We start from the raw sequence: 67,613 nt of genomic DNA on the forward strand, positions 1-67,613 counted from the left end.
ACACAGACAGGTGTGTGGATCACAAAGCTGCCAACACAGCCCAGGTCTGACCACAGCCTCCCTGCCTACCTGGTGGCCTCAGGAGACACAGGTGGAGGCAGGGTGCCTGGGAGCCAGGAGGGAGCCCTGGCCTCCCCTGGCCTGACAGTGGGAATGCCCTTCACCACGTCTCTAGCCCCTACCTGTTGGCAGGAAGTCTGGTGGCTGTGAATCTACTTGGCTTCCCTGCCCCACTGTGACATGTGACTTCTCCATGCCCAGCAATGGGAGCCCTGGATCCTTGCCCCTGATCTGAGGGCCCACCTGGAACCACCTTCTCTACTGGTTCTTCTCAGCACATGCAGAGCTGTCCCGTCTCCTTCCCTGGGCCCACAGTGAGCTCCACGGAGAGCCCCTTAAACCATGATTCAATCCCAGCCTGGCTAGTGGGACCCAGGAGGCAGCAGGAACCTGAAAGGGCAGGCAGGAGAAACCCTTGGGATACTTGATCTTAAGTCCCCTCTGGGGTAGAGCCTGCCTCTGCCTCGCTTGGCAGCTGAGCCTGAATAAGGGGGTGGGTCCATAGGAGTATTAACCCTTTCCCCCAGCAGAACCATAGAGGTGCCCCTCCCCATTTGCAAGGTGGAAAGACTGAGACCCGCAGAGGAGAAGCTCTGATGCCCCTCAGGCTAGGCACCTGCACCCACCTCATCCCTTCCACTCCTCTTACCTGAGCAATTTGCAGGTGGGTGGGTCCAATCCAGGGCCACGGAGTCCCCTGGGTCCCTAGGGATGCTCGGGACAGAAGCTGCTATCGGGTGTCTTTTCTGCGCCTGTGGCAGAGGGCTGTGCGTGCTGTACTGCACTGCAGCCCGGCTTTCAGCAGTGGGTGTGGATGCAGGCACTGCCTGTCCCGCCCTCCTGATGCCCACTTGGGTTGTCCTTTGCCCTTTGATCTGGTGCCTCCTTCTCTCCTTAGCACGTGGGTAGCAGCTGCTCACCCTGCTGGCAGCCTGTGCGGCAGCCATGGCCTAGACCATGCACCCAGGTGCCTGCCAATCCCCGTCTGGGATCTGCTCGTGCCTGCTCACGTCTAACCCCCTCCTCTCACCAGGAACTCGGTGCTGGGCTCCCGATCTGTGGGCTGGGTTTGAGAACGGAAGAGCCACAGGTGTGGGGCCAGGCTCAAGTGGGCAGAGACAGAGCTGGTAACAACCTCAGCTCTGGGGCTCAGCTCAGTTACTTCCCTGAGCCCCAGCCCCTCTTTGAACCTCATTCTAGTCCCCAAGTGCCCTCTCTTTTGAGCTCCTAGCCAGCTCATGGAACCCCATTCATTCCCTGGGCACCAGCTACATCTCATGATCCCTTCTGAGCCCCCTCCTGCCCCTAAGCACCCCATCTCTCTTCATGATTTCCCATTCCCTGAGCATCTACCTCCTTCTCACACCCCTCCCTCCACCCCCCTCTCTCTCTCTCTCTCTCTCTCTCTCACACACACACACACACACACACACACACACAGCCTCTACCCTCCCTGAGCTCCCATTCCCTCGTGGAACCCCTCTTTCTGACCTCCTATCTCTCCCCCGAGTCCCTCCCTCCTCCTAAGCTTCCTCCCTCTCTCTGAACACCCCCAACCTGGACTCTCATCCTTGAGCCTCTGTCTCTCTCCCTGAACCCCTCCCCTTTCCTGACCTTCCCTCCTTCACCCTTTCCAGCCTCCAGAAACCCACTGGTCTCTCACGTAATCTTGGTTCTGGCTCCTCACATTCCTCTTACTCTTACGTTCAGTAAACCAGTACACTACACACCCTCAAGGTAGCCACCCGGAGAAAGCATGGGCCAGGCCAACAGTGGACAAGCCTCTGATTCTCAGAGTCCAGCAAGGATACATGCAAGTCCCTGGAGGCCCTGCTAAGTGGTCTTCACCAGGGAAGGGGGGATTCAGGGGACTGGTTCACCTGCCAGCTCCAAGAGGCTCTGTGGGGCAGAGGGAGTAGGGCCCAGGCAGAGCTAGGCCAGGCACGGGCACTCTGGGATGAAGAGAAGGAAGAACGGCTTGTTGGTTGATATTCCAGGTAATGAGCAGTTTCTTCCTGGTCACATGAGTTTCCCACTTTCTTTCTGCTGCTGAAAGTGGGCATCAAAGTTTGAGGGATCCTTGCTAAGGATGACAGGACACGTGGAGTCCCCTGCTGATGGCAGGAAGTGGAGTGCAGTGGAGAGCGGGTGGAGGATTGGACTGGGCTCAGAAGAGAGGTCCTGAGTTGTTCAGGATCCTGTTGCTGCCCCAGCCTAAATTCATGCTGCCCTGGGGTGGGCGAGCATCCTGAGAAGGAGAGCAAATGAGGATGCTCCCCACTCCTTCCAAACTGCTTGTACGTGGTGAGTGTTTCTGGTGGGTCCGCCTGGCCTTTCCTTGCTCACTTTCCCTCTTCCTCTATGAGCTCCATTTCTCTCATTGTTAGGCTTCAGTCCCGCTCACAGTCAGAACCAGGAGCCAGAGAGTGAAATCAGAGGTACCTGTGCATGCATGTGCCTGCGTGTTTGTGTGCTTTGTAAGGCCTGGGGTATAACTCTGGTCCTGCCATTAAATGGCTCTGCATGTGCAAGGTACTCACTCCATCACCCATGGCCTTAGTCTCCCTACATGTAGTGTTGCCAGAGTTGGCAAATAAAAATCCAGAATGCTCAGTTAAATTTGAATTTTGGAAAACAACAAAAATTTTATGTATAATTAAACTTCATGTAATATTTGGGGCATACTTATACTAAAAGATTATTCATAATGTTATCTAAATTTCAAATTTAACTGAGCATCCTGCATTTACCATATCCATATGTAGAACAGGGGAGGCAGGGAAGAAAGTTCGGACAAGATGTTCTCTCTCTAAGGCCCCTCTGAGCTCCAGCTGTGAAAAACCTCAAGCTGGCCCGGAAGTGGTCTGAAGGTATTTGCTTCCCTTGCAGAATAAGGGGAGAGCAAGGTGAAGATGGGGAGCAGGGCAGAGGGGATGGCTGTGGTCATAGGGCCTTCACAGCAGAGAAAGGCCAAGGGAAGGAGAAGTTCCTTGAAGAAATCCAGCCCTAGAAGGCTTCCTACAGGGGGAAGATGTTCTTGGTTACTCTGATGCTGAGAGAGAAGGGTCAGACGGCCCCTGGTGGATGGCTCCCTCTTCCTCCAGGGAAGCTGGGGAGGCATGGGTTTTCCTTCGTTTAAGAAAGTCCTGCTTTCTGCTCTAGGCCCCAGTGGCTGCTGTCAAAATGGGCGAGTTTATGAAACCTGGGAAGGTGGTGTTGGTCCTGGCTGGACACTAATCTGGATGCAAGGTAGTCATCGTGAAGAACATTGATGATGGCACATCAGATCGCCCCTACAGCCAGGCTCTGGTGGCTGGAATTGACCGCTGTCCCTGTAAAGTGATGGCTGCTGTGGGCAAGGAGAAAATCGCCAAGAGGTCTAAGATCAAGTCTTTTGTGAAAGTTTATAACTACAATCACCTCATGCCCACAGGGTACTCTGCAGGTATCCCCTTGGACAAAACTCTCATCAACAAGGACATCTTCAGAGATCCTACTCTGAACCACAAGGCCCAATGGGAGGCCAAGGTCAAGTTCGAAGAGAGGTATGAGACCAGCAAGAACAAATGGTTCTTTCAGAAACTGCAGTTTTAGATCTTTTTTTTTTTGTTTTATTCATTAAAAATCCAAAAAATAAAAAAATTTAAAAAGTTCCCTGAATATCAATAGAAAATATCTATCCCTTCACGTGAAGATTCTCTAGAGTGAGGGCAGGGTCTGATCAACTCAACAAATCACTTCCCCTTCTAGCTAGCATCTGCCAGGCCTTGGCTACTTGCCAGGGCTCCATCTACACCTCTTGAACCCTTTATGTGTTAATTCACCAAATCCCTTTGAGCACCAGATGGGATGGGTGTTCTCTCCCATTTGACAGATGAAGAAGCAGAAGCACAGAGAGGTTAGGTAATTTTTCTGAGGTTCATACAGGTGGCAGGTGGCAGAGCTGGAATTTGAGCCCAGGTGGACTGGCCCTTCACCAGCTGTGTAAGAGATCCTGTGCTGGGGGCTGAGACTGCTCTCAGGGGACTTCCAGTCTAACAGTGGGGAATAGGTGAGTCTTTAATGACTCTGGTACAGGTCATGCTGGGATCAGGGCTGCGACAGAGTGTGCCAAGAAGGAAGAATGATTCAACCTGTGGAGGAGGAGCTGTGTGCGAGTCCAAGAAGGATGCGTCCGTTCTTCAAGAGCTTCAGGACAAAGCATTGGGAGGAAGGGCTTTCTAGGTAGAGGAACGTCTAGGGCAAAAGCAGGGGAGGTGTGGAAATGCTGCAGAAAATTGGGGAATGGTCAGAAGCCTGGCTTGGCTGTAGCCGGGATCTATACATTGAGTATCAGATCAGGGAAAAGAAAAAAAGGGAGAGAATCAGGTAAGACCACAGGTGTCAAACAAAGAAGTGGAGAGTCCATCCCGGGAAGGACAAGGTGCCATGGAAGAGTGTCAGGCCAAGGCAGGACCATCTGGGATTGCTGGGGCTGCAGCAAGGAAGAAGCACTGTGGAGGACAGCCTGGGTCCCTAGGGGTGGGTGCCTCAGCCCAAGAATGACGACGGGGCTGCCTGAGCTGGGTGAGGACCTTGAGACCCACTGGAGAGGTGGATGGAGGACTTATGGAGTGAAGGGACAGATTGTTGCTGTGATTTGTTCACATGCTTCTCCAAAGGGCTTGAGTCTCATTCAACTCTGGATCCAGGCCTGGAACAGGACCTGAACTAAGAGAAGATGCTGTGAATGTCAGGCAGAATTTCATGAAGAGGATTTGGAGACAGACAGAAGGTTTAAGGGCAAGAGAGGCAAAGGATTTAGGAGGCTTTCCTGGGTTGAGCCTGAGCACTTGGCAGGATGCTGGCCCCCTAAACCAAATAAGGGGGTGGAAGGAAGACTGTGGGCAGAGTCAGGAGATACCACATTGAAGGGTTGCCAGTGGGTGACACCTAGCAGGCTACAGTCCTCGGGTTGGCAGGTAAGGTCTGAGCCTTGTCACAGGCTCTGAGGCAGTGGATAGTGTCGGTCTGCTTGTTTCTTCAGCATGGATTGATGCCTCCTGCGTGCCTAGCCCCGTGCTGGTGTGACACGATCATAGTGTGGTAGGAGGCTGTCCCCTCAGCAGAAAGACAAGATGGCTCAAGTCAGAGCCCGCACTTTCTCTGAGGGTCAAAAACAGTTACAACAAATATATTGTTTAGATGCATGTGTTTGCATAATAAACCTCTTTTAACAAAACAAAGGAACTGCACACCTGCTAGGATGGCTAAAATGAAAAACACTGCCCATATAAAATGTTGGTAAGGATATGGGGCAACTGGAATGGATACCCTGTGGTCAGGATGTTAAAACAGTTTGGAAAACCGTTTGACAGTTTTTAAAAATGTGGAACATGCAACTGTTGTCTGATCTAGCCACTTCACTCCTAGGTATTCAGTCAAGAGAAATGAAAGGATGCATCCATGCAAAGACTTGTGCACAAATGCTCTTAGCATCTTTATTTGTGAAAGCCTGAAACTGGTAATAACTCACCACCAATAAACTGGCCCAGATGATTGAGAACCCTCTTTACCACTACCATACACCTATTCAAATGGCTAAAATAGAACAAAAAATACCTAGTGCTGGTGAGGATGCAGAGCAATGGGAATTCTCCCGGGTTGCTCTTGGGAATGTAAAATGGTACAACTACTATGGAAAATGGTTTTCCCATTTTAAGTTAAACATATACTTAGCATACAATCCAGCAACCAATCATACTCCTAGGTGTTGACCCAAGTGAAATAAAAACCTCTGTTAAAAAAAAAGAAAGAAAGAAGGAAAGAAAAGAAACTGGAAATAACCAAAATGCCCATCAACAGGTGAATGGATAAATGCATTGTGGTATATCCATACAATACAGATACTACAGTGGAATTCCACACAAGGAACACTACACTGCGATGAAAAGGAACAACCTGCCGAGATATCAAAACAATTATTCTGAGTGAAAAGTATACAAAAATAGTGTATACTGTATGATTCCATTTACATAAAATTCTAGAAAATCCATTCTAACCTGTGGTGACAGGTTTAGAAAAGGCAGATCAGGGTTTATCTGGGGGTAGAGTTAGGGAGCATGGGAAAGATCAGAGAGAAGGGTTACAAAAGACTATAAAGGAATTTGGGTGGGTAATAGATATGTTCATTGCCTTGATTTTGGTTACGGTTGCAGGATTGTATATCTATGCCCAAGCTCATCAGATTGTACACTTTAAATATGTACAGTTTATTGTACATCAATTGTATGCCAATAAAGCTATTGTTTTTAAAGCAAGGGAGTGGTAAATCCCAAATTTAGGAGTGTGGTTACCTTGGGTGTGGGCAGGCAAGGACACATACTTGGATCGGGTATTGGTGAGGTTCCAGTCCTGTGGTGAATTCACGGGCACTTATTAAATATTAATAATTCACAAGTAATGGAATAAAATCAGGCCACATATAAACTAAAGATGAGATATAATAAAATTCTATTGAAGATGATATATTAAATCAACAACAAAAACAAGAATTAATGCTAACCTATGCTGGTGTACCTGAGGTACAGACTTTGAAAGGGGGAGGGTGTATGTGTGTGGGGGAATAACTGAGTAGCCATATAAAAAAGCATGAAGTTGGACCCCTACCACACACCAAAATTGACTCAAAATGCATCTACAACCTAAATGGAAGAGCTAAAGCTACACAAACTCTTAGAAAACATGATCTTGAGTTAGGAAATGGGTTCTTAGATCTGATGCCAAAGCACAAGCACGAAAACCAAAAATAGGTAAACTGGACTTGATCAAAATAAAAACTCCTATACTTTAAAGGACACCATCAAGAAAGAGAAAAGATAACCTAGAGAATGAGAAAATGACAAGTCACGTATCGGATAAAGGACTAGTTATTAGACTGTGCAAAGAACCCTTAATGACTCAACAATAAAAAGACAAATGCCCAACTGAAAGATGAGCAAAGGATCGGAATAGACAGTTCTCCAAAGTTCTCCAAAGAAGACGTAAGAGTGAAGGACAGCACATGAGAACACGCTCCACGTCACTAGTCATGAGGGAAGCACAGTTCAAAGTGAGGAGCTTCCCCTTCGCACCCGCCGGGACGGCTGTACTAGAGAAGATGGACAGTAACTAGTGGTGGTGAGGAAACTGGAATTCTCATGCACTGTACAATGGTGCAGTTACTTTGAAAAATAGCCAGACCTTTCTTCACAAAAGGTGAAATAGTTTACCATATATCCACTCTTTGGTATGTAACCAAGAGAAAAAAAACTATGTCACACAAAAATTGCATCTGAATGTTCATAGAGACATTATTTATAATAGTCAAAAAGTGGGAACAATCCCAATGTTCATCAACCTATGAATGAGCAAACAAACTGTGGCCTATACATATGGTGGAAAATGGCTCAGCCTCAAAAAGGAAGGAAATTCTGATACCTGCTACCACATAGAGGAAGCTTAAGGACACTGTGCTAAGTGAAATAAGCCAGTCACAAAAGGACAAACACTGCGTGATTCTACTCATGTGAGCAACCTAGAGTAGTCAGCCTCATAGAGACAGAGGGTAGAACGGTGAGGGCTGGGAGGATGGGGCGTTATTGTTTAATGGGTGCAGAGTGTCAATTTTGAAAGACGGAAGAGTTCTGAATCTGAATGCTAGTGATGGTTGCACAATGTGAATGCACCTGATGTCACAGAACTGTTCACTTGCAAATGATTAAAATGGTAAATTTTACATAATATATGTGGTGTGCAAAAAAGTCCAAAGGGCCAGTGTGGCTTAGTTGGTTGGAGCATCATTGTCCCATACACCAGAATGTTGTGGCTCCATTTCCTGTCAGCGTACAAACCTCAAACCTAGGTTTCGGGGTTGGATCCCCGGTCCAGGCAGCCATTCGATAGTTCTCTTTCATATTGGTGTTTCTTTCTTCTTTTTTTTTAAAGATTTTATTTATTTATTTTTAGAGAGAGGGCAAGTGACGGAGAAAGAGAAGGAGAGAAACACTGATGTGTGAGAGATACATTGATTGGTTGCTTCTCACTCCCAAAGGGGGCCCTGGCCGGCAACCCAGGCATGTGCCCTGATTCGGAATTGAACCGGTGACCTTTCAGTTCACAGGCTGGTGCTCAATCCACTGAGCCACACCAGCCAGTGTTTCTTTCTCTTTCTCTCTCTCTCATTAATAAACATATTTTAAAAATCAAAAGGGATTATTTACTAATACACCCTACAATATGAACATGTCTTGAAAGCATTATGTTAAATGATAAAGCCAGTCAAGAAAGACCACGTATTACAAGATTCCATTGGTGTGAAAAGTATCCAGAATAAGCAAGCCTATAGAGACAGAAAGTATGTCTTTTGCCTGACTACAGCCACAGTCAGCCCTAGTGTTTGCCTAGGGCTGAGGGTGGTGGTGGTGGTGGGACTGGGGAAATGGGAGTGACTGCTAGTGGGTACAGAGTTTCCTTTTGGGGTGATGACAAACGTTCTAAAATTGATGGTGCCTACAGTTGCACAACTCTGTAAATATACCAAAAACCACTGAACTGTACAATTTAAATTTCTGAATTGTACGGCATGTGAATTATATATCAAGAAAGCTGATTTTTTTTTTAAGGGGACAGGGATTAGATCCTTGGAGAACAATGAATTTAGAGGCTGAAGCAAGGAGGAGAACCACGGAGGCGAAGCGTCCCCTTTGTACAGTCAGCTCTTGGAATTTCCTGGGAGATAGCAGTTCCTCCATTCATTACAAACCAAGGGAGCGTTTCCAGAAAGATAAACCCATTGCAGCTACTGATTTGGGAGCACTGACTACAGCCAGTCACCATGCTAGATGCTCCTATCCAGTCACCTAATCCTTCAGCTCCTCATCGTACAGATGATATAATTAAAGGATTTGCTTCTGGTTACATAGGAAGTGGCAGAGCTCAGAATGTCTGACCCGGGTCTGTCTGACTCCAAAGCTAAGTTCTAAAAATAGACCCTAAGATAATTCTTAATTTTATACAGAAGTTTTCAGACTTACCAAAAAGTGGAACTCAACTTAATAACTCAGACTCTCTCAATGTCATTGCGGTCTCCTCTGTCTCATCCCTGGTGCCATCCCTCTTCTGCCGTACAGCTGTGCTCCTGAATTCAGTGCTTATATTTCCTGTACTTCACTTTGTGTGTATCTCCAAGCAATATGAAGTATAGTTTTGCATGTTTGCATGTTTCAGTATAATAAACATATTATACTGAATGTACCCTTCTGGGGTGCCTTTTTTCATTCATTGTTGTTTGTAAGGCTCATCCCAGTTGCCATGTGTGTCGCACTCTGCTCATTTCTGTCGCTGTAGAGTATGAAGTATTCCACTGATAAAGGTACACCAGTTCCTCTGCCACTATCCTGGGTTGGACATTTGGGTTGTTTCCAGTTTTTTGTTATTACAAATCAAGCCACTGTGAACATTCTTGTTCATGTCTCTTGGTCCTAGAGAGGGAAAATTCCTGGGAGTTTGTACTAGTTTCCTATGACTGGTGTGAAACAAGTCACCACCACACTAGTGGCTTACAGCAACATGGGTTCATTATCTTACGGCTCTGGAACCAGAAGTCTGAGTGGGTCTCGCTGTGCTGAAGTGAAGCTTTTGGCAGGGTCACGGTCCCTCTAGGGTCTCTATGGGAAAATCCATTTCCTTGAGGGTTTTTTCTTTTTTGGCTCCTAGAAGCTACCTGCACTCCTTGGCTTGTGGCTCCTCACTGCATCTTCAAAGCCAGCAACACAGTGTCTTCAAATTCCTCTGACTCTGGCCCTTTGCTTCCATTGTCACAGCATCCCTAGCCCCGACTCTCACAGCTCCTTTTATAGGGACCCTCGTGATTGCATTGTGGGAGATAATCTCTCCATCGCAAGATCTCTGACCTAACAACATCGGCACTTTTTTTTTTCTTTTTTTGCCATGGAAGATAACATTCACAGGGTCCAGGATTAGGATGTGGACATCTTTGGGGGCATTATTCTGCCTACTGCAAAGGGAACAGTGGGCAGTGTGATATAAGCATCTTCGAATTACCCATTACGAGTTTGTCACATTGCTCTCCACAGTGAGATTCTCCCCTGCTGGTGGTGCATAGTGTTCCCATCACTCTCGTTTTCGCCAGCACTTGCTATTATCTGACCTTAATTTTTGTCAACCTGATGGCTATGAAATGTCTGGACTCTGACGGCTATGTGGTCAAGAAAGAGAGAGCAGTCAGTGGTGTTGAATGTGAAAAAGAGGGGCCCTGGAAGTGATGATGTGGTCAATGACCTTGGTTGGAGCAGTTCCCTTGAAGTGGTAAGAGGCAGGTGAGATCAGACCAAGTCAAGAAATAAGGAAGGCTAGGAAAAGAACACAGGGAGTGCAAAGTGTAGAGGGTGTGCCTCGGTCAGCCTGCCCTCCTTGGTTCTTTCCTTGCTCGCAAGAGAAGAATTCAGGTGAGCGACAAACACATATAGTGGAAATTATATAACAAGTTCATTTATGAAATATACTTGAGCATGAAACTATAGTCACCCACCTACTTTGAATGCCCCACGTATAGAGGAATGCCTACGTATAGAGGAAATAAAGTTGTTAGTAAGTTTGTTCTATACACTTGAGCTCAGAGCTGCAAGCAGGCACCCAGCTAATCTGAGTGCCCCGACTATTGGGGTTTAGGGGTTATATATTTTAGCCTGCTCCTGGGTTCTCCATTCTCCTCCCCCTTCCAGACCTTTAGTATACAGTCACAAAGGCTTTCTTTCCCAGCTAGTGGAAATGATGCACACAGAATTTCAAGGGCTCCCCTCCTCCTGCGCTATCACAGTTTTGCTTGTGATGTTGGAACACCTGGCAATCTTATCGGACCGGGCTCAGGACTGCTGAATCAATGGGTGAGACATGTTTCCCTTTTGTTTCTAGACTCCTATTTTAAGTTCTTCATTAGATTGCACTGGGGGGGGGGGGCCTGCTTTATTTCCCCTCCAGCCGCTCATTCCTGGCGGCTACCTAACACTGCCACAATGAAATACCACAGACTCGAGGGCCTGAACAACAGACATTGATTTCTCACAATTCTGGAGGCTGGGAAGTCCAAGATCAAGGTGCCAGCAGATTCAGCAACAGTTTCTGGTGAGAGCCCTCTTCCTGGCTTGTAGACAGCTGTTTTCTCATTGTGTTCTCACTTTGAGAAAGAACTCTCCTCCTTCTTCCTATGAGGACATTAATGCTATTATGGGGGACCCAATCTCACGATGCTATCTAATCTAATAACCTCCCAAATGCTTCATTTTCAAATACCGTCTTATTGGGGGTTAGGAATTCCACATACAAATTTGGAGTGGGGATACAGACATTCAGCCCATAACAGGGTACTTTCAAAATATTTGAGGATGTGTGAAAGGGAGGTTGTCAGTGTAAAGAGAGATATAACTGATGGAATAGGGCAAGGCATCTTGGAGGAGGCAGGTGAAGGTGAGACCCATGGAATGCATACCTGGAGTGGCTTGGAAAGGAGTGGCTGCCTTTTCTGGAGGTGGGAGGGAAGGACGGAAGGACACTGAGGCAGATAAAAAACAAAACAAAACAAAACAAAACAAATCCAAAGAGGTGAGGCAGAAAGCAGTAAAAGCTTCTCCCTGTGATGGACAGCAGAGTTATCTACTGAGACAGGCAGGAGTAGGTTTAGGGGTCTGAAGAGTGTGGGGAAGGTTTACAGAGTTCATGGTTGTGGGGCATTCAACAGAGTGCCCAATGGGCTGAACAAAGGGGGAGTGGTGAGACGGAGGGGGCAAGTTGAGGCAGGGGCCTCCTATCAAGTCTTACCAGTGCTGTTAGGGTGAAAAAGGCCTGGAGCCCAGAGTGAAAGGGGCCAAAGGAGGGTTATGTAGGGTTGTCTAGAAGGCCCCTGGAGGCTTAGTAAAAATGGTGGGTCCTGGTGTGGCAGCAGAGCAGAACCAGGGAGATCATAGCCAGGAAACTGGGATGTGTGGAAAGGCTCTTGCTAATGCCCAGGACCATGGTGGAAGGAGAGCAGGGACTGTGGGAGCTCAGAGGAGAGGGGCACAAAACCCATCCTGGGTAGGTGGAGAGGGCTTCCTGGAGGTGGTGATGTTTCAGCTGAGTCTCGAAGGGGAAAACTAAATTTCAGTTATAACAATGTAGAAGAAGCATTGGCTTTACAGTCTGTCAATAAGCCTGTCCCGTCCCATTCCATCGGTTTTGTCTCTTCCTTCTCAGGCATCTGCCCATTGTGGTCTGGGTGGACTGGAAGAGTCTTTGTTGAGCTCTTTCAGCCCCTATACCTTGGCTTATGGATTTCTCTTTGGTTTCATTATTTTCTCCTTTAACTTCAGAATTTCTATTCATACTTCAAAACCCAGATCAAACGTCACTTCTTCTGGTGAGCCTTTCTGATTGCTTTGGTCTCACCTCTGTGCTTTCTTAGTGTGATAAAGTAACACGCTTACTCATTACTGTTTTATATTAGACAAGTGGCTTAATCTCTGAGTGTTTGTTTCCTGACAATAGCACTGGCCAAGTCTAGTGTGAAGCTAAAGTACATGACATCCTCTGGCATCATATAGGAATCACACAGGCAGCCATTGCATGGTGACACTTAGCATTTTGTCTTGTCCTAGAGTAAGCTGAGTGAGAATGTGACTGTCTAAATCCATGAGCTCCCCTGGGGCAGAAAGCACTCCCCCACAGGGCCTAGCCCAGTATGCAGGTATTATATGTTCTGTGCATCCTGCACAGAAGGGAAGAACTGAGATTGCCTATCATTTACCTGTAATGTGACTTTGGGAAAGTGACATCATCCTTGTGAATCTGCTTCCTCATCTGTAAAATAACGGCATACTAGGTATTCATTTACTACAGGTAACACTCAACACTCACTATCTGTCATCTTCACATTGTACATCATCACCCCATTCAGCAGAAGAGAAAACTGAGGCTTGGAAGGGCAACCGACCTGCCCAAGTTAGCTGCAGGGCAGGAGCTCCTGGAGCCCAGCCAAACTCAGAAAATTGTTGTGCGAATAGTGGGGTGGGGGTGGGAAATGTGAAATAGCCCTGCAAATTGTAAACGCTTAGGGTGGGAGAATCCGTGCTTGGGGGGCGTGGTGAATGATGGATGGCGGAGAGGAGGAGTGCGGAGAGAGGCGGCCTCAGATATCCAGATGGCGGCGGGAGGATGGTTTTGCCCGCTAATCCGAGGGTGCGGGAGGCGCGGCGCGGCATAGCCAGGGTGAGAGGGGTGCGGCTCACCCCCTCTCTGCCCACCCCCCCAGTCCCCGCGCCGCGGCCCCTTTAAGAGCGGGCGGGGCGCCCTCTGGCGGCGGAGCGGCGCGCTTGGCCAGAGCCGGAGCCAGATCCCGGAGCCGGAGCGAAGCGGAGCTGGGGCGGAGCGGGCCGAGCGGGCCGAGCCAGCAGCCGAGCTGGGGGCGCGGGCGGGCGGCATGTACCGGGCCCGGGCGTCGCGGGCGGGGCCGGAGCCCGGCAGCCCGGGGCGCTTTGGGATCCTCAGCACCGGGCAGCTCCGAGACCTGCTTCAGGATGAACCCAAGCTGGACCGGATTGTGCGGCTCAGCAGGAAGGTAGCGCGGGGGTCGCGGGCGGGGGTCGCGGGGGACGGGCCGCGGCCTGCCGGACCTGCCGAGCAACCAAAGGGCCGTGCGGGCCGGGCTGCTGGGCCGCCGGTGGGCGCGGGAGCCTGGCACGTACGAGTGGGCCCCGCGGAGCCGCCCCCGGGGGAGGGGGCGCCCGGAGCCAGCCTGGGGCGGGTGGGGCGCAAGGAGACCTAGGGAGGTGCCTATGCACCCCCGGGATGGCTGTGAGGCGTGTCCTACAGCGGATGCTCCAGGGAGGTGTGTTCCGGGGGGCAGGGGTGGTTGTGTTGTGGGGGGCCCTGGCTCGCACACCCACGTTCTGTAGGGCCAGAAAGGGGAGGTGCTTTCCATAGGAAGAACTAAGGGCCTGTTTAACACCTGGGGGGACTGTTGTGGGAGGGCCAGCATCTTGGGGGTGCAAGAGGAGGCTTTGTGTCTTTCTTTGGGTAGGGGTACTGAAAGCTGAGGTGTGTATTACATAGGCCACCATAAGAGAAAGTTGTATATTTCACAGGCGATAGGCCCGGGCTGGTTGGCTGTGGGGGGCAGAAAGGGAAAGTGTGTGTTGGAGGGAGGCAGACAGGAGGGGCATGTGCATCTTATAGGGGACAGATGGAGGGTAGTGTGTTCCCAGGGGCAGGGAGGGGAGGCTGGGCGCTCCTAGAAACAAGGAAAAAGCATTCTCCAGAGCCAGGAAAGGAAGGGGCTCTGCTTTCTGCAAGAGAAGGAAAGCTGGGAGCGGGTGCTAGGGAATCCGGCAGGAAAAGGGGGTGTGTATTCCTTGGGGGTGTGGGGATTCCAGTGGAGGGCAGAAGGAGGCGTGTGAGGGGAAGAGAGGGTGGCTGGAGGGGGTACTATGCAGGGACAGGGTGAAGACCACTCTGGAGAGTCAGAGCAGGGGTGGGAGTGTTTTCAGCACAAACACCTGAGGAGGAAGCAGACAAAGGCCTGGAATGAGAGGGAAGCTAGCTGCCCATGCATGGAAAATGGGACAGAAGAGGGAGGGGGACTCCTCAGGGACCTGAGCAGACATATTAATTGAAAAATTAAAAATTAACTAACATTTGTAGAGGCCTTCATAGTTTTCTTCACTTCAGTCTCACCACAGTCCTATAAGGTAGTGGTTTTTAGCTCACTTTGTAGAGGAGGAAACTGAGGCCCAGAGAGGGAGCTCCAGGCAAAGCTGTCTTGGCTTTTTGCAGTCCTTACACCTGTTGGCTCCTCATCCTGAGATTGGGGTGCTTTCGGCTTGACCCGTGGCCACTGTTGCTCAGGGTGGCAGTAGGTGGATGTGGGCAGACTCCCTGAGTGCACCTCTTGGCTCTTCTCTGGTGGCAGTTCCAGGGCCTGCAGCTGGAGCGCGAGGCATGCCTGGCCTCCAACTATGCACTAGCCAAGGAGAACCTAGCGTTGCGGCCCCGCCTGGAGATGGGTCGGGCCGCCCTGGCCATCAAGTACCAAGAGCTTCGAGAGGTGGCTGAGAGCTGTGCGGACAAGCTGCAGCGACTGGGTGAGGGGACAGCTGGGAGAACTGCGTGGGGTGGGTGGCAGTTGGCCTTGGGAAGTGCTAGGCTCTGAAAGGTGGGACTTGGGCAGACCTGTTCTCTGGGGCAAGTTTGGTGGGTGCTCCTCCTGGAAAACTAAGTTGGGGAAGTGAAGAGTTGGTGAGCAGAGCTGGGTTGTAGAGACCAGATGGGGGCCCTGACAGTGAGAGAAAAGGGGGTCTAATACCCATGGGCCTGCAGTGCTCTAGGAGACAAAGCCCCTACTTCCTTTTGCACTAGGACTGGGAGCAGGTCCTTGGGGGAAGGTGCATAAACTGATGCCATGCGCATTGCACAGATGAGGAAACTGAGGCCCCAGAGAGGGGAAGGGAAGCACAGAATCATACACAGTGTCAGTGAGAGTCAGTATTGGGCCCTGGGGCTGTGGCCTGTCTGTCCTGGGTGACAGGCCCTGAGGGCAGGGGTTATTCACTCTGTCCCTCTGTGGCCCTCAGAGGAGAGCATGCATCGCTGGAGCCCCCACTGTGCACTGGGCTGGCTGCAGGCTGAGCTGGAAGAGGCTGAGCAGGAGGCTGAGGTGAGGGGAGGGGAGGCTGGACCTGGGAAGAGCGAGAGAGACCCATCCTATCATCCCCTCCCCTTCATTCTTACATTGCAGGCTTGAGAGCTCCTCCTCCAGGAAGTCTGTCCTGAGTGCCAGGCCCCCGGGAGAACTCCCCTGTGAATGTCTCAGGAATATGTAGGCTGGGTCTACAGAGGAGCTAGGGCAGACTTTTCAGTGCCAGGTTGGGAGCATAGTGCTCAGTGAGTCAGTGGAGGTAGGGGAGGAGGGACCCTGGCCCTAACCTTGATGAGTAACACCACAGTCTACTTAAGTGTATCCCCATTGCTGATTCTGCCTCATCTCTGACCCAGCAGGTCTAGTGATAGTAAGGAAATAGAGGCTTGAAAGTAGAGGACATTTGTCTGCAGTCACTCAGTAACTCAGAGGCACACCCAAGCTGGAACTCAGGTGGCCGGTCTCCCAGCAGTGGTCGCCATCGGAAGGGATTCAGGATGGGAGGGAGAGAGGGGCAGTCCTCAGTCTTTGGTTGTGCTCCCCAAACTGTCCCTTCCTCCTGTCCCAGGAGCAGATGGAGCAGCTGCTGCTGGGGGAGCAGAGTCTGGAGGCTTTCTTGCCCGCTTTCCAGCGAGGCCGTGCCCTGGCCCACCTGAGGCGAACCCAGGCTGAGAAGCTGCAGGAGCTGCTGCGGCGCCGGGAGCGGTCTTCCCAGCCAGCCCCGACTGCTGCTGTGGATCCCCCCAAACCCTTCCCTGCTGCAGCTGTCCTGCCCACCGGGGCCGCCCGGGGGCCACCAGCAGTGCCCCGGAGCCTGCCCCCCTTGGACTCCCGCCCAGTGCCCCCACTGAAGGGCTCCCCCGGGTGCCCCCTTGGCCCAGCCCCCCTGCTGAGCCCTCGGCCCTCGCAGCCAGAGCCCCCCCACCGGTAGGATCCAGGGTATGGCTCCCCAGTGGGGGGCCAAGACAAACTTGATGCGTGGCTCCTCCTCCTCCCCCACTGCCTGGGTGGGGGGAGGGGCAGGCCCCTCCCCTTGGCCTCAGGCAGGCCCTGGCCCTGGAGGCTGAGCTGGGGAGGAGGGTCACCTGGAAGATGCCCAGAGAGAGGGCGTGGGGTGGGGTGGGCAGGCAGGGTGTTATGCCTCTGGCACTGAGGAAACTCTGCCTTTTTTTTTTTTTTTTTTTTTTGGTTCCTGGCTGGGGCCTCCCAGGTGATGGGTAAGACCCAGTGAAAGAACTTGACTCATGGCAACCTAGGAAGGTGCCCACTTCCCTCAAGGGGCCCTGCTTTATGGGCCTGTTGCACCCTACCACTCCATTGGGCAGGCACAATGCCAAGGCTGACAGGAGTGTGTTCCATCATGTACTGAGCCTACCTTTCCCCCAGTCCTGGGGCCCACCGCCTAGGAGCCAGGTGGTCAGGTCCCAGCTGCAGGGTCACAGACACCATGGCCACGGAGCCCCACTCATGCTCCAGACCCTGGGACAAGGTAGGCCAGGGACTCCTGACCTGGACAGGTGAGAGTTGGCCATCCCCAGGAAAGACCATTCTGTATTTTTCTGTCCTGTCTCCTTAGAATGGAACATTTTTGAGGGCAGGTCCTTGTCTTTGTATGTTCTGTCCCCAGCCCCACCTCCCAGGGGCCGTCAATAAATGTGATGATGAGGATGATGCTGCTGCTCGACTTCTCTCTGCTCCCTCAACCAGCCAATCTGCTGTTGCAACCTCTACATCTCCGTTCCTGCACTTCCTACTCTTCAGATCCCCTCCTTTTCTCTCTGCCCATCCAAAACCCGGCTATCCTTCAGGTCCAGCACTGCTCCTGCCTCTTCTATGAAACCTTTCCTGATTACCAACCCATGGGAGACTTTCCTAATTTCCCAGCACTTCTGGCCTGAAGCACACTTTACTTCTTCACTGTTCTCCAATTGCCTCACCTGTACGCCTGGGTTGCCTGTATGCCCAATCAAGATGGTACATGCTCCTTCTCTGGCCTCCCAAATGGCCACCCCCACTGAGTGATGGGAGAGAGCACTAGAGCACTGAAGAGGTCTTCTGCTAGGATAAACACTACGTGGCCAGCTTGGCTGATGAGTGTGGGGCAAGAAGATGGGAGGGAGAGTAGAAACAGGACTCAAGAATCAGCTTAGGTTAAGTCTGATATGATAAAGTTTGGCCAGGAGGCATGGAAGTTCTTACAAATGAGAGGGGGCAGTCAGAATGCTATAGAAGTGAATGTGATCTTGATCCAAGTTAATAGAAATATAACCATCTAAAAAGAGGAAAGTGTTGGGTTGGCTTGACTTTTCACTGAAATTTTACATTGTAAGAGGGATCCCCAAAGCAGCATCTTTGAAGTAGTAATAAGAAAGAGGACTAGGCTAAGTCCCATGTGGAACAGTTGAAGGAACCTAGTAGAGCCAGAGGTCAGAGTCTAGACCCATGGATGGAAACCCTAAGGAGCCAGATTTTGGTTCATTATGAGGCCATTAAGTCAGGGCTGCTATTTGAAGTAGATGTCTCCATCTAAAGTTGTGTGGACAGCACCTGAGTGAGCTTGATCTTGAGATATAGGCATTAATTAGAGGGCCTGGCCCATTTGAGCTTTTGAGAGCCCTTGGAGTCCCTATTTATCACATAGTGACACAACTGAAGACAGCACTGATAGTGCCCCCTTTGGACCCTCCATCCAGTTGGTGTTGGTTCTCCTACTTTCTTGTTAGCACTTGAGCTGCTGGAGGCTGAAGGACATCGAATCCTCCCTGCCTGAGAACAACAGACGGAACAGCTGGGGAAAACCTCCCAAATTCTATGCATAACCTATGGCAGGATGGGCCCTTCATACCCTGGCCTCCCACTCTGGATCCATGCTTCCAGGCAGCATTTTTATAACTAAAAGGAGAAAAGAGGCTAAGGTTGGGCATGTCTGAGCCTTCCTCCACTATCATGAATTGGAGAGCAGCCTCAAGAAGGAGAGTTCAGCCTCCCCTCACTGAGGCAATTAAGAAGAAAAAGGAACCACCCAGGCAATGGAAGGACAGGGAGGGGAGAAGAGTGTTACCACGGAACTGGATGGGATCCTTCCAAAGTCCAAGCCTACCTCAGGGAGCTCAGACTGTTTTAGAGGGGTTAGGGACTGAAGCCTCTTAGTGTTCAGCTCCAGCCTGAAAAAGACTATGGCAGGTGGGTACAGATACCACCTGTGTGGAATGGGTATAGTTCTGGGACTTGGGAAAAGCTTAAGATTGGACTGTTAATAAACTTCATTAACTTTTCTGCTTCAAGATACATAGAATGTTCTGAAAGGTTGCAGGCAGGACTCTTTCTGCTTGAAATCTACTGGAACTTTCTGTTCCCAGGTTCTGGGGCCCCAGGGAATGATCCTGGCCATAATCCTCTGCGAGAAAACAAATTTAAAGGTCTACATCAAGGAGCCCACGGGTAAGGCACCACCTATTACAGACTATCAGTGCTTTCACAAAGTAAAAATGAAGAGTTGTCCAAGTAACAAAACTCCCATCCCTTTTTGGTAAAGAATTCCTGCTTCTTGAGAAAGTCTGTACACCCACTTGTTTGGGAATCACTAGCTTCTGCACGTTTCCTTAAGCTTTTCCCCTTGTTTTCCAAATAAGAAACATAACAGTACATGTGGGGTTTTACTTATTTTTTGTCTTTTTTTTGCCAATCAAGGCTTACTGACCTAAGCAGTTCTGAACCAGAATGGGCTCAAATATTCACCACTGAACCATGTGGTCACTGCAAAGCCATGGCTAAGAACTTGCTCCTGACCTCCAAGGTTAGAGAATCAAATGGTTTCCAAGAGACCAAGTTGGACTAGCTGTGGGTTTAGCTAATTTATTCAAGGATTGTACACAAAAGATTGAGCATAGGAATTGGTATTACTATATTCTGCAGAGGGAGGACCTCTGGCTTTGTGTAGGACCTTACCACTGCTGTATACTTTTCTTGTGGTCCCACATGAAAATAAGATTTTCACTCTGCCTCCCTGCATAAAGTGTGAGTTCTTATATATGATGTAAACTCAAATGCCTGCAGGGTCCAGTAAGATCACAGAGGTGCAAAGCAGTCCATTTCCACAAAGAAATACACCCTCTCCCATTTTTTCTGGAAATGCATGGTCCTTTTTCAAAATTTCCCCTTTTGATAGACATGGGATATAGAGATATTTCTCTACTGTGAGCAAAATGGTGCAAGTGTGTGCATCAAGGCCTTTTACAATTCCCCTGATGGTGGGAGTGCAGCGAAATGTGGAGAAATATCCTGTCTAAAAGGCAGATGTTATAGCTTCTCCCAGGCAGTAACGTAGTTAACTGAGTTAGCTCAATGGTGGCACATTTTCTCATTTTTTGAGAGAAGTTAGAAATCTAGATTTTCATGCAAAGTCTCCTCAGTTACAAATATTGGCTAAAGTTATTTTAAGATGCTGTGCCACCCACAGGAAAACACTGTGTGACCATGAATCTTGGTCTGTCCTTGGTCATTCTGAAACAGGCCTTTTGTCTAGTGGCAGTCTCCTCCCAGGACTAAGAGTATGAAGGCTGAGGAGGTAAGACAGGATGGGTAGGGCCAACCCACTGCAAGACTAGTGACAGCACCCCAGTCTCGGACAGCCTTAAGAGCGGCATAATGGCTACATGCATATTGACACTATGACCTCACAACAGATGGTGAAGGTGAACTCTGCACTGGCTTCTTAGGGATGAGTGCACTGAGCGTTCTCAGCATATGCAAGTTCATGAGGTCCAAACTCAGGTCTTATTGTCATCCTAACAAACAGAGGACCCTCAGGTGCTCTGCACAAACCCTATAGCTGCCAGGGCTACAAGCCTGGCCTGAGAGCAGGCAAAGCAGGCTTTCTCCTATGATCCTGACCATAGGCTAGGTGGAGAGCAGTGTGTGATCTCATCACAGGGCTGAGGAACTGAGAGGAGGCAAAAGCCGAGAGAGAGCCCACTTTTCTAGTGCACTGAATTCAAGAGAGAATTCAAGTAGCACCACTACTTACCCGTTGTTCTTTCTCTCAGCCTTTCTTCATGCGATATGGTGACCTTCCAGGAAGCCCAAAGGTCCAAGATATAGCCTCGGTCCCCTCACCATTTTCCCAAAAAGGAAGTGTGGTGGCCACTCATTTGGGGTCCACCCCTGGTGCCTCAGCCTCAGGCTGTAAGGAATATATATAGACTATATGGACAATTAACTGGCCTAAGGCAAGCTATTCTTATTTGTTTTGGCTGCTGGAACCATTATAATGGGCAAGGTACATCCTGTGAATAAAATGCCAGAACCTCAGAAGGAAGCAAGAAGTCCTACTTCCTCAGCACTGGGATGGGTAAAGGATTTCACCCAGCAATAAATAAAGAGCAACAGACGGAAAAGTAGCTTGCCTCGGGAGAAATCAAATCCTGATCAATTCTAAAGACAGTATCACAATTGCCTAGACACACACACATTTGATCCTGTCTTGTTGCCTGTGTCTCCCTATTTAGGATCCGTGTGTTCACTCAGCTTTGTACCATATTTGTAATACCACCCACCCCAATGAACATAGCCTGAGGTAGGCTGGGCCCCTCTTGCCCATCTTCCATGGAAAAGAGAATAAAGTTAGGCATGTCTGAGCCTTCCTCCACAATCAGGGATTGGAGAATAGCTCCTAGAAGGCAGGGACTAATGCCCACAGCCTGATCCGGTCTATCCTCTCCAGAGTAGGAAGAAATGCTACCATGGGGACAAGGTATCATTGAGGGTTGGGGGTGAGGGGGGGTCCTTCAAAAAGCCTTCCACATTATCTCCCCTTCCATAAAAAACCCAGACTCAGTTTAGGGATGGTAGGGAGTGGAGTGTCTCCGAGTTCAGATGTCTTAAAAAAAAAAACCAAAAAACCAAAAACCTGAGGCAAGAGAATGGTACTATAGGAGTACTTTACTAGTTCTATGCCTAAGGTGAAACTGAGTTAGACGGTTAATAAATTTTATTGACTACCCTGCATGAAATATTCTAGAATGACCCAGAAATTTCACATAGTCTGGATGCCCCCCACCACTCCCTGTCTGAAATCTTCTGGAAATGTCTATCCCTTTCTATGTTCTGGGGCCCCAGGAAATGTTCTTGACTGTGATCTTCACAAAAAGAAAACAAACTTGAAAGGTCTATGTCAAGGACCCCGTGCAAAAGATCCCAGCTATTACACACCACTAGTGCTTTTACAAACAAGATCCAAAAAAACTCCAATGCCTTTTGATAGCATATTGCCCCAAGGACACTGTTATGCCCCAATTCCTTGGTTGAGAGTCACTAGTTTCTGTACATTTTACTAAGCTTCACTACCAGAAATTTCTATTTCAAGAAGAATAGACTCTCTTGTTTTTCAAATATGAAACATAACATTAAATGTTCTTTGCAAAGTACATATGCCTCACCCCCCAAATCCAGGCTCACTAAGCACACAGCTGGCCTGAAGCAGGGTGGGCTCAAATCTTTACTATTGAACTGGGTGGTTACTACAAACCCATAAGGCATGGGTCCTCAACCTCTAGACAGTGGACTGGTACTGGTCTGGGCCTCTTAGGAAATGGGCTGCCCAGCAGGAGGTGAACTTGAATGTAATCTACTTGAATCATCCTGAAACCATCCCCCTCAACCTGTCTGAAAAATTGTCTTCCACAAAACTGGTCCCTGGTGCCAAAAAGGTTGGGGACCGCTGCCATAAGGGCTTGCCCCTGACTTTTCTAAGTATAGAGAGAACTGAAGAGACCAAACTGAACTAGCTATGGGTTTATCCCAATTTATACAAGGATTTCACACAGGAGGGTGAATGCAGGAATTGGTTATGAATATACCAAAGCACCTCTGGCTTTGTCTAGGCTCTAGACTTAGACCTGTACCCTTGTGGATCTACAGATCTCTTCCAAAGCTTTTCCTATCACACAGCTTTACACTCAGCCCCAGTATGTAAACATTCGAGCACTGACAATCTCACAGCCATACACTCCCCATGTGCAGTTTACTAGCGGTTAAGAGGGGCTGTTACTGCTCTAGCCAAGTAGACTGACCAACTGCATAGCACAAATTAGAAACACAAAACAAGCCCCATGCAGTTCTGAACAAGCAACCAAGTTTCCACCACTGGCCTCCTAATCCTCAGTAGTCCCACCAACTCCAAACTCTCCAAATTTCCCACAGCCTCAAGCAACAATGCATGTTTCTAGAACTCGGCTTGTAGCACCTGCATTGAACACTGCAAGCTAAACAGGACGGGCTACACAGAGGAGCTCTATTTCTAGGAGGTTTGGGATGCATCCTTAGCCATAGGGCTCGCTTGTACAGGGATGACCAGGAGACAGGCACACTGGTCCAAGGATAAACTTGACTCTACTAGCATGTTTTAACCACTGAGCCCATTAGACCTATAGATAATAAAGTGTAACAGACTTCAGGAAAGCAAATGACTTGCTCTCTGCTGTTATGCCCAGAGTAACTTCTCCAAGGTCATATGTTAGATAACCATGGGCACAGGAACATTCATTCCTTATGCTAGATGACCTTGCTTTCCCACTCCCTCATGCCACCAACAGAAGGGGGAGTGGGGTTTGGGACTGACCATAGAATAGCAAGGTTTCTACACATCATATTTTTAACCTACATCAGGTCTCACCTGTGGCTTGGGGAACTCACAAGAAAGACAAGGTTGTACAACCCCAGAATTTTTCTTTTGGCAGCCAACAATTGGTCACATTGCACGTTTCAAGGTTACAGAGACCCCCAGTACAAATATGGGGGCAGGAGCACACAATTCTTTCTCAGAGCTCTACAAAAAAGCCAGAGCAAGTGTTCCAGAAGTTGACAACATCAGAAGGCAACTTCTGGAAACAGGCACCCAAGGGACTCCAGAAAACCCTTCACTATCGGGCCTTCAGGGCTCTTCATTTTGGGGCCTCCTTCTTGGGCATCAAAAAGTCTCCTTTTCTGGACTGCAGGGGGAGGGATGTGCAGGTCAATGGCTAAGCTGGGAGGGTGGGGAAGAGGAGGAGAGAGCGATTCCTTCGGACCCCAGCAGAGGTAGACTATGGAAGGCGAAGGGTTCAAGACAGGAAAGGCCATTTTCTGGGGTCTGGCTGGGGGGTGCTCCCCTTCCCCTCTCTCTCCGATTAAAAACGAAAGCCCATGATGATGAAGATTGTAAGGAAAAGCAAGACTAAAGTCGTGTCTCGGGTCTCGTCCCAACGGAAGCCCTTCTTAGCCCGATCCTCCTGCTGCTTGCGTAAGGCCTCACGCCGGGCCCTGAGGCGGCGTTCGCGCTCCAGCTGTTCTCCGTAGTGTGCCTGGTAGAAGGCGTCAAAGTCGAACATAGTGCGGTCGGCGCCCGACGCTGCCTTACCACCGCTGTAGGGACGAGGCGGCGGGGTGCGGGGCGAGCCAGAGTCCGCTGAGGGAGCTTTGGAAGGCCGGACGCCAGGTCCGCGCAGATCCGCGTCGCTGAGGAGGCCGCGGTCATACTTGCGGCGCAGGTTGGGACTGCCCAGCACCACGTATGCCTCGGAGATGCGCGTAAAGCGTTCGGCAGCCTCAGGGCTCCCCGAGTTGCGGTCCGGGTGGTAGAGGAAGCTTTGCCGGTAGTAGGCGGCCTTGATTTGCGCCTGCGTGGCCGTGGAGGGAACGCCGAGCAGCTCATACAGTGCCGTACGCGAGTACGGGCCGTCGCTCCGTGAATAAGCCCTCGTTTCTAGGCCCAGGCGCGACACCCGGTTTTGTGGAGGCCCCCGAACCAGCCACAGGTTCCACATTAACAGCCGTGGCCACCTCAGCTCGAGCTTGGCTGCCATCTTGAATGAATCTGGAGGGCGGTGCAAACATTAACTGGCCAATGGGAAATGTGCGTTGCTCGCAATGTGTCGGGCCTGTAGCCAATCCAGTAAAACAGAAGGCAGGGAGGAGTGGAGCATGCGTATTACGAGGCGGGCGCGGACCTAATGATATAAAAGCCGGACGCTTGAACCACCCGGCGGCAGTCGAGCTGCGGAGGCCAAGGGATGGCGACTGGCGGACGCAGACCGGAGCACGGGGGACCCCCGGAGCTGGTGAGTTGTGTGGCTCTCAGGCATCCTGTTATGACAGGATCTTCGTGTCTTAATTTCTCGCCCTACTCTCCTTTTCTCTCTCGCAGTTTTACGACAAGACTGAAGCCCGGAAATACTTACGCAAGTAAGGGAGTCTGGATGTTGAGCAGCGTGGGGAGTCGGCAACCCGCAAGTCCCCTTGATTTAGGGCATTGCTTGGAAAGCACGCAGAATTTGGGGGATGGAGGTGGGAGGAGGGGACCAGGGTTCATCTCATTTTTATAGTGGCAAAATCTGCTTCATTTAAATCTCTGAACCATATGGGCCTCAGTTACTTCAGCATAAATATGGGAATGATGTTATGTTTCTACGAGTTGTTTTCAAAGTTTATTGCGACAACTTGTTTTAAGCATGCGGTAAAATAGGCTGGAGGCAGTGGATAGGTATAAGAGGTAAGTGCTGTTGGGGGAAAGGAAATAATGTTCATAGAATGTTTATTGTGTTCCCTCTTTGTATTATATCATTAAATCCTTTTGATAACTCTTGGTGTAGCATTTGAGTTTCATAGAGGATAGTTATTTCTGTAATAGAAGGTAAATGACAGAAGGCTAGAGGAGAGACTTTCAGATCTGTCCTTTCTGATATACCACTCTATAGAAAATTCTTCTGCAGGTACTTGATTTTCGGAAAGCCGGACATATTATAGACCTATTCTGTACAATGGTAACTAGTAGCCATCAGCCATCCATGGAAACATGTCTAGTCTGAATAACTTAGAATGAAGAAAATGTAGAATATTTTGTTGATCATTTTTACATTGATTACATGTTGAAATAATGAGTATGTTGGGTTAGGTAAAATATATTATTTAGGTGTATTGAATGAACTATTACAGTTAATTTTATATAGTTTCATTTGAAGTGTGGTTACTATAAAGTCATATGTGGCTTATGTTATATTTCTCGTGGATATCACAGCTATTGATTTTTGTCATGCATTGTTGATCCTTATATCTGAGAGTATGGTAGGTAACTTGCCAGAAAATGTTCTTAAGTAAAACACCGTCAAAGCCTGATATGTTTGAAAATAGCCAATTAGTTAAGTGCTTTGTTCTTTTTATATCAGTTTTGCATTGAGTACATTTATAATTTGTGTCACAATAAAATGACACATCACTGTATTATGTGACTATCTGGGATCATTTTCAAGTAGTTGTAGTTGACTTTGTTGACCCGGAAAGTGCATTGGGGTTTTGTTGTTGTTGTCATCATCATTGTCTGGATGCAGTTTTTGCCCAGGACTTTACCACTTGCTTGTGTTTTTGCCTTCCTAGCTCTAGGATGATTGATATCCAGACTAAGATGGCTGAGCGAGCATTGGAGCTCCTTTGTCTGCCTGATGATAAACCCTGTTACCTGCTGGATATTGGGTGAGATTCTGGGGCCCAGGCAGATTGTCCAGGTCGTAAGGCATCTTTGCTATTCACACTGTTGAGTCCCTGTTTGATTGTATTTTCCAGCTGTGGTACTGGGCTGAGTGGAGATTATCTCACGGATGAGGGACACTTTTGGGTGGGCATCGACATCAGCCCCGCCATGCTAGGTAAGTACGTTGTATTTAGCACTGCAGTGGACTACACTCACAAATATGGAGCAGTTTATGCATGTCATCTGTTTTCCTCATTCTTCTCTGATGTAGATGCAGCCTTGGACCGAGAAGCACAAGGAGACCTGCTTCTGGGAGACATGGGCCAGGGCATCCCCTTTAAACCAGGTTCCTTTGATGGTTGTATCAGGTAAGAGTTTTCGTGTTTTACTTTTAGACTTGCAGGCCCTTTTTGTTACACCTGGTCGTGCAGCAGAGTCATACAGGATACTTAAAAATATACATCCCATGGGATTTTTAGATTTATATAAGGTTGGAGCAAGGCCCCAAAATATGTGTTTTGGGTTTTTTTTTTGTATTTCAAAACTGTCCACTATTCCTGTGCTTGTCTTGCACTACCAGGTCCAGGCACCATAGGTATAGATTCTCTGTCAGTTTTGAGTGTATGTGTTAGGGGAGGATGGACTTCTTGAGCCAGCAGGAGCCGTCTTGTATGCCCTGCCCGCCATCTTCTCTTTCCAGTAGCTGTCTTGGAGGCTCCACCAGCCATGGTGTTGCTTTATTAGAAATTTGTAGTGGAGTGTTGCCTGGACTGCTCCAGTCTCTTCAGCAGTTTAGGAGTCCTTTCTGAACTGTCAGTCAAGGGTTAGCGTGTACTTAGTACTTTAATAACGAATCTTAAGCCATTGAAGTTACTATTAAAACAAAGTTGTTCTTTGTCTTACTTACGCGGTATGTTCTGATCAGTATCCAGCATAGTGTTTTGTTGATGGAGTGGAGATAGGGAATGGGGAGGAAGTCATAGTTGAATCATTATCTGGTGGAGAGAACTGTGATAGTGTGTTGAGCAGTAAGGATGCAGAGTAGGAATCTGGTTGAGTGAAAATTTGGATTTGAAGATTGTATTCTAGGTTAAGGGATTAGCTCACTTCTGGGAACAAGATCAGAGAAAAAAGATATTTCAAGGGTAGTAATTGTTTCTTAGTAATTAGGTGAGATGTTTTAAATTGTAGAAAACTAAATACCAGTTACATGATCTGTATGTGTTAGTGATAGTCATTTTTAGTTCGTTTTTAAGAGGTGAGATGGTATGGCAGGCCTTCCCCTTGTTTTTTTTTTAACATTTGTTATATGTAAGACATTGTGCAGGGTGCTGTGGGGTTTAGAGATAAAATACAGTCCCTGTTTTTAAGGCTCCATGTTTAATAGGTTGCTAAAAGACATGGACCAAGTTAAACACAAGGCTGAGTGTGGGGTGTGTACTAGGGAGTTGTGGGACCACCGGGATTGTGAAGAGAAGCAAGAGAGCACAGAAAAGTCTTAAGAAAGGAGAGGCTGGGGTTAGGTCTTAAAGGCTGGGAGGACCCTGAATAGTCAAGGAGAGGTTTTCTGAGTGACGGAACAGTGTAAGCAGAGGCAGGGAAGTGGGTGGGGAGAGGAGTCTGATAGAATCTATCAGATAGATCGTAGACATGAGTGAGAAATTTCATGGAAGTTGAGATTGTGTGAAGTTGGGTTCTAGAAGATTTTTAACTCTGTCCTAAGAAGCTTGGGCTTTATTCAGTAGTTGATGGGGAGCTGGGGATTGATAACATAAGATCTATGTTTTAGGAAGATTATTTAGAAGGGAGGAGAGGTTGTTGAAACAATTGAGGTGATAAGTGCTGACCTAGGAGATGGGTAGAGGAAAATAAAACTTTGGAGAGGCAGTGGACAGATCAGCAGGGTTTGAGGTTCTGTGGATGGGTGTTCACAGCACTGAGGAAGTGAATGCCAGAAAGGACAACGTGGTAGCTGCTTGAAATTTTAAATCTGGGGATTGTGGAGACACTTAGGAAGTACAGTTGAAGGATCTGATTTTGGAAGAGAGGGAGTGAATGACTTTGCAAGTATGTAAAACATTTCCCTTGAGTTGGAGCTAGGAAGTGTGAAGAGGTAGGTGGCAGAGAGAGCCTTATGATATGGTTGAGTAATTTTGAACTTGAGATACATGTAGAGAAAAGTTGAGAAAATGTTTCTTTAGACTGACTGCAAGGAAGTTAGTGCTGACCTGTATACCCTGTTTGGTCCAGTGTTGGGTCCAGTGTTGCAGAATAGTGACCTGAAGTGGACCTGTACAAGCCAAGAAAGGGGGAGTGGGCAGGAGGGTTTTACCTGGAGATCAAGAATGTATGGTGTATGAGTTCTGAAGAGGTAGGGGTGATCAATGTGTGCAGGTCACTTTCCTAACTAGGTTCCCTCCATTTTTTAGCATTTCTGCCGTGCAGTGGCTCTGTAATGCTAATAAGAAGTCTGACGTCCCTGCCAAGCGTCTGTATTGCTTTTTCACTTCTCTTTATTCTGTGCTGGTGAGTATAAGATCAACCCATCTGGGCTTGCTGCCTATCCCTCCCTTGCCCTGCAGGTAAAGAGATGAAGTAGTCTCGAGGCAGGGCTATTCGGATGGGACTGCAAGGGGTGGCAGGACCTTACTGTGATCCTCAGCCGAAACAGAGAGCTCAGTGGGCTAATACTCTCTAATGAAACGCAAAAGATGCAGATGTCAAAATCTGATACCAATTACAATTCCCCTGTCCACTTTGCTAAATTTTAATCAGAGGTTGGTTTGGGGACCTGGACTCCATGGAGTGAGGACAGGGACATCATGTCCAAGACACACAGAGCATACCTTCCAGAGTGCCCACATCCTCCAACTCCCATCCCTTCCTCTTCCTACCTACCGATGGGAAGCAGAAGTCCCAAAAACGTTATTTTGCATCTTTGAAGCAATCAGGCGTTTCTTGGTCTCCTTAGTCTCCCCATCTCACCTAGGGTGGATTGTGCCTGCAGTGCTGGCTGGTCTTATGCATTGTGAAGTTTCTTTTCTCTTTGTGAACTGGGGCTAACCCTGAAATTCTGAGGCCTTTTGTGTTTGCCTCTCTCTGCTGAGATGCCCTTCCCTTGTGTTTGGATGACCATTCCCACTATATTCAGGTCTCTGCTCAAGTGTCCCTGCAAGAGAGGCCTTCCTTAAACCAAAGTAAACTCAGCAGCCTCTTGTCATTCACTATCCCTTTGTCCTAATTTATTTTTCTTTTTGGCTTTTAATCACTGCTGCAAATTAGCTGTTCCAAAAGTTCAGAGGCCATCTCTTTTGTTCATGGCTGTATCCCCAATGCTAAGAACAGTGCTTTGTACATAATGGGAACTCAAATATCAATGAATACAAAAGGGTGGAGTGTCTGGGTCCTGACCACATGGGAGATTTGTAAGATAGTGAATGTTTCCATTTCTTGCAGGTCCGGGGAGCCCGAGCTGTTCTGCAACTGTACCCTGAGAACTCAGAGCAGGTGAGCCTCTTGGGTACCAGGAGGTACAGGGAAGGCGGAGGGACCCAGAATAGGTAAACTGTCCTTTTACTGCCCTCCTGCTATTGGGAAGTAACAAAAAGGAAATTTATGCTGTTTGGTGGGAAAATGATGGAATGACTACCTGAGAGTGGTCCCTATGGCCCCTGGTGGCACGTTTTATGACCGGATGTCCTAAGGAGGACCAGCGATGATCTGTGGGGATAGAGTAGGTTGTTTGTCTTCTCTTGACAGGTAAGATGGTATCACAGGTAATATGATATATTACTGGTTTCCATAACCAAATATATAAATGGGGGAGGTTTCAGAGAACATCTACAGTTGTCCTTTCTATGGAGTGTAATGCAATATGAAGGAGTAATGAGGAGGTCAGAGTTATAGACCTTGAAAAGGCAAGTTGTGTGTTGCCCCTGGCTAATGCCATGAATGGATCAGCCTCCCAGCTGGTGGCCATTTATTTCCTGAGGTTTGAGTGGGTAGATGGGTCCCTAGGCTAGGAAGTAAGAATTGTTCGTTCTGTAATTCCCTTGAGGGAGGTGGTTGCCATGGCTATTTCTAGCTTGCACTTTCCTCTACATGGCTTTTGAGGACTCAGAATTGAGAACAGTCTAATGAAGACCTTTAGTTCTCCCAGGCAAAGTCTATCCTGGAGCTAGACTGGCTTACAGGGAGTGAGGGAAAGCCGTGTGTTTTCCCAGCCTCTCTGACTCACAGAAGTTCTCTCCTCAGTTGGAGCTGATTACAACCCAGGCCATTAAGGCTGGCTTCACTGGTGGTGTGGTGGTGGACTACCCCAACAGTGCCAAAGCAAAGAAGTGAGTGCTGGGGGCCAGTGTGCTGCTTGCGCTGCTAGACAGAGGGTGGTGGTGTGGATCCGAGTAGTGGTGGTTGGGTCCCTGAGGCACAGCACCAGGTTTTGGAAGGGCAGGTGAGGACTTGTCTTGCACTACAAGGCTTTGAGTCCTTGTACTTTTCTTGTTTCAGGTTCTACCTCTGTTTGTTTTCTGGACCATCGACCTTTCTGCCAAAGGTGAGGGACCCTGAGTTTTCAGGCCCGTGTCTTTTGGGTTCCCTTCTTGTGAGGCTGGCCTCCCTGTCAGGAGGGCTTAGGTGTGGTGGTTGTCCAGGCCTTCTGGGGTAGGACAGATGGGTTGAGAGATCTCCAGGGTGATCTAAAAGTGCTTTGGTTCCTGCAGGGCCTGAATGAAGTTAAGGATGAAGAGGTGGCCAGGCAATCCACATTCATGAATAAGAGGTAAAGTGAACCATAGGTGAACATGCCTAAGGTTCAGGGAGCTACTGCCGCTAGGTTTATTAGACATGGCAGAGGAAGCTGGAGGTAGCAAGACTACTCCATTTCTCTGCTTTCACCAAGTCTTGGGATGAGATGTGGCAGTGACACCAAGGTGGTAATAGAACCGAATCTTTTATGCCTATTCCTGCTCCTGCCTTAAACTGAGATGTCTGTGAGCAGCCTTGTAGCCTTCCTGTCTGCCTTCCTTCTTGCCATGCCTGGCAAGCTGTCCTCTCCTTCCCTAGGCTGCCTCCTCCACCTGCGTCCTGGATCCCATTCCCTCTTGACTCCTGTTACTCTCCCCTCTCCTGCATCCTAATCTTTACTCTCCTGGGTTATTCCTGTCAGCTCACAAATATGCTGCACAAATTCCTCATGTCTTCCAAGACATCCTCCTTTTACCCCTTAAAAACTCCAAGCTACCACCTTATTTATTTGCTTCTTTGTACATAACAAAACTACTTGCCTCTTTTTGCTTCTCCCCTAGCATTCTCTCAATCCTCTTCTCTGGCTCATGCTTGTGTTTTATCACAAATTGCTCTTGTCAAGGCCACCACCAGTCTGTCTTGCCAAGGCTGTGGTCACTTCTCAGCCTTTTTTCCTACTTTGTGTTTATCTTAACTTGCCTACTCAGGAGGAGCTGATGCAGTGCATCATCACTTAACACTTCTCTCACTTGGCCTCCCCACTCACTGTCCTGGTTTCCTCTTAACCTAACCGGTGGTTCCTTCTCAGTCCACTTTGCTGGCCCCTCTTCTGGAGCATCTGGGGCCCAGCCTGGACTCCTCTCTCTGCACTGCCTTAAATACCAACTACAGGTTCATAACTCCCAGATTTATACCCTTGGCTTCAATCCTGCCTCTGATTTCCAAACTGCCTTCTGAGTATCCACACTTGAACTTCCCACACATGTCTAGAACAAAACAGGGCTCTTGGTTTTCACCCCCAAGTCTCCTTCCTCCGTTCTTTACCATTCTCAGTTATTCCTATCTTCCTTACATCTCATACCCAGTCAGTTCATCAGCAAATCCTGCACCCCTCCCCTCAATGTAAATCCCAGTTCCAACCCTTTCCCCCGCTTCTACCAATTTTGCCCAGATTACAGAAAGCTGCCTCACTTGTCTCCCTGCTTTCAGTCTTTGCTTCTTTCCATTTTCTGCACAGCAGCAGGGCTGATCCTTTCCTTTTTTGTTGTTGAAAATATCTTGCCATTCCTGTTATCTTCAGTTGAGTTCTCCTTACTTTTGTTTCCCTTAACACTTTTAACTGCTGTAAGTCATGTATTTGTTTACTTGGTTGTTCGTATCCCCAGTGAGAATGAAAACTTGGTAGGGACTGGTTTTATATCCTTGACATCAGAAGAGTGTCTTGTTAATAAAAGGTATTCAATATTTGTTGAATGAGGAATTAAGGATAGTGAAGGAGGAGTTATTTCTTAGTTCTGATTGATGAGTGGAAGGTGTTAAGACTTTGAAGACATTTAAGAGGAAAAACGGGCAGAGAGTTCAATGAGTTTTTGGAAGGCCCACTGATAGTGAAAATGATGATTGTGTTCTTGTGTCTGCTGTAGACTTATGCTGTTTGCTCCCCTGTCCCTGGTAGTCCTCTCTCTCAGCTTCTTCAGCCCATTCCCCGTGGGGACTTATGAGCTCTTCTAGATGTTTTCTGCTCTAAGGCACCCAACACTTGCTCCCAGTGAGTGGTCCCATCTACTTCACAGATGAAATACAAGTTGTTTAACTCACTCCATCCATCTTAGGATCCCTCTTGTCCTTACACCGGTGTCTACAGACGACATGTTCTAACTGTAAACTTGGGTAAGTTTTGTTGACTGAGGATACGTTTATCTTCTTAAAAAGGGGGGATATTGCCACCCACTTGGGCAGTGTGTTGAGGAGTAGAAAGCATGTTTTTACAGGACTCGGCACAGTGGCTAGCATAGACCTTGTCTCCCCCAGTTCTGCAGGCTTTTATCTTCCAAGCCCTGATTTGGGGAGAGAGGGGTAGGGTTGCCTGGTGGAAGGATTATCAGGCTTCTCTCATTACTATCACTTCTCTCTAATCACATTCTGGTCACTTATAAATAAATAGGTGAATTTAAAAGTTTTAAAAACCTTTACTTGATTTGTATATTTCTTTTGTATCAGTATTATTTCACCTGTGCATTCCTTAATTCTTGATATCTGCCCTCTACTTCTGAACCACTTCTAAACCATTCTAGAAAGGTTCAGTCCACCTCTGGCATTTGCCACTGTTATTCACCTGTGGTCTGGGCCACTCACCATCTTCACCTGCTGCCTTTATGTCCCCTGCTGACTCTCTACCATCGTTCCCACTGTGGCTCACGGCTTTTGCCCTTCCTTACGGATGCATAGAGATTAGTCCTGCATCTCCAGGTCCCAGTTTGCAGTTGTCGCCTGCTCCCTAGTTGTGGACTTAAGTTTCTTTCATGAATCACTGCCTCTACACTCTGAAGTCTAGATCATGCTGTGTCATTCCTTTGGTGTAAAATGTCACCGATTTCCCACTGCTTACTGAAGGGAGGGCACACTCCTTGCTGGTGTTCACACCTCTGTGAACTGGCCCAGCCAAGTGAGATTGATTTAGAAAAAAATAAGATTCTGAGTTTTGCTAAAACCAATGAAAAGTAGCAACAGAAAGCTCGTCTGTCATACAGTCGAGCTTTCACTGGTCCTCAAGCAGGAGGAAACTTGTGTAGGAGGTAAATTAATCCTCCACAGACCCTCAGAATCTCACCTGGACACTTCTTATTCCCATGACTCTAAGCACATAGGACTCCTCTTCCCTAACCTTCCCCTTCAATCCTTTAAGTGTCTCATTTCATGTATTGTTTGGAATTCTGTGCCCGTCTGCCTGTAGAAATACCAGCTTATCCTCATGGCCCTCCAATCTTTCCCAGACCCTGTGCTGTTACTTTCCCGTCACTCCCTTAGCAGCTTCTGGTCCTCTCTCCATTTGCATGTGTGAATGATCTCTGCCACAGCCCAGCTACGAACTGTTCAAGGGCAAGGCAGGTTCATAGCCATTGTAGAACATCCATGGGCTGTGCATGCAGGTGCTCGGGAAATGGTGGTCACACAAATAGCAAGCTTCCCTACTTGGTGGGAGTTAGGCTGGAAAGTGTGATCCCACCTGCCAGGTAGGTAAGGGGTTTGGGAGCTCAGGCAGCCTTCCCGTGTCCTCAGGGCCTGCCTTTCATGGGGCTGCAGGGGGTTTCTTTTCCCCTCAGCCGTGACTGGAGGCCAAGATCAACCCATGAGGATTATTGTCAGGGCTGCCACAAGCTGGGCAGCTGTGTTTTCCTGCCTCAGACATTTATTTGTTGCTGGGAACCCCTACTTGATGGAGTATGCTGACCTCACAACCAGACTAGGGCCTTAAGTGGCAGCAGTGGGCATTGGGCCTCTAGCTTTCTATGGATACTGGTAGGATCTTGTAAAGCCAATTCTGGCCTAGGTTAACCCAAAAGCAGCCTTACTGCCCCCCCCACCCCATGCTCACTCCATAGGCAGGATGTGTGCAGACCCAATAAGCTGTCACCTGCCACAAAGATGCCTATGAGTTGAGTGGGGCCTTGCACCTCCCGACCCTCCTACTTAAATAGGTGGCTTTGACCCCAGCATGGGGAAGTGTATCCACAAGTGGGACTTTATTATAGAAGGGGCATTTGAGGCTACCTCTAACTCAAAGGAAGTTCACCATTTAGCCCTGGCTGGGTAGAGCATTGTCCTGATGTGTGGGGAACGTTGTGGGTTCCATCCCCCATCAGGACACCTTAAGAATCAACCACAAAGAATGCACAAACAAGTGGAACAAGTAGGTATTTCTCTTTCTCTCTCTCCCTTCCTCTTTCTAAAATGTATCAATAAATAAAAAAGAAGCTCACCATTTTTCCTCGTCTGGATTAATCTGGGTGCTAGTCAGGCTGCTCTATACATCAACTCACAGCTGTGAGCTGTTTCCTGCACAGGGTCCCATATAGGACTGCAAGGAGTGGGGTGGTGAGGAACAGTGGAGCGATGAGAAAGAGCCGTGAGTGGGTGCTGGAGAAGAAGGAGCGCCGCAGACGTCAGGGCAAGTGAGTATCTGGGCTGGGGATAGGCTGCTGGGGTTAAAGGGATGTCTTGACCACTAAAACTAAAGGCTTACCTGTATTTGAAGGGGTCCCAGAGGTTCTTTGTTCTTTCTTCCAAAACTCTTGTCCCTCCCGCCCTTTATTTCTTCACAGGGAAGTCAGACCTGACACTCAGTACACTGGCCGCAAGCGCAAGCCCTACTTCTAAGCAGCTAGCTGCATCAGACGGGACAGCTCAGCGTGCACACAGTTGGGAGCTGTGCCGTCCGGTTTAGGCACTTGCCTCTGGAAAGTTTTATATATTGAAGTGTCTACTTCCTCAATTGACAAAATAGTGTTTAGAAAAGTTCTAAAAGTATTTTCTTCTTATAGTTCTGAGAGATCTTATTTTGTTTTAAAAGCAATAAACCACTTTCTGTGCAACTCTGGCATTTTCTAGCTCTGTGATCCTAAACAAATTTAAGTTCCTCTGTTAGTGGGAGCTACTACTTGCTGCCTTGATTCCACAGGTCCAAATTAGGTTTAAAGAACTTACTTGTATGAAAGCACTATTTTAACCTACAAGGAACACAGGTAGATTAATTTAGGGTTTATAACAGTAGGCAAAGTTGGGAAGGGCGGGCAAGATAAACTGTATCCATGGTGCTCATTGGCCTGAGGCTGCTGCCCAATCTCTGGTTTCCCTATAGTCAAGAGGTATTATTCAGCCCTGGCTGGGTAGCTCAGTTGGTTAGAACATAGTCCTGACATGCTAAGGTTGAGGGTTCAATCCCTGGTTAGGGCACATAAAAGGAACAACCAATGAGTTCATAAATAAGTGGGACAACAAATTGTTCTCTCTCTCTCCTTCCCTGTCTAAAATCAGTTTTTAAAAAGGCATTGTCCAGCCCAGCCGTCTGGGCTGACCTTTGGCCCTGAGCTGCATCAGCAGCTGCTGACCAGTCCAGCGCTTGGTTGTCTTGGGCGTCTCCTTTCTGATCACCAGTGGTCAGAAAGGCAGGTCCCATCTACACTGGGGTGTGTGAGGGACTGAAGGATGGTAAGAGAGAATCCACTGGTTGCCAGTGACTTGAGAAAAGTGGGAAGATCTGGGCTTCAATAATAGAACAGACATCAGATGCCGAGCAGGAGCTTAGACATGCAGGCTGCAGTGGAGGGGCCAGGTCTGGCAGTTGAAGGCTGGGGGAGGAGGCTGGGATCCTTCGCTGCTGAACCTGTTTCCCATATTGTCACACACTCACCCCCAAGTTCTAAGGCCATAACATTGTAATAGTAAGGAATCTAGAGCAGAGGCACAGTACAGATACAAATGTTTATTCTACATAAAAATTTCACAAAATGGGCAGCTGGTTGTACCAAGACCTTTGGTGAAGGGGTAAAGGAGGGCAGGGAAATCATTAAAGAAGGCAACACGGACAGTGGTCACAGTCACTGGGCAGGAGCAAAGCTGAGGGAAGTGGGGCTCAGACTTGGCCCCACTCCCTGCTGCATGCACTTGCATGCACACTCCTTGCCTGTCAACGAGGAAGAGAAGGATCTTGAAGTGGGGGCACGTTTCTGACTTGAAAAGCCCCAAGATGGTGGGGAGGGAGGTACCCCTCCCTGGCTAGCTGCTGAATACTGCATCCAAGACACCTGACACTCACGTGGCACATCAATGGGGGACAAGCAAGGGGAGGATGTGATTGCAGGCCTGAAGTGATACCTGACTTCCCAGAGCACAAGAGAGCAGGGACCATTGTCCCAAACATGCAACACAATGGCTTGAGGACCTAACTAAGGCCTGCTGAGGAGAACGGCTGGCCCAGGTTGTGGGCTTGGCCAGACCGGGGCCTGCTTTGCCTCTCTAGCTCCAAGGGTGGCTGGAGACCAGGCACCAGCCAGCCTCTTCCAGGATGTGATCTGGGGTCAGGCAAAGCCCAGGTTGCTCCTGGTGCTCTAGGAATGTGGGAAGGGAGGTTGAGGCAGTCAAAGACCTGTTGGACTCTGCCCATAGGTAGGGGAGGGAGCCTGGTCTTAACATGGCCAGAAGCCACCTGGCCACAGCACCCTGAGCCTCCCTGGCAGTGATTGGCTGTTAAGAGGCTTAGAGCTGGGCTGTCTCTCAGGGCCATCCCTCCCCTAACCTGAAAAGCAGCACCATGTGGCCAGCTGGTCCCCACCCCTCAGGGGGCTGGGCTTCGGGGGACAGCTGGAGAAGACAGGGCAGATGGGTGGGTCAATAGGAGACAAGGTTAGGGTCCAGAGAGTCTTGACACCCAGAGAAGGCAGACCCCTGGGTTAAGAGTGGAATTACTAGAGGCAGAGGAAGGGGAGCATGGCTACCTTGCGCAGCCCTGCCTATAAAGGGTGAGGCAGCCTGGGCCAGGGCCTGAGTCTGTCCCTTGCTGACCTGTCCCCACCCCACTGGCTGTTTTCCAGCCTGGCTCCCCTCTACCTCTCTCGTACAGACACACACTGTTACAAAGATCATGCACACGACGGCTCAGGGCGGGGTGGGTATGGAGAGCCCCATGACAGGAAGGAGCAGTGTGGAGTGGGAAGGAGAGGTTCCGAGCCGAAGGGCGTCAGCAGCCAGGGGGCTTCCTTAGGGTGAACCATCCAGAGTGGAGTGGCAGGTGGGGTAGTTTCTATCCAAAGATACCTCCAAAGATGGAGGCAATGACAATGCCCAGGACCACACAGCAGATGATGATCATGATCTTCTTCTGAACCAGAGAAGCAGGAGGGAAAGGCCTCAGTCAGCTCATGGGAGCAGCTGGGGCTGGGCAGAGCTTTGAGGAGACAGGACATTAGAGTATCCTGAGAGGACTGAGTGGGTAAAGCTGCCACCTGACAGAGCCCTGAACAGGCAGTCCTTTTCAGGCCTGTCTGGGGCTGTGATGACGGCCGAGGGCTGGAGAGTCTGGAGGGCTAACTGGGGAAGGTGATGACCTGGAATGGGCCTGGTGGTTACAATGAGGCACTGCAGACTTGGGAGAGGTGGGATAGAGGCAGAGTTGGGGGGTATCTGTGATCACAGATGGGTACATGGGAAACATGGTTTGGGCAGAGTTGGGGCTACTGACCCGGCGCGCCTTGCTCTGGTACTTGACGGCCTTCTTGGTGTCAGACACGGCTCTTTCCACGTAGTCCACGGAGTGCTCCACGTTGTACTCGATCCTGTCAATCATCTCCCCCTGTGGGGTCAGGAGCATTCGAGCTCCAGAGGGCCCTCCTCAGGGTCCAGAGGAGGCTTGGGGCAGGACTTCAGGAAAGTGCCCTGAGGTTAGAGAAAAGGGGTGTGAGGAGAATGGGGTTCAGCTTCTTACCTATGCCCTGCAGGCCAGGCAGCCCTGGTAGTTCCTGCCTCTCTCCACAGAGCAGCCATCCTGGGGAGGGAACTGGCCATGCAGCCTCAGCCAAGGGCATGCGGACCATGCAAAGAATGTTCAGCTGGGGCCCTGACCCTAGTGCCTGGTGCAGAGGACCGTGCAGGGCAGAGGAAGGCAGGGGTAGGAGTGAATGGCCTGGAGTGTGGCAGTAGCTCACAAGGTGACCATAGTGAGCCCCCAATTCCATCTTCCCCAGGCATGATGTATTTGGTCTTCAATGTTTAAGAACACTGCCTCCCCCTGCCCAGCCCCACAGTCTGCTTGGGCCCTGCAATCTGGTCCCATGCAGCCTGCAGAGGCCACTCTGACCTGACACTGCCCAAAACTCCCAGTGGCACTGTGCTGACAACTGACAGCTCTCTCTAAGTCCTCCACTCCCACGGGCGTCCATGTCACCATAATTTCTCACCCAGTAGCAGCAGCAGCATGCTCAGGAGCTCCCTGCTTCCTGATGAGCGGGTCACACCACTCCCACTTAAGACCCTCCAGTCCAGAAGAGACTCCACCTGTCAAGGCCCCCGTCTACCTCATCTCCAACTGCCCCCGTGCTCTGGCCACGTGGACCTCCTTTCTGCCCCTCAGATATGTCAGGACCATGGTGTTGCTGGTCCCTCTGCCTGAGCCAGCTCTTCATTCTTCCTCTGTGATGTCTCTAGAGCTCAAACACTGCCTCCTCAGGGAGGCCTTCTCTAGCTACCCCATCCAAAGTGGCCTCCACAGTGACTGTATCAAAGTGGTGCTCCAAGTCTGACCCTTGGACTAGTAACATCAGCATCACCCTTTAGCATGTTAGAAATGCAAACTCCTACCCCAGCCTATTCATCTCTGGGAATGGAAATTAGAACAGGGAAACTTACAAGAAAAGCCCTCCAAGTGATTCTTAGGCACTTCGAAGTTTGAGAACTACTGCTCTATCTCCATGCTGCCTTCTAACATTTCCTGAGTACTTGGCAAAACTGGAATGACAGTTGTCATTTACTTATGCTGCCCTTCATCCAACAGACATCAGCTCCAGGAAGCAGGCTCTCAGCTGTCCTAGAAAAATGCCCATCCACCTTGTCTACATGACAAACAGCTGGTAGATAAGGTAGGAAAAGGTGGATAGGGCCATGCAGGGCCTGGGATCCTGGAGGGCCAAGCAGAGCCATGCAGAGGGGACTTTACGGGAGTGAGGCCCTGGAGGCAATTTCAATAGCAGGTGGTTAGTTACCTGAAGACTTGGTCCCTCCCAGGCAGGGCAGCGTGTTGGGCAGAAAAGGTGGGGGTTAGTGCAGCCCTGGGTGCTGCCGTGGGATGGGGGCCAGAGCAGTGGGGCTCTGGGTGCTCACCTGGCTCTCCACAAGCATGGCCATGTCCATGAACATGTCATGCAGCTCACGGATGCTGTTCTCCAGCTTAATGATCTCACTGTGCCGAGTCTCAATCTCGCTCAGGGCCTGCTTCGAAATGCTGGAGTCCATGATGATCTAGGGACAGGAGCAATGGGCTGGGACCCAGGTGCTTGCTGAAGGGGGTGGGGACCAGGAAAACAGGAGGCCAACTGCAAAAGCAGCTGGGATGGTCAGTGGCGTGAGCAGAAGGTTCTGGAAGGAGAGCCTGAGTCTTCCTCCTTAGCTGCAGCCCTCCCCCACTTTCTGCTCAGCTCTTACTAGCTATTACCTAACTTCTCTATGACCCGGTTTTCTACCTGTCACATGGGTGTATTAACATTCCCTACCTGTGCTTGTGCACGGTAACTGCCAAATGAGAGCTCTTATCACCATCATGGTACAGAGCCCAAGATGACTGCCTGATCGGCCTGGGTGTTACACCGCCTTTCTCCAGTCCCCTCTTCTCCTGTACTGAATATAGCTGCCCCCTACCTTCTCCTCCCAGAACCCATACCCCCAAACTGCCTCTTCACCTGTATGCCACTTCCTTCAGGAAGCTCCCTGCTCAGCAGAGCAGAGCTTCACTTGAATTTAGAGATGGCCAAGAGCACCACACCCTCCAAAAAGGGAAAAAGGTCCTGAGGATGGTGGAAGGAGGCCCAAGCCAGTGGGGAGGGCAGGGGTGGCAAGGAAGTGGATCCACTGAGAGGAACCAGGAGACCTTTGCCACTAATATTTATGTGACCTCAACCTGGTCCCCTCCTTTCTGGGACTTGTCCTTCTCTTCTCTAAAACCTGCCTCACAAGGTGGCTGTGTCCAAATACTGCCCATATCAAGCACTTCAGAGTCATGGTGGGAGGGGTCCCAGTAAGAGGGGTGCCTGTGGGGTCCATACTCACCCCAGAGGCAAAGATAGCCGGGTTCCCACTCTCCAGCATGTCCTCCAGCTCCTCGCTGGTCGTGGTCCGGCCAGCTGCAAGCAGGAGTCACAGTGAGTACAACCCTCCCCAGGGAGTTCAGTGGCAGCTCTGCCAGGCGCCTCAGCCCCTGCCCCACCCCCTCAGCTTACTGATCTCCAGCTGCCTCTGGATTCGGCCCTTGCAGCGCTCCCTGTAGTCAGATTGTGTCGAATTGTACTCAGACATGACCTCCACAAATTTCCGGGACAGTGTGGAGTGCTGGGGGTCCGAGATGGGGGTACAGGTGTCAGGCCCAGTCCCGAATGGTCAGAGAGCCTCAGAGGCTAGGTGCCCACCCCAGAGGCCCAGCCCGCACCTGTGTCTTTCGGATCCTCAGGTCGGCGGATGAGCGGTTCAGGCCTTCCTCCTGCTCAATGCTCTGTTCGATACCTGGGGGAACAGATAGCTGCTGAGCCATAATCTGACCCCCATTCACCACTGACCCCTGACCCACACCCCCAGGATCTGGCTTAGGAACTTCCTGGGGAGTCTTGTGTGGCCTATAAGTGGAGTCACATGGAAAAGAGAGGAAAAGGGATGGCCAGGCATTGACAGAGGAGGAGCCAACAGGGGCCCTTCTAGGCATGATACATGTGTAGGCGTGTGCACATATGCACCCCTACTTGTGAGCACGTACTATATGCTGGGCCTGGCGGCTCAGGCCCATGCTGTCTCTCTGGTGCTCAGGAAGGCTTTGCCAGAGTGGGGAGGGCCAGGTGGCTGTAACCTGCAGGGCACACAGGCCCTAGGCCTGTGTGTTCCGGGCATGCACATCTGTGCTCACCCAGGCACACGGAGGCTCTGTGTGGAACCAGGCAGTGCTGGCCACTCCTCTCAGGTGTGAAGTGGAGGACAGTGCCCAGAGTGGAGCACTCCCTGGATGAAGCCTCAGGCACACGTCCCAAGGGCCTGCCCAGAGCCTGGCACAGACAGGCCTGCAAGGTAGGCATTGAGTGAATGGCACAGGATGGCAGCCTCATAAAGGAAAGCAAGGCTCAGTGTTCCTCCTCTAAGTTTAAGGACCCCGGTGGGCCGTGTGGGGTTGACAGGCCTGGAATGCCCCCCACCTTAGACAAGGCTGGAGCCCAGACTCACTCTTCAATTTGGAGCGCACTTTGTTTGCTGTCTTCTTTATGTCGGACATGAGTTCTTCCAGCTCTTCCTTCGTCTCTGGGGGTGGGGAGAAGAGTGGGGGTAGACACCCTGGTTCCCCCATGCCAGTGTTCAGGCTCAGCCACCTGCCCAGGGGGCCTGCTGATGGGGGGCCTCTAGACAGACCCTGGGTCCTGGCTTTTCCCTTTCTTGGCTAAGGCTCTGCCTGCCCCTCCAGTGCTGAGCCAAGGCCACACCAGCTGCAGCCTCACCCCCTCCTGTGCTGTCTTCCAAGGAGCCTCCCTTCTTTCCCTGGCTCCCCCACCCCTGCAGATAACAGATGGGTCTAAATTTAAGGCAGAAATAAATTGTGGAGCAGCTGGTGATGCTGCAGTTGGCACTGGAAAGCATTTACTTGATACTTGTCTGAATCGAAGGTGGGGGGATGTGGGCTCACCTAGCGTTACCTGGTGGCCCACCAGTGGGCTGGTGGGACCAGGGAGGCAGAAGCCAGCCCCTATATCAAGGCACCCCGGGCAAAGGGGCGGGGGAGCCAGGCGGCAGACCTTGTTCTACTCACAAAGCCCCCCTCCCCAGGTGCTGAGCTCAGTGGAGGCCAACAGCTGAGAGCCCAGTGGCTGGATGGGGCCAGGAGGCACCTGGAGGCCTGGGTGGGAAGGAGCTTCAAAGAGGTGGGCCCCCTGGAGGTGGCAGTCAGAGGGCCTATGAGAGGCAGAGGTTGAGGGAGGGGTGGTAGCTGGTGTTTCTGGGCCTTGTTCCAACTGGAACAATCTCCCTAAAGCTGGCAGAAGTCAGGAGCGTGCCCAGCTTGCCCCACTCCCTGTGAGGGGTCGGTGGGCCAAGGGGACAAGATGGCTGCTTCCCTCAGGTGCTAGCTGAGTGGACCAACGGGTCCCAGCAGCCCCCCCAGACTCCACTTTCTGGAGAAACTACAACTGAGCTCCAGGCTGCTGCAACCTTTCTCACCCACCCTCTGCTAGCCTCCAGGGCTGGGGTTTCTTCTCGAAGGGTCTATAAAAGACTGGGGAGGGGCGTTTACAGTGGAGGATCAGGTGGGGCTGCTCCCAAGCAGAATGTGAGTGAGGCGGAGTAGGGGCTTTGAAGAGCGGAGGAGGGAAGCCTCTTTCGTATGAACAAAGGAAAACTTGGGCACCAGCCTCCCTAACGTCTCAGCCTTTTTAGCACAGACCCAAAATAGCCCAGCCCGGATGGCTGCCCCCAGAGGAGGCAGAGCAAGCCTCAGCCCAGGAAAGTCCCCCCATTCACTGCCATCTTTTCTTGTGACTCTTCCTTAACTCTGCCTGCCTTTGCCTTAGAACGCTTAACTCCACTCAGGCTGTATCAGCGACCCCCTGACTGCTCTGCTCGCTCACAGGTGGCAATTCTGAACTGGTTGCTGCTGACTGTGTGACACGGGAAGAAGTGCCAAAGTGGCACGAGGGAGTCTGGTGGGGGAGCTAGGCAGTGCATCACCCCACGCCACCCCTCCTTCCAGCAGGTGAGAGGCCAAATTCGCAGCTCTTTATAGTTCCTGCCCCACAATCGGCCTCCTTCGACCCACCGTGGACACACACCGACCCAGATACACACGGGCACATCGACAAACCATGTCATGTGCTGCTGTCCCAGACAAGCCTCTGGGGGAGAGGCGAAGCACGGCCGCTGCACTGGGTGTGTGGATGTGCGCCCTGCTTTGGGGGCTGCTTCCCTCCTTCCTCCCCCTTTCTGGGACAGTCACCTGGGCTCCCAGTTGACTCATTTTGCCTTCCAAGGGCCTGGCACTGGGTTTAGTGATATGGCATTGGCCCTGGGTTCAGGCACACTGTGGGGCTGTGGCGAGAGATTTTTCTGGGTGCTTAAGGATGCCTGCGGGCCTGGGGGTGAGGGTTCATGGACAGGGAGGCAGTGCTGGAAATGAAACTAAAAGCAAGTCCCGAGTGCCTGGGTGGTGGGCTGTGAACCCTGGCCCCTGCCACTGCCCCTGCTAGGGGAGGGGATCTCCAGCTTGCACCTCATCAGCCTGGCACATAACAGTGTAGTAATCCACACCTCAACAGGAACTGTGACAACCAGGTCAGGGAGACGTGTCTGGGGACACAGGCTCCCTGTGTGGAGGGAGGTGACTTCCTGGAGCCCTGAGAATGCCCAGCGCCAGGGTACCAGTGACCAGGTGTCAAGGCTGCCGGCTCTTTCCGGAAGCTCTGCCTGCTCGGCCAGCTTGCCCTCCTACGGCGTTGTTGCTTCAGAGCTGCCATCTGCTCCCCAGGGAGGCAAGGGAAAGGGAGGGGCCGGGCCGAGAAGCCTCCTATTCATCAGAGGGAGCTCCCTCCCACCTTGCCTTCCTCCCAGAATCCCAGAGTTGCAGCCAGCCCAGGGCCTTAGGGAAAAAGCGTTTACCTAAGGAGGGCAGGCTGGCTGCCCGACCCCACCCAGGCCTGAGGAGGGTTACCCCTCCTACCACAGTGTTTGTGGGAGACCTGGGTCCAGCATGTGATACTGGCCACTGACCTCCTCCCCATCCTGGACAGGCCCAGGTGTCCCTCCTGGGCAGCAGCACCTTCCTGGAGGCCTATAGGGCCTGAAACCCACCCCTTACACCTATACACTCACTCTCGTCAGGGTTGGGGGAGGCCAGGATGGCGCTGTGCTTCCGCTTCACCTCCTCCACGTTCTCTGAGATCTTGTCAATGAAGCCTCGGATCTCCTCCACCTGTGGGCCAAGGCCAGGTGATGAGGGGAAAATCCAGGGTTGAGGCTTCTTGGGCCCCTGGCTTGTCCAGCTCAGGGCCAGAGATCAGGCTCAGGGCCAGGCTTCCACTGGCGGTGGGGGGCTGGCTGCGCCAAGTACCTTCCATACCAGAGTGAGGAGTGGGCTGGTTCAACCTCAAACTTTGCTCCCTCTGAGCTTCAGTCTATCCACCCTCCAGATAGGTTCCTTAATTGGTGCCCGAAGGCTGCCGACTGGGAACAAGGGCGTAGGCGCAGGGCCTGGCTCAGAGCTAAGCTGCGGTCACCCAGGGCCTGCCAGTATATGGGTAAAGGCTGGGTGTGCTGGCTCCCACCTGTTCGAAAAACTCATCCATGAAGCGGTCTCGGTCCACGGTGACAGTGACATCATCGTCATCATCGCTGTCCTTGGCCTGCACAGGGGTGGGTACACATGAGCATACCTGTAGTAGGACCACTGGACCTGGGACCCCAAACTGCCAGGCATCCATACATGGCGAGCTTGCAGGCTGCAGCTCCAGGGCAGAGACAACCACGGTGAAACCTGAAAGACCTCTGGTGACCCAACATGAGGAGAGGGGCCTTGCTTGTCAAGTTGGTGACAGGGCCAAGTCTCCGTCTTCAGACCATGGAATCCTTCCCCTCCCTGCCCAGCTGCCTGCCCTCCCCACAGGACTGGGGTCGTCCCAGAACCTCCCTCATTCTAGGGTGCCGCTCTGGAGGCCCTGCCATTGGCTGAGCAAGAAAACCTCAGGGCTTGGTCTCCAGGCCATTGACCCCAACTCATAAGACCTCACCTGAGGCAGGCCACCTGGGAGCCAGAGTTGTCTACTCTCCTGGCTAGGACTTCCCAAGCCCTGTTTCCCGGGAGGGCCCTGGAGGGGCGGCCTACGCCTTGCAGGACCTGGGCATGCCGACGCCTCCCTCCCGAAAGGCTGGATGGCTCAGACACAGGGCCGTCCCTACAGCACCCCAGCCGGGCCTGAGAGAGGGACTGCCTGTTTGGGGTTCTGCCGGGTGCCAGCTTCACCCACTCAGTCCTCTCAGGAGACTCTCTTTCCTGGTCAGTTTTGACATGGGGACGTGACCCTCTTTCTTTCCAGGCCCAGAGCTGGGCCCAGCAGCTACAAGAGGCCAGTCATGCTGCAACCTGGCTTGGAGCCTGCCTTCGGCCTCAGCCACAGGTGCGGGCCCCACTCTGCTGCTCCAGGAGCATCGGGACAGAAGCCACTCTCATCACGGAGTGGGGGAGTGGTAATTACACCTCTGACTTCCCAGCACGCTGGCCATGCTCGTTACTGTCCACCCCACACCTTGACTCGGCCAGGGTCCACCCACTCCACTGGCAAGACCAAGGTCCTCTCCACAGCCAAGGCCAGGATACCCAGAGCAGGTCTGTCCCTCTCAGACTGGGGTTCTCAAGCTCGGTCACACCTCCTCATTTCTGGGTGTCCCAAGGGGAGGAGGTACTAGCTGGCTAGGCACTGGCCCTTACCTCCTCGCTCGCTCTCTCATCAGGGCCCAGGAGAGAGACTGGCAGAGGCTGAGAAGAGAGGAAAGCTAAGCGACTTACCCTGTGGGTCTATTTGCTCCTCTACAAAAGGGGGACAGTGATAGTTGGCTGTGGGGAGGGAGGGTTGAGGACGAATGGGTAAGCACATGTTGTGAAGGGCTGTGCCCCGGGGCTCTCTGGGTCCCACTACCCCACCACAGTGGGGCTGGGCTAAGGAGCCTTATGGAGACAGCTTGGAGGGGCCCCTCTCATTGAGAGATCACACCTCCTCCCCCAGCAGCTAAAATAAATCCTGGCGCCCATAAGTGCCTGCAGCGGCTACCAGGTGGCCCCCCTCCCCCTCCCAAGCCCACTCATAGGCACAGGAAATCTAGGAGCCATTTCCACACTTTCAGACAATGCCCCGCCCAGGCGCTGAACTAGAGGAGCACTCCCTAGGGAAACTGAGGCAGAGTGCAGCCTGGAAGGAGCCCAGTTCCCTTTCCTGGGCAGCTTGCCAGGTTGGCATCTGACCCTACGAGCTCTTGCCATTCAGGGCCCTGCCCGCTCTGTCCCAGAGCCCAGAGAAGGACAGGGGTGCACTCAGAGGGGTGGAAGAATTTCCCAGCTCTCCTCCCAGAAAGGGTGACCCGCTAGGCCTAAAACAAAGGCACTGGAGTCACCAGAGATAAGTCACTGCCAAAGACCCCTGGGGTCTGGGCTGGTGCCCCGCTGTGGGCCTCAGCTTGCCCATCTGTACAAGGGGACATCTTCTCCAGGTGTCCAGCCAGCTCTGGCCTGCTGCCTCCACAGCTCCCTGGAGGACCGAAGGCTCCCACAGAAGGGTGGCAAGCAGGCCCTCCTCCAGGTTCTCCATCCACGGGGGCAGAGCTGGGAACAGGACTCGGGGCCAGGGTCTGACTGGCACACCCAGGTTGGGGCATTCCGATCAGCCCCAGAGACAACTGGAGAGTCTAGCGCCTGACTTCACAGGTTTGGTCAAACCAGCTGTCACTCCAAGCAAAACCCTGAGGTGATGCTCCAAGGGGAGCGAATCTAATCCTTACCCCTCCAACCCACCCATGGTCCTCCCTGCTTTCCCGTGCAGTTCCCTCTGTCTGGGATGCTGAGTCCGTGACGCTGACATTCTCCTCATCCTTAGATGCCACCTCCTTTCAGAGTCTTGCCCAGCTCCCTTGGGTCAGTACCTCATTCCTCTGGTTCCCCACACCCTATTCACACCCCTAGTGGAGCCACGGTCACAGACTCTCAAGCCCTAAGGGACCTGCAAAATCTCTTTGGCCCCCACTTCCAGTCTCAGCTCGCGTACCCCCTGTGATGGTGAGTTCATTAGCTTCCCCAGGCAGCTCTGCCCATCTTGGGCAACCCCAATTGCTAGAAAGTCCCTCCCTTTCCTGTGGTTTGGCCCCAGGCCATGAAGAACCTGTTGGTGTCTTCTCCTGTGGCTGGCCCTGCCAGAAATCTGAAGGCAGCATCCATACCCTACTTGAGTTTTTAAGTTGGCCATTCTTTTCCCTTCAGATCCTTCCCAGGGGCTCTAAATTATAGCTCCTGCCCATAACTTGTCCAGCTTGGCATCTGTCTTCTCCTGTAGTACAGGATACAAAGGCAGTCTGTTGCTGACTGTGGTCTGAGCAGTGCCAAAGAACTGGCCCATCCCCTCCCTCTTTCTATATATTCTACCTCTGTTAATGCAGTCAGAGATCACATAATTATCTGATGCTATAGCACTTCCTGCCAAGGAAAGCTTCAAGTCCTTCCCTATCACTGTCTTCTTGCTTAGATTTTGGGGTTGAGTGAAAGAATTTTTTTGTTTCATTTCTTCATTTGTGCTGATCCTTGTTCTAGTTTGTGAGAACCTGATGGCTCAGGAGTCCGTTGCGCCCTGCAACCTCACCCACATCTAGGCCACGGCCCTGGAACAGCGCCTTTGTAGAGATGTCCCCCAGATTAACTCAGGCGCTAATCAGTCCTCACTGATGGACACCAAATAAATGACAAGGATGTAGGAACCCAGCACCACTACCTCCCCTGCCCCCAGCCCAGACACACTCCTGGGCGGGCCAGCGTGAGTATCATACACATACAGAAAGTGCTATTTGTTGAATGATTAGGGCCCTGACTCCCTTGGGAATCCACCAACCCTCTCTGCGTGGTAGTCACAGCTCCGGAAAGAGGGCTGGGGTGGAACTGGGTACTTGGGTGGGCTCCCGAGTGGAAGTGGCAGCTAGAGCCATGGGGCAACTACAAGCTTGAAGGTTCAAAAGTCCTCTGGATCAACCGACCCAGCCATCGTGTGGGCATCCTGCCTGCCACCTGGCCAAAGACAGGCTCCATCTCTTTCTCTTGAACCCCTCCTCTAGACCCCTGCTTAGAGCCCCTGCTCCCAAGGGCTCCTCAAGTCAGAAACTGGGAGACATCCACACTCTCCCTCCTCTCCCCACACCCAGCCAGCATTCGACTTGTCCTAGTGTTTTCTGTTCATCTTTCAATGGTTCTCAACCCTGGTCCAGCACCAACATCCCTTGGGGGGATTTGAAAAAACAGCTTCCAGGGTCCTACCTCAGACAGATCAAATCAGAATTTATGGGGGTGGGGATGGTAAGGCCCCTCAAGATTGAGAACCTCCGGTCTGATCTCTCACTCCTTTCTGACATGCTGGCTGTCTTAGCCCAGCCTCAGCACCTCCAGGATAAGCAAGCAGGAATGAAAACTGGGCGGGTGGGAGGGGATGCTGCCCCAACCACAGCAACCTTCAGGAAGGATAGGATCCCCAGTAGAACCACTAAGAAGCCCTAAGCTTCTTGCCAGTGGAGGCTAGGCAGTGCTGGTGGTCGCGCCTGGCAGAGCTCCAGGATTCCAGGACACCTTCCTGGAATCAAGGGCTTGATTCTCCCAAGAGGCGCCTGCAGGCCAGACCCCAGGGACGGCGGCAGCAGGCCAGCCGGCAAGGTTGATTCATTCCTACTGAGTAGGAGTTGCTGTTGTCTGCCTCAAGGGCTATTTTTTTCCCCTTCATCTTTTTAATGACTAATCAAAGTCAATATCATTAGAGGACAGAGGTCCAGAGCCGATGGGGTGTGTGAGAGGCTGAGCTGGGTCTCCAGGAAAGAGGGCTCCCCAGTCTGATCCCCATCCTGTGTTCTCCCTCCTCCACTGGATCCCTGCTCTCAGCAGGGTCTTTCGCTCAGCAGGGCCGCAAGAGGAGCTCAGGATGGCAGCTTCAGGGGGTGGACAGGGGCTGGGCTCTGCCCCAGATGCTGTGTGACCTTGGAAAACTCCTGACCCTTTCTGGACCTCAGTTTTCTAACTTGTAAGACAGGAGGTTGGACCAGATAGTCCCTGAAGGCCATTCCAGCTGCATCCCAGATGAAAACGTGCTCAAATCCATTGTTTCTTTTGGGAAACCCCAAGGAGATCATTGGAGGGAGGGAAGAAGGGCCTACTCTTACACCCCCACTTCTTCTACTCCTCAAGGCAGATCCTGCTGGCCCCGTTGTACAGATGAAATGAGCACAGAGAGAATAAGGCACAAACCTGCCTGGTGTTACTCTGGGACCCCCAGTCTCTTCCTAGCAGTGAGGGAGGAAAGGGACACTGGTGGGCAAAGAGGGACTGGACTTCCCACGCAGGCCCTCCCTGGCCGTGCCAGGGGGCTGGGCCCTGCCCCAGATCAGTGTCAGGACCACCCCCCATCCTCTTGTTGGGCATTCCCACCTCTTTGCCTTTTGTCGCTCTGGCCCCTCGTTTTGGACAACCTTCCCCCACCCACTCATATCAAATTCCTCCTCCTGAGTCATCCCAAGTCCTCTTCTTCCAGGAAGGCTTCTTCCAGGGTCTGGCCACACGGACTCTCCCTCTTCCCTCTGTCCTCTCACTGCCGCAGCAGGTCCCTTGTGCCCTGCACAGCCCGGCATGTACATAAACACAGCGCTGGGCCCAGGGCGGGTGGATCGGCTCCAAGAAGTTCTCAGAAAGAAAACCAGGGAGGCCTCTGAATTGGAGGAAGGAGGCAACTGCATGCCTGGCAGGGCTTCAGGGCACCTTGTCCCCAAAGTCTCCCAGGCTGTGACTCTGGGCTAGTCTTTGCCCTTCCAGAGCCTCCGCTTGTGCTTCTGATCGCTGAGGACTGCCTACAGTGTTAAGGCCCCACACTCACTGGCCCTGATGATCCACCCCTTCACTCTCCACATGAGAGGATGGGACAGGAGCAAGCTGGAGGGCTGAATCTGGCCTGCAGAGTGTGAAGGAAACGAGCCAGCTCCTTCACCCAGTGTGACTTTTAGAAATAAAATTCCTTTCCGGCCTTCCTTCCAAATGTGATGGGGTTAGGCAGGGATGGGGATGAGGAGGCTGGGGGCACTGCATGCTGCTGTCACAAGCACCACCTCTGTCCACTACTGGCCTCTTGGTTCCTGAGGGTTCTGGTCTGAAAATTCTGGCTCCGGGGGTTCAAGGTCTCCCCCAAATACAGAGTCAGAGTCAGGAGTCCTGTGACCACACCTCTTGCCCTGAGAATCTGGGTTCTAGGTTTTCCTATCTCCATTTCATAGATGGGAACTTGAGGCCCAGAAGGAAACCATGGGAATGGCAGCCCCAGATTAACTATTCCACACCTCCCCACCATTGTGGGTTCCGTACCCCATCCAGGGTTCTAGAAACCCCTAATGGAAAGGCCCCCAGCTATGAGTATGGCAGCCTCCATGGGCTCAGAATACCTGAGGGCTGGGGTCTGGAGAGGATGATTCATAGAGAAACCAGGCCTTACCACCTAAGCGCCCACCTGGGCTACAGGGGGCGGGGCGGAGGGGTCGCAGAAACACATACATACGAGCCGACAGACTTGGGTGCAAGCTCCCTACAACTCAAGCTCTCCTGGGAGTCACCCAGTCCCAGCCAGGCCTAAGTCTGCTGCCTGCCTTCAGGACTGTGCAAAGCCCCTTTCTGCCATCCCTCTTGATCTACCACTTGCTCTCTTGTGCCTCAGTTTTCCCTTCAGCAGAGCCAGAAGCCCTGTCGTATGTAGAGGACTGTGTTCCCTCGGACCATTGGCTCCCACATACACTCTTGTCTGACCCACCGGGTGCCCAAAGATCAGCAGAAGCACCACAAGACCATTCACTGCAAAGATTAATCTTTCTGACTCAACGCAGCACAGGAAACTTGAGGGCAACCGCAAGGGCTGGCAGGGAAGTGTTCAGATACCACACAGGACATGAGGGACTGTCTTCTTCCTTTGAAACCTCCTGGGGTTCACCCTGGGGGCTGGGCACTTAGGAATAACACAGGTCTGTCGGGTAGGGTGGGGGCTAGCAGTCGGAGCAAGAGGGAAATGAAGGCAGGCATGTGCAGGGCTCAGCCCCAGGCTGCCCAGGGGACAAGACTGGTATACTGGGGAAGACCCAGGCACAAACACAGGGAGCCTCTGGGCGGGAGGGCAAGCCATGGGATCAAAAGCCCAAGGGACACTTGAGACTTTCCATATGAGGAGACTTGGGTCTCTGGTTCTAAGGTGGGCAGCAGGGGTAGGGTTCTGGGGAGCCACTGAGCTAAGGCTCCCCCAGAAAACAGCAGGCAGGGCTTACCAACCAGCACGGTGGTCAGCCTGGGGACCAGACGCAACTCAACCTGGTCTAGAGCACTGATGGCCCCCCCTCTCGCCACAGGCAGAGTTCATTTCCTTCACTGTTTGCCCCCCACCCCCACCCCACAGGCCTGCGGGCTTGAGAATCCCTAAGGGCAGAGGTGCAAACTTTGCTAAAAGGCAGAAGCGAGGGGAGAGGGAAGGGTTGTAGATAAGGAGCAGGAGGCAGAGGTCTCTGTCAGGGCTGCGAGAGGGTGGGCTCTAACTCAGAACCTTTCGGCATCCTCCTACTTCCCCCACACCCCGGGGGCCTCTGAGACACAGGTGGGAAATAGGTTTAGGTCTGAATCGGACCACAGAACCCCTGAAGGGTCTCGAAATGCTGTGCCGGGCTGCCCGCAGGACACGAAGGTGGACGGGGGCGGGGGGGGGGGGTACCCTCCCGTACCTAGGCTGGCAGCAGATTCCCATTGCGACCCAGTGGGGAGCCACAGGTGATGGGAGCTACAGGTGATGGGAGGTATGGGGGAGGCGGGGCACCCCGTGAGCCAGCGCCCGCCATGGAACTCGGCCCCACCCGACCGCCCGCTTTCCGCAGCGCATCCCGCAGCGGGGCTCTAGGCAGGGGACCCCTCAAGACCCCTTCCCACCACGGTCCCGTCGTCTGTTTATACCACAGCTGGGACAGGAGGATCAGTGATCAGGCACCGTGTGGGGACAGAGACCTGACTCGCTCCGCGGGCCGGGAGAGAGGTCAAGCTTCTGTCCTGCCATCGATATCCAATCAATACCCCTTCGACCCCCACCCCCCACCCCTCGCAACAAGGAGGAGCGTAAAAGTTTAACCAGGACCCCGGACTCTATCCACCAGCCCGCCGGCCAACGAGGCTGAGCTCATGCCAGCCCGTGACCCCGAGTGGGTCGGAGGGGTGGGACCCGTTGGGGGCTCCGGGTTCCCAGTTCCGCCCCGCTCTCTCCGGTCCCGGTCGAGGATGCAGGGGTTCCCGCTCAGGTGACTACAGGAGCTGGGTGAGGAGTGGCCCACGCGCAGGACGGGAGGCGAGCGGCGGCGCTCGGAGGCCGAACTCACCGTGCGGAGCTCTTGGGTTCGGTCCTTCATGCTCCCGGGAGTGGCCGCGGCGCCGGCTGCAGCCTTGTGAGTCCCGCATGCGCGGCGGCCTCCCCGCGGCTGCGCAGCGCTAGCCGGGCCCCGCCCCGGCCCCCGGGACCCCAGCCCAGCCCCAGCCCGGCCGCGCCCAGCGTCCGCCCCGCCCTGCCAGGCTCTGACCTAGCGTAGGACCTGGAAGTCAGGCTCCTTACCCTCACCTCCCACAAGGACCTCTGTTGGGTCAAATCCGTGGGATCTCGTCCCCCTGCGTCTTGACCCGTGATCGCTGCCTAGACTGGATCTCAAAGACCCTGCGCCCTGCCTTTCTCCAACCCTCCCTCGACTCAGCCTCTCAGCTTCATTCTGGACCCTAGATTTTTACCTCCCCCGACCCCTTCCCGCCCCAGTCCGTCACATCCCCGAGGATTGGCTGGAGGTTGGACCCCTACCTTGCTTTTAATGCTTGGAACCTCCATTACCACCACCCCCCTCTTCAAAAACCTTCCCCAGTGTTCCAGCCTTTGAGACCCTGCCCTACACCCCTTTCCCCATCCTTTCACCTAGACTCAGGCTCTGACCCCCACTTTCCCCAGAAGTATTTCTCAGTTCACAAGTCTGATAGTGGGCGACCACCCCCTTTCCTTTAGTTTCCACTCGCAGCAGGATGCAGGAACACTTCTATCTTTGGGGAAGGGAGATCAAAGTTATAGTTCCTCTCTTTTCCTCATCCCTGCATCCCCAACCTGGAGCCCCAGCTCTAAGCCTGAGATCCTCTTTCCTATTTAGAAGCTGGGACCCAGATCCCTCTGGCACTAATGGGAAGATCTTAGCAATACTGTGGAGGGGCTGTGAGTGGGGGCTAGTCAATAGCAGATGCTCCTTTTCTGGTCCCCGCCAGCATCTTGTTGAGATAGCAGACACACACACACACACACACAAACCCCAGCTGTCTCCTCTGTGCCCTTGCCCAGACCCTCTTGACCTCAGGCCAAGCACACCCTCTTCCCTTTCCCAGGGCTGCCAAGGTATTGCCCTGGAGCTGGGCCAGCCCCTTGCTGCCCAATATGTCCGGGCCTGGCACTTATCCCAGACTGTGGGTGGGCACAGGTTAGCTGGCTGGCAAACAGTCTAGAGACACTGTTCCAGCCATCTATGAAAAATCTGGCCCAAAAGTAGCTCAGAGGTGGCCTGGCATGCGAGACAGCCACACCTTTCCCGGCTGTCCAGACCTTGAGTGTCCCATAGAACAAAAACTGGTGGTATCCCCCCCCCCCGTACCCTTTTTGGTGGTACAAAACGGTACCTGGTTTTTGACAGACGCAAAACTCACCTGCTAGAGGGACTGGCTCGGGGTTACAGGGAACAAACAGTAGGGAAGGCACTGCCTGGCTCCTAGTGCAGAGTGCTTTCGTGCACACAGCATAATTCAGTGGGGTAGGTCACGGGTGTACCCCAGAGCCCAGTGTCCAGCCATGTGGGGAGAGGGCAATAATAGGAGGCACAGCTCCTACCCTCAGAGATCCCAGATGTCATGCCAAGCGTCACTTACTGAAATGCATATTAAATGATAACATGGAAAATAAACAAAGAATGAACATGTGCCCTTCACCTTAAACTCTGCCTTTCTCATCTATGTCTTATCCTCATTCAATCACTATTCATTCATCAAATATGACCTTGGAAACCATGCTCTGGGCCACTGTTCTGAAATTAATGTGCTTTTAGTGTAGTGGGAAAGGCGGGCATGATTTCAGTACGTGAGCAGTCTGGGGTACCTCCCAGAGGTGGTGATCTTTGAGCTGGGTGTTGGAGGAGTGGGATTGTGGCAAGCGGTGGTGTGGGCTTCCTGCACGGCGGAAGGAGTGTACCCAAAGGCGCAGGCTGGGAAGCATTTGGAGAACTGCAGAAGCCTGCTGTGGTGCTATGCTTAGGTATGAGAGTGAGCGTGGATAGGAGATAAGTGAGGGAGGACTTGAATGTTAAATTTTATTGTGCAGACAAGGAGGAGGAGATCAAGGGTCAGACGTTCACTCCTTTAATTAAAAAGTATTGATTGAGCATTTACTATGTGCTGATTGTTGTAAGTGGTAGGGACATGGCAGAAAACAAGACAGATGAAAGTCCTTGTCCTCATAGATTCCATGTTCTAGTACAGGAAAGAGATGATAAACAAACAAACAAAAAAACATATATAATGGTGATGATATACTATGGAGAAGATAAAATAGGAAAGAAGGAGTAGGGGGTGCTGGATTTGAGGTGGGAATTCCGATTTTAAATGAGGTGGTCGAGGAGGCCTGAGAGGGTAGCATTTGAGTAAAGATCTGAAAGAGTGAGCCATGCATGCCTCTGGTGGAAAAGCATTCTGGGCAGAGGGACTTGAAGTTCCCTCTGGGAACTTGACCACGAGCAGGGAAACTGGACCATGAGGGAAATGACCATGAGCAGGGAGCCTGTCGGAGAAACAGCAAGAAGGCAAGGATGCGTGCAGCATAGTGGGTGAGGAAGAGCTCAGAGGAGCTGAAATCAGAGAAGTTGAGGGAGGGCCCTAAGAAGGGATGGCAGTTTATGGCTTTGACTCTCTGAGTGGGATGGGAGCCCAGGAGGTTTTGCTTTTTTGTTTGCTTGTTTGTTTTTGTCACAGGAGAGTTTTGAGCAGAGGAGGGCCATGATCCATTCTGGGCTTTAGCAGGATTACCCTGACTGCTGGGTGGAGCATAGACTGAAGGGGACATGGAGGGCATAGGGATGTCATTTTGTGGCTGCAATATTGCAGGCGGCAGGGACAAAGATGATGGCAGTGGTAGTGGTGAGAAGTGGTCACATTCTGGATATACTTTAAACGTAGAGCCAACTGAGAGAAAGGGAGAACCCAGGGAAGAGTGGAGTCAAGGCATTTTGACCTGAACACCTGTGCAGAGGGTGTTGCATGTGCAGAGGTGGAGGAAGAACTGGAGAAGGAGCAAGTTGAAGGTGAGGGTAAGTCAGGATTTGGGGCTGAGACCTGTAGAGTTTGGGTTGCACATTAGACTTCCCAATGGGGAAGGGTAAGGAGACTCTGAAGTTCATGCGAGAGGGCCAGGCTGGAAGTGGTCAGCATGAAGGAAGTTTTCAAAGCGGGGGAAGGTGGCCCTCTGTAGCAGCATGGAGGGCAGCTGGCTAGAGCAGCCTGCTGTGGTACCCAGGAGAGAGACCAGAGATTATGGCCATCTGAATGTGAGCAAGACCCACTGGGCTGCAGAAAAGTGTCAAAGGCACTCAAGAGATTTATTTAATATCACTATACTTTATTTCAATAATTAAAAGATCATATCTTACGTAAAACATAAAAACAATGACAGATATGAACTAGCGACCACAGGCCCTGGTGACTGACTGCGCGCAGATGAGAGCAGAACTAGTGCTCAGAGGAGGAGCAGATCCGAGGAAGTGGAAGACTTCAGACTGGGATGTGTAGCCCCGACGCCCAGGAAGACATGTAGAGGGTCGGTGAGGAGCTGGTGTAGAACACTGGCTGGAGACCTGGGAGGCAGGAGTAGTTGATTTTGTGTGAAGGTGGAAGCTGTAGTGTGTATGTGTGTGTGTGTGTGTGTGTGTGTGTGTGTGTATGGAAGAAGAAACAAGGGCTGCAGGCAGAAGTGGCAGGTGAGGGATGGGCAGAGACAGAGGAGCCAGAATGTGGCAAAGGCTAAAGTAGACACTGCTGTACAAGATGCCGTGGGTCCCCAGAGCAGCCAACTCCTTGCAGTCAGGGACCACTTCACAAAGGCAGGGCATTTGAATTGGGGCTTAAAGTATGAGTAGGAGGTGGCCACATGGAGAATAGCACTCATGTCCTGTGTGGATATAGTCTGGTAGGGGTCTGTCTGCTCATTAGATGAAGGGAAGGAACCAGGTCATGTTCTCATTGGTTAACCAAGGCTGGCACCAAAAATGTATTTGTGGAGTGAGTGGTAAACACCTGCATGCTGAGATGAGCAGTGTTTCCATACAGAAGCACTGGGGAAAAGGCTGGGCATTTGAAAGCTCCCGAGGCCCTTGGGGTTTCTATCCCAAAGGCTACAAGGCCAGGGTGGCCCTTTGCCCATTGGATCCCTGATGTTGGCCGCTGCTGCCACCTGCTGGGCAAGGCCAGTGCTGCCTCACTGATGCCATCACAATTCAGTATCCTTGTGCGGAGGTTGGGGTGATGGCAGTCACCACTGGCCTTTCAGAAGCCCTCCAGCTGGTGGGAGAAACACCTTGACAGTGACAAGGCAATGGTGGGGAAGTACAGGACTGTAGAGGTCTGGATGAGGAAGAGGAGGCAATTTGTGTGGGATTCAGGAACATAACTGCCCCTGGGACAGAACTGTGGGGAGTGTATGTTTGACATTCTCTCGTTTTTCTGCATCTTTCCGATGGGCTTACTCCTTCTTTCTCCTTTCCTGTGAAGTCTGAGCCTGGCCCATCAAAGTACTGGCCATTGTGTAAGGTACCTCATCTAACCCTTCCCATGGCCCTATCAGAGCAGCCCTCCATGAGCCCACTTCACAGATGAGGATGATGAGGCTCCGGGAGGTGAACACAGACAAGGTCATGAGGGTTGGGTGACTTGGTCTGTAAGCTGCCCAGCGCTGCACATCCCGGCTGTTCTGACCACAAAGCACAGCCCCCTACCCAGTTGGCAGCTCTCCTCCCTGCTCCTGACCCCATCTCCAGTCCATCTCAGCTAGGAGCTGGACAGGGTGGAGATGTGGGCAGTGGGCAGCTGGGGATAAGTCCCACTGCTCAGTGTGTGATGTTTGAGGAAAGGCCTTGGGATGGAATTCACTGTGTGCCTGAACATAAGGTTATTCCCTCCTCCCAATGAGCAGATTAAAAAAATTTTGGCCTGATATCCTAATTTAAACATTTAAGGATGCAGATGAGATGAGCATCTATCTACTTATACAATATTTCATTAAAATACTTTAAATTTAACTGTTTAAATTAACATCACATACTTTTGAGAATAACTTTACTTTGAAACAGTTTTTACTTTTGTGCTCTGTGAAGGCTTACTCAAACCCTTCACGGCATTCCTGCCTTCCAGTGTCCTGTGTCATCCCTGGCATCTCCCCCGAGTTTCCTGATCCAGTTTTCTTGAGCATGGCATCTTCACGTGTGCTCGGAAATACAGCATGTTTTGAGTCCATGAATGATGCTATTGATGGAAATATTATTCCAAGTCGTGAGAATGGTTGTTTTTTATCTAAGTGATGGATTAATATTTGCGATCTCCGTAGGGTAGCACAGAAATATATAAAATAGTCTCCAGGTCCTTCCTCATTCTCTTTCCCTGATTAATTTTTCTCCACAGCACTTCTTACCATCTGATATACTGATCATTTGTTTATTGATTGCCTCCCCTCATTAGGATGTGAGTTCGTGAGGTCCTAGAGAATTTTGTCTGTCTTCCTATTTCATGTGGAAATATGCCTGGGACATAGTAGGTGCTCAAAAATATTTGTGGACTGAATGAATGACTGTTAAGCCCTTAGAAATGTTGGATATCCCAGTGGTAACCAGGGCCACGCATGAGGAAGGCACTGGAGTGGGGTGGGAAGGCAGCCCTGTGGGAGCTGAGCTCATGTAAAGAGGGCATTTAAGTCAGGGTGAGCCCAGTTGTTTTGGGAGGTAAGCTACATACATGGGGATTGAACAAATCATGAAACACTTTGAAAGCAATTGGGGCAAAGGGGTAAGATGTGGAAAGGGGGAAAGCTGGGATGAACCCTGTGATGTTGGACTGGAATTTAAGCTCTAAATGTAAATTTTTTCCATATATGCAAATTGTATTGGTTAGGGTTCTCCAGAGAACCAGAACCAATAGGATAAATATGTAGAAAGAGATTTATTTTTTAAAGATTTTATTTATTTATTTTTAGAGAGGGAAGGGAGGGAGAAAGAGAGAGAAACATCACTGTGCGGTTGCTGGGGGTCATGGCCTGCAACCTAGGCATGTACCCTGACTGGGAATTGAACCTGCGACACTTTGGTTCGCAGCCCGCGCTCAATCCACTGAGCTACGCCAGCCAGGGCTAGAAAGAGATTTATTATGTGGAGTTGACTTCCAGATTGTGGAGGCTGAGAAGACCCACAGTCTGCTACCTGCAAGATGCAGACAGGGAAAGCTTGTGGTGTAGTTCCAGTCTGAGTACCGCGGCCTGAGAACCGGGAGCACTAATGATGCAGGTGCCAATTCCAGGGCGGGAGAACACCAGTACCTCGGCTCAAGCAGTCAGGGAGAGAATTCAACCTTCCTCTGCCTTTTCGTTCTATTCAGGCCCTCAACGGACTAGATCATGCCCACCCACACTGGGGAGGACTATCTGCTTTACTCAGCCCACCAAGTCAACCTCACAGACACACCCAGACATAATATTTAACCAGTCAAATTGACACATAAAATTAAATCACACAGATGAAGAAATATAGTTATAAATGTGTGTCTGTGTGTATAAATGTGTGTCCACTGAGTGCCTGGGTGCAGAGATTACCCTAATTGCAACAAGCACACCTCAGTTTCTAAATACTTGCCCCCTTTGGCCCGCCCCTGAAAAAAACAGCACAAAAAACCCAGGTATGCTTGTAGAAATGGCTGACTCTGGGGCCAGCTCAGGGAAAAACAAGATGAGTCTGGGCTATCTTGTTGAGCCAGAAAGCAAGGCAGTGTTCACAGGGTGGTGGCACATTTCAAAGTGGCGAGACGTCAGCAAGGGGCACCCACTGACCAAGCCTAAACCTGGGACAATTGGAGCATTGAAATAAGTGATAGAAATGGGCTACAATGCATTGAATAAAATAGGAAACCACAAGTCCATCAGATACAAATGAATGAATGAATAAATGGGGGTGAAGAGATCATTTTTTACGATAGAATGCTAACAAATAAATGTAGAAGAAATGGTGACATTAGAAAAATCATCATTTGTGATGGATGCTGAACATCAATGGATGCTGAAAGCTACGGGTGGAAGCGGGAGGAAAAGAGGGAGTTTCAACACCTCGAGTCACCTCCCTTCCCCAACACCTATTAACCACAACCCAGTCATCAACAGTAACACCATCAGCCATGGTTCCTAACCATACTGGATACAAGAGCACGGAATCATTTTGTGCTATTTCTTCCCAAAGTGTGTAACAACAAACCCAAGCCAAAGGGTGGTCTAAAATAACTTCCCTGTAATCTTCAAACATGTCGAGGTCATAAAACTCAGCCAGCCTTCAAATTGTTCTAGAGGGAGGAAGACTAGAGAGATGTGACAACTGAGTGCAATGCTTGGTACCACATTAGATTTTTTGGACAACAAAGAGCAGTTTAAAATGTTCCCAAATAAAAACGTAAAATTTTAAAAAATGCCTGGCAAGAATGCTAGCCCTTCCCCTGGCTGACTCCTGCCAGCCTGCAGGGTTCATTTTGGATGAGCTCCTGTGGGACCCCCTTTGGCTAACTGCGAACAAGGGGCCTTTGTGTCCCCACTGCCCTTGGCCCCTGAAACCCTGTGCTGACGACACCTATGCTTCACCCTTGCTAGCCCTGGAGGTCCCTGAGAGCCGGGGTCCTGCCTGGACCATGGCACAGAGCAGCTTCTTGAAACATATTGAATCTCAACAAAGGTGGTGGTGTGCCGGAGTACAGCTCAACCCCACCTCTTCACCTGAAGTTACAGCAAAGAAATTGTCAAGTCCGGCAGTTGAATGTGACCTGGATGGGAACTACAGACAACCAGGAGTCATGTTTGTAGATTTCCTGGGGGGGTCTTGGATGAACTATTTTTTTCCTTTTTATAGAATTTATTGGAGTGACACTAGTTAACAAAATTATACAGGTTTCAGGTGCAGTTTCACAGCTCATCATCTGTCCACTGTAGTGCGTGCTCACCACCCCGTTTCCATCCCTCACCATTTATCCACCCTCCAACTCCCACGACCTACACCTTCCTTAGTGCTGAGTTAAGGGCCTAATCCTCAAGCTGTAACCTTACTGAAGAAGCCTCTCAATAAGGAAAATTCCCTTTTACACCTTTGGTGTCACTGATGTGCTCAATAATGACAGAGAGAGGAGTGGGACACTGAGACCCCCTCCAGGGCACAGCTGACCCACCCATGCTCAAGGATCAGAATGGGGGAAATACTGGAGGGATAGAGAGCAATATTTCTAGGGAGAATGGACATTCAAGATGTTAGTAGGAATGTGCCAGGAATGGTAAAACTTTTCCTTCTGTTTACTGCTGAGGTTGAGGTCATAGTTATACATGTGAAAATGCCATTCAAGGTACCAAGATGCCAAACCTTCAAGTCATGGGGCTGGGGCACCTGTCTCAGCATTGGAGCAGCCCTGTCTGTCCCACCTTTTATTTCCTGATGTGGGAGAGCGCCCCCCTCAGGGTATGGAGGGTTCTAGGATCTTGGAGGGGAGGCAGGGACCTGGCCAGCTGGCCTGCCTGAGGCGGTGCCTAACAGGGAGTGCCTGGAAGGGAGGGCAAAGGGCCCTGTCCTCCAACTGCCCCACCCAGCTGACAAGAGTTCCTGTCACCAGGCCACCCTCTCTGTCTGGGGCCCTTGAGGGGTAAGTATCCTCTTCAACCCACCTGTCTCTTTCCTAGGGGTCAGGTGAGAACTCCTTTCCCCCTTGGGGGTGCAAACACCATGCCCTCTGTCCTTAACCTTAGCCCAGGCGCGAGCCACACCTGCTACGCTCTCACCATGATATAAGTTAGTCCCCCTGCTCTACTTTCACACGTCCAGGAGACTGGGGCACTGTGGAGCTGGTATGGAATGTCTCAGACCCGTCCCCTCCTGATATCAGCGCCAAGGCCAAGGCCAGGGTGAGGCATCTCAGCCAGGCAAACCCGAGATCATTGTTCCTTCCTCTCCTACCCTACAACAGAGCCCAGAATCCTAAGTGGCTGGAGCACTGGGGGACAACCAGGTAGAGCCCTCGCTGGACCAAGTCCTTCAGGAGCGAGATGAAGCCATTGCCAAGTGAGAAGCACCTGCTTATGGGGGTTGGGGGACAGTGGGTGGCTCACCTTCAGGACTCTGTCCTGCTAGAAAGGAGGGGGAAGCCAGGAATTTCTGGAAGAGAAGCCATACAAACCACCACCCTGTCACAAGGCAGGAGCTGTGGCCACACTTGCCCACCCCCAGGGCCCAGCATCAGATCTGTAGGTCCTAGGCCTCAGGCTGTTCTTCCTGCCACCTGCAGGAAGCAGGCAGTGGAGGCTGAGCTGGACACATGCAAAGCCAAGTTACGAGCTGTGGAGGCCCAGCTGCTGGAGATCCTGGAGGAGAAACTGAGGCTGAGGCAGGAGGTGGAGGCCTGGGAGGTAGGGTGTGAATGCCAGCTGGGACTGGGAGGTGCAGGGTGGTGGGCCCAGGGTCTGCCCCTGACCCTGCTCTCCTGCCCCCAGGAGGATATGCAGCAGATGGTGAGGGAGCGGGTCGACAGTCAGCTGCAGAGAGAGTCCAGAGACACTGAGAGAGTCCCCACGGAACCTGGAGCAGCCAGGGCACGAGTCCCATTCCCCCTGGGTCGGTGGAGGCGCTGGTGGTGAGACAACTCAGCCCTGAACCTTGAGAGCAATGTCTTTATTCATTAAAACTTGAGGTCTGACCACCTTTGCACCTCGTGCCCTCTTAGTGCCTGCCTGAGTCCTTCTGTGCAAAAACATAGAACAGGCCGCAGGACCTTGAAGCCTCGGGCTTCAAACATGGCCCCTCTGGCCAGTAACTCTTAGGCCAGGAAGCCTCGGATGGCAGCCATGAAGTCCTGTGGGCAGTCGGCATGGATCCAGTGGCCAGCATTAGGCACAGTCTGCATCTGGGCTTGAGGGAAGAGTCGCCTCATCTCAGGATGGTGGCTGGGACTGTCCATCAAAAAAAAAGGGGTGAAAGTGGGGAGATGGGAAGAGAAAGAACAGGGAGAGATGGACAGCCACATGCCTTGTGGTGTTTCCAAGTTCTCTGGAGCTCCCTGCCCACACCCAAGCCCTCCCCAAGGCAGGCTCCCCAGGCCCACTTGTAATGCATGCTCCACCTACCACCCAGCCTGGCTTACCGCACAATTTTAGAGTTTTCACCAAGGAGGAAGAGGGTTGGCCCAGGGTAGGAGTCTTGTTGTGATGGAAAGGCCAAGATCTTGTCCACATGCTGGGCCAAAGCATCCAAGTTCACCCTCCACACAAAGCGCCCGTCTGCCTCCACCAGGTTAGTGAGCAGGAACTGCCGCAGAGCCAGGTCCTGTGGTGGGGCGCAGTTGTGGGGGTAGGGTGAGGCCTGGGCTGACATTCACACTCTTCCCTTGACAGGTCCCAACCCACCATCTGGGGGTTCGAGGGTTATCACCTGGATAAGAGGGCTGAGCTGTTTATCGGCCAGTTTGCGGGCACAGGAGCGGGACACCTCGTGTGGGATGTCTATGGCCTTCATAGCTGCCATGTAGGCTGGAAAGTCTGCGCTGGATGTGGTCTCCACTGGGCTGATGTCCACAGCAACCAGACGTTCCACCAGCTCTGGCTGTGGGAGAAAACTGGACTGGGGACCAGCCTTAGGGCATGCACAGCAGGTCACAGGCATAGTTCCCTGAACCTGAACTGGCCATCCCAGGCTCCTTGGAGTCCAAGGTTGCCTGCTGGGCACTCAGGATTTATACTGGATGGGAGGAAGCCCCAGATAGGAACCACTCACCCTCTGTAGTGCCAGCAGCATGGCTGTCTTGCCTCCCATGCTGTGGCCAATAAGGACACAGGGCACTAGGCCCAGCTGGGGCAGGAGGTCCTGTAGATCCTGGCTCATGGCCTCATAGCTCATGTCTGGGCTGTGGGGGCTGTCACCATGGTTACGAGCATCCACTGTCAGCACCTGAGGAGTGGGGTGAGAGGGGGACAGCACCAGCATCCACATTCAGGTCACAAACAGTCAAAATCTTGGAAGACCTGCAGGTTGAGGGCGTGGAGAACCTGGAGAGAGATCCTGAAGTGGAAGAAGGGCTCGGATGGTGAGAAGGCCCAGTTCTCAGACCTAGGAGACCCAGAGGAAGAACCCGGGGTCACTGACAGAAGAGAAGGCCCAAGGAGTGTGACCACATCTCTGTAGGTCTGTCCTGCCTGGGTGACAACCCCAAAGAAAGCAGATGCCAAGAATTTCCAACAGCTGAAGCACAGAAGGATGGGTTGCTATAAGAAGTGATAAGTCCCTTCACATCCCCAGTGAACAAGCAGGGGGCTGGGCCCCCTTAACGGGGAGGATGTTGGCATTTAGGCACTGGACAGCAGAGCCTAGTTCAGTTTCCAACGTACAGATGGAGATAGACAGGATGGATGGGAGCTTGAGGAAATGAATGGGGTCCATCTAGGACCTGGGCCTGCTCTGCAGGATCCATCTTTAGAAGGTGAACCTCTATTTTCATTTTTGCTCAGAGAGCCCTGCCACTGATCAGCCCCGGCCCAGCCGAAAGGGGGGAGGAGCTGCAGCCCCCCTTCGAGTTTATCTGTGATCCCGCCCACCAGGCCCAGCCTTCCGCGGGACTCCTCCTCTCCCGGAAGCTCACCCTCCGGCCTGTCTGTCTGGCCAGGGCCTGGGCGATCGAGTTGAAGTTGGTTTTGCAGCCGAAGAGCCCATGCAGAAACACGAGGGCTGGGCGGCCCGCGTCTCCATCCAGAAGCTTGTAGGAAAGCGGCACCGGCCTGGAGAATAGAGCAAGAATGGGGGTACATTCTGAGTCGGCTAGGGAAGAGGTTTGGAGGGGAGGCCTGGGAGGAGGCGGGCCCAAGCGGAGAAGGTGGGGCCATAGGGGCTGGACCGGAGGAGGAGGTTTGAAGGACGGCCTCCCACCGGGCGCCCTTGACTGACCTCGGCTCAGCACCGCCTCGGCCGCTGCTGCTGGGTGCGACAGGCACCGCGGACAAGCTAGTTCTGGAGAGCTGGAGCCCCCCACACGGGAGCCTCCACGTGCGAGCCCAGCTGAGCATGCCCAGGAGCCACTTCCCTGCACGCACCTCGCAAGCACTTCCTGCACCCTAGCTCCGCCTTTGCTGAGTCCCGCCCAGTTCCTACTGGAGCTCCGCCCTCCTCCCCCGCCAGCCCGCTATCGCGGAATTTCCCGCCTTCGCTCACGTTTCTTTACGTAATCCCAGAGAACAGTCAATTTCCCTTTAGCTCCGCCCCTCGCACCGGTACGCAATCCCGTAGACACCCACCGGCGGGAGCACCGCCCTTGGCCACGCCTTGGGCAAAACTACTAAAGGATGTGGCCCCGCCCCGCAAAGCTCCGCCCGGCCCGATGCAGAATTCTTGCGCGAAGTCTGAGTCCGTTGATAAGAGAATACGGTCCCAGCTTCTCTGAATGTCCTGGCTTTTGATGCGAGCTCTGGGCAGCTGTGAGGCAGGCTCTTGGCAAGGCTAGGAGGCCCTACCAGGACCCGCGCCCGGCGCCGCACCTGGTCAACTTCTCTGCCCTCATACTACGCTTTGGGTGGGTGCCACACTTCCTGTACCGCCAGGGGGCGCGGGCGAGAGGCACCTGGAGTGGCTCCCCAGCGTCAGGGCTCCGGCTCGGAGGCACAGTGAGAGGGTGGGAGGTGACAGGCAGGAAGGAGTATCTCTTACCCATCCTGAAGTCGTGGACTATGGAAAGAGATAGGAGGGACTCTAGAGGTTAACTTCAATCCCCTATCCCCTTTCACTGCAAATGGGGAAACAGGCAAACCAGAGCCTCCGGCCTGCCGCTCTTGCTGCAAGTCAAAATGGGAGGCCAGGGTCAAACCCTGGTCAGATGTTTGTACTGATGGTGGCATCTGAGTTAAAATGGCTCAAATCTACTTCCTTCTCCCCAGCCCCCTTTTACCAGTGGAGCAATAAACAATCTTCTCACCCCTAGAACTCAGCACATCCTGCAGAGAAATCGCCTTTCTTTGGGACCGTGACCGGCTGTCATCTTCTCTCCCTAGTGTGGGGAAGAGGTGGCGGTGGTGATACCGTCTCAGATCTCAGCTGGCTTCGACTGTAGTCCGTCCTTTAGGAGTTTGCAAGAGTGGCTGCTCTTTCTTACAGCATTCTGCTCATAAACTTTCTGAGATTCCCCATCCCTAAAATTGAAAGTTGAAACTTCATTGCATTCCAAGCCTCTCCCAGTCCAATCCTCCCTACTTTTCCACCAACGAGGCACCCTGAGAACCAGACTGCACACCTCCCTTTAGGTCTTTACCATGACTCCCCACTCTCCCTACTGGGATGCTGTGCCTGCATTCTAGATAGCTAGTTGCTGTGTCTGGGATAACTTCCACCCCCCTCAAGCTTTCCCAGATTTCCCTGGTTGAAACTAATCTCTTCCACCCTGTGTTCTCAAAGCATTCAACAGTCTACTATACAATACTATAGACCTGGCCTTCTCTATGTCCACCATAGACTGGGGGCTCCTGGAGGACCGGAACCATGTTTTCTTCACCTGCTGCTAAGTGAGGTAGTAATTTTACTGAGTGATCATGGAGAGATTCAGGGCAGTGGCTGAGGCTTAATTGAAGGTTCAGCTGGTGGCTGGGTCTGTGACCCCTCCAGGAGATGACAACCTGGGCTAGCAAGGGTTACACCTGCCTTTTCCCTCTTGAGGGTAGGCCAGATGGAGTCAAGACCAGTAGGAGGCATTCTCACTCTAAGGCCTAATAATGCCTTACCTAATAAAATGGCTCCCAGCTTAAATCAGCCTGAGGACTGGCAGGTGTTTTGTTCTAATCTGAGTATGGCTTTGAAGTCACTGGAGACTCTATATACACCAGGTGGTGTGATCATCTGTTACCAGCATAATCATTAGGGGAATGAGGAGGACACCTGAGCCCTGGGTGGAGGCTGGTCTAAGACTTGGGAGGGGTCCTCAGAGAGTGAATCAAACAGTGTTTAGCTCGAGTAGGAAGAAGGGGAAAGGAGTTCATGTAATGTTGGTAATTCAGAAAAGTCGTATTTGAAACTGCTTCCCACCCTCATACCAGCCTGTGTGGCCCAGTAAACAGCCTGGCCCAGGACCCTGGACATCAGCCCCCAGCCAGAATTCTGGGTCTAAGGGCAGAAACAACCTTGAGACTCCCAGCCCTGTCATGAGGCTGATTAGGGTGGGGTCAGCTAGCAGAAAAAGCAGTTGGCTAGAGGTCTGCATTTGTTGCTATCTGGCAAGGGCCCCTGTAACAGTGTGCTGGGGAAGGGTCAACCTAGGGACTGCCCACCCCGACCCCAGCTTGTTGAGAACAGGCCAGTAGACTCAATGTTGGGGGGGGGGGGTTCCTCTGGGAGGGTGGGCATTAAGTTGCTGGAGGGGAGGCCTTCTGAGCCCCTGACAAGCTGGAGTGATGGGGAAGAGAAACAGGAGTGTAGAATAACTCTGGCTACCTCTGAGGAGGTCGGGTCTACACTTCTGGGTCCCGACTTCCCTTGTGAAGTGAGAGGACGTTCTCATCCTCATTTTATTGGTGTGAAAATGGAGAGGGAGAGGTTGAAGTAACCAAGCTCCAATCCCTCAGCCGGTGTGTGTCACCCAGCCCTAATTCCTTCCCAGGCTGAGGGACTTCTCGTGCAATGCTCCGCCCATCTGGCTGGGAACCGCGTGCCCAACGGGTACTGCCTGAAGAGGCTGGGACACTGTACCCAGGTGGTGGTGGTGTTGAATGG

General features: G+C 51.6%; 5 protein-coding genes, 1 non-coding gene and 1 pseudogene across 13 annotated transcripts; 4 read left to right on the top strand and 3 right to left on the bottom strand.

Moving 5' to 3' along the window:
- The first annotated feature begins 3,227 nt into the window (after positions 1-3,227).
- On the top strand, positions 3,228-3,669 carry LOC114509200 (annotated as a pseudogene).
- A 9,812-nt stretch (positions 3,670-13,481) lies between these two features.
- VPS37D (VPS37D subunit of ESCRT-I) lies at positions 13,482-17,727 on the top strand. Its single transcript, XM_028529854.2, has 4 exons — positions 13,482-13,690; positions 15,041-15,212; positions 15,702-15,784; positions 16,335-17,727. The coding sequence occupies exons 1-4, from the start codon at positions 13,553-13,555 to the stop codon at positions 16,695-16,697; spliced, it is 756 nt and encodes a 251-aa protein (XP_028385655.1). The 5' UTR covers positions 13,482-13,552; the 3' UTR covers positions 16,698-17,727.
- Positions 17,728-23,039: 5,312 nt separating this feature from the next.
- DNAJC30 (DnaJ heat shock protein family (Hsp40) member C30) lies at positions 23,040-24,634 on the bottom strand. The gene has a single exon (XM_028512670.2). The coding sequence runs from the start codon at positions 24,604-24,606 to the stop codon at positions 23,932-23,934; it is 675 nt and encodes a 224-aa protein (XP_028368471.1). The 5' UTR covers positions 24,607-24,634; the 3' UTR covers positions 23,040-23,931.
- A 99-nt stretch (positions 24,635-24,733) lies between these two features.
- BUD23 (BUD23 rRNA methyltransferase and ribosome maturation factor) lies at positions 24,734-35,605 on the top strand. 2 transcript variants are annotated; one of them, XM_028530046.2, is made up of 12 exons: positions 24,734-24,861; positions 24,948-24,985; positions 26,174-26,269; positions 26,360-26,442; positions 26,539-26,635; positions 28,697-28,793; positions 29,724-29,774; positions 30,522-30,607; positions 30,777-30,822; positions 30,989-31,047; positions 35,078-35,185; positions 35,336-35,605. In XM_028530046.2, the coding sequence occupies exons 1-12, from the start codon at positions 24,814-24,816 to the stop codon at positions 35,388-35,390; spliced, it is 864 nt and encodes a 287-aa protein (XP_028385847.1). In that variant the 5' UTR covers positions 24,734-24,813; the 3' UTR covers positions 35,391-35,605. The 2 variants fall into 2 exon arrangements, with proteins under 2 accessions (XP_028385847.1, XP_035876704.1); XM_036020811.1 differs by lacking the exon at positions 24,734-24,861 and having other exon boundaries at positions 24,974-25,087.
- On the top strand, positions 34,293-34,424 carry LOC114514630. The gene has a single exon (XR_003686089.1).
- Positions 35,606-36,480: 875 nt separating the features above from the next.
- STX1A (syntaxin 1A) lies at positions 36,481-52,993 on the bottom strand. Of its 4 annotated transcripts, XM_028522108.1 has the most exons (10): positions 52,914-52,993; positions 45,062-45,139; positions 44,610-44,709; positions 41,982-42,056; positions 41,203-41,276; positions 40,997-41,105; positions 40,827-40,900; positions 39,885-40,022; positions 38,251-38,361; positions 36,481-37,890 (listed from the first exon to the last, which is right to left on the bottom strand). In XM_028522108.1, the coding sequence occupies exons 1-10, from the start codon at positions 52,941-52,943 to the stop codon at positions 37,813-37,815; spliced, it is 867 nt and encodes a 288-aa protein (XP_028377909.1). In that variant the 5' UTR covers positions 52,944-52,993; the 3' UTR covers positions 36,481-37,812. The 4 variants fall into 4 exon arrangements, 3 of the variants coding, with proteins under 3 accessions (XP_028377909.1, XP_035876703.1, XP_028377927.1); XM_036020810.1 differs by having other exon boundaries at positions 36,481-38,361; XR_004902036.1 differs by lacking the exon at positions 36,481-37,890 and having other exon boundaries at positions 38,251-38,444; positions 39,767-40,022.
- Positions 52,994-62,531: 9,538 nt separating this feature from the next.
- ABHD11 (abhydrolase domain containing 11) lies at positions 62,532-65,419 on the bottom strand. Of its 4 annotated transcripts, none has more exons than XM_036020812.1 (6): positions 64,809-65,219; positions 64,507-64,642; positions 63,645-63,818; positions 63,303-63,473; positions 63,016-63,197; positions 62,532-62,824 (listed from the first exon to the last, which is right to left on the bottom strand). In XM_036020812.1, exons 1-6 carry the CDS (start codon positions 64,925-64,927, stop codon positions 62,692-62,694), a joined length of 915 nt encoding a protein of 304 aa, XP_035876705.1. In that variant the 5' UTR covers positions 64,928-65,219; the 3' UTR covers positions 62,532-62,691. The 4 variants fall into 4 exon arrangements, with proteins under 4 accessions (XP_035876705.1, XP_035876707.1, XP_035876708.1 ...); XM_036020813.1 differs by having other exon boundaries at positions 62,709-62,824; positions 62,999-63,197; positions 64,809-65,413; XM_036020814.1 differs by lacking the exon at positions 63,303-63,473 and having other exon boundaries at positions 64,809-65,419.
- Between the last annotated feature and the right edge of the window lie 2,194 nt (positions 65,420-67,613).

Source organism: Phyllostomus discolor, chromosome 3, assembly GCF_004126475.2.
Source record: "Phyllostomus discolor isolate MPI-MPIP mPhyDis1 chromosome 3, mPhyDis1.pri.v3, whole genome shotgun sequence".
Taxonomy (NCBI): Eukaryota; Metazoa; Chordata; class Mammalia; order Chiroptera; family Phyllostomidae; genus Phyllostomus; species Phyllostomus discolor.

Excerpts from the sequence above, each read along its gene's own strand:
- VPS37D (XM_028529854.2), top strand. The coding sequence starts at position 13,553 with ATGTACCGGGCCCGGGCGTCGCGGGCGGGGCCGGAGCCCGGCAGCCCG. Across the intron at positions 15,213-15,701 it reads GGACAAGCTGCAGCGACTGG|AGGAGAGCATGCATCGCTGG; the intron begins GTGAGGGGACAG and ends TGTGGCCCTCAG. Across the intron at positions 15,785-16,334 it reads AGGCTGAGCAGGAGGCTGAG|GAGCAGATGGAGCAGCTGCT; the intron begins GTGAGGGGAGGG and ends CTCCTGTCCCAG.
- DNAJC30 (XM_028512670.2), bottom strand. The coding sequence starts at position 24,606 with ATGGCAGCCAAGCTCGAGCTGAGGTGGCCACGGCTGTTAATGTGGAAC.
- BUD23 (XM_028530046.2), top strand. The coding sequence starts at position 24,814 with ATGGCGACTGGCGGACGCAGACCGGAGCACGGGGGACCCCCGGAGCTG. Across the intron at positions 24,862-24,947 it reads ACGGGGGACCCCCGGAGCTG|TTTTACGACAAGACTGAAGC; the intron begins GTGAGTTGTGTG and ends TCTCTCTCGCAG. Across the intron at positions 26,443-26,538 it reads CATCAGCCCCGCCATGCTAG|ATGCAGCCTTGGACCGAGAA; the intron begins GTAAGTACGTTG and ends TCTCTGATGTAG.
- STX1A (XM_036020810.1), bottom strand. The coding sequence starts at position 52,943 with ATGAAGGACCGAACCCAAGAGCTCCGCACG. Across the intron at positions 40,023-40,826 it reads CGGCTATCTTTGCCTCTGGG|ATCATCATGGACTCCAGCAT; the intron begins GTGAGTATGGAC and ends TCCTGTCCCTAG. Across the intron at positions 38,362-39,884 it reads CCATGCTTGTGGAGAGCCAG|GGGGAGATGATTGACAGGAT; the intron begins GTGAGCACCCAG and ends CTGACCCCACAG.
- ABHD11 (XM_036020812.1), bottom strand. The coding sequence starts at position 64,927 with ATGCTCAGCTGGGCTCGCACGTGGAGGCTCCCGTGTGGGGGGCTCCAG. Across the intron at positions 63,819-64,506 it reads CCAGACAGACAGGCCGGAGG|GTGCTGACAGTGGATGCTCG; the intron begins GTGAGCTTCCGG and ends CCCACTCCTCAG. Across the intron at positions 62,825-63,015 it reads GAAAACTCTAAAATTGTGCG|TCCCAGCCACCATCCTGAGA; the intron begins GTAAGCCAGGCT and ends TTTGATGGACAG.